Genomic DNA, 72089 nt, shown 5'->3' on the forward strand with positions numbered 1-72089 from the left:
CCCATGCCCATGATTATTCCCTTTTAAGTGTCCTTGAAAGATGCCCCTTGATGCTTGAGTGTTTAGGCCTTAACATGTGCATGTGTGTATGTGTGTTTGGTCCCATCTTCTTAAGCTTTGGCCACTGTTTTGGGACCTAACTTAGAGCCGTCCAATTAGTGTAAGTCCATCCCTTGTATGCCATTCAAGTGCTATTACATTATCTCATGTTTGCATGCTTTGGTTACGTGTGTTGCATGCTTGAAATCATTTTCATTTGGCATGCATTCCCTTGGTCAAATCACTAGCATGTTGCATGATTAGATCACATCTTGCTTACTCTAAGTAGTTTGCATAATTGTGGCATGCTTGTTTGCCTTGTTGCTTAGGTTGTGCACCTAATGTGCATTGCATGTTTGCATGCTCCCTTTTATACCATGTTGCATGTTAGTTAACATGCTTAGGTTGCATTGAACATGCATGCCTTGTCCCTTGATTTAGTGATAGGGATTGGGCCCCTTTGGTTTGTTGGTTTGCATTGCACTTGACATCAAATGTGCACACTTGGTCCCTTGGGCCATCATGCATGGAAATGCGCGATTGATGGTCCGAGAACCAAGAAGCATGTCCCTTTGAGTCACTAACATGATAAGGGACATGATTGGTGCATACATTGCTTGAATTGCATTGCCATGCAAAGTCCTGTCCTCTGCTGCTGTCAAACAGGTTCTGCAGGCACTTTCTGCCGATCGACTGCATAGAGTGCCGACCGGCAACCCATCTATGGCTGATGGATGCATTCTTGGCCGATGACCACCAGATCACAGCCGGTGATGATTCCTTCCAGCCGGTGGCATTCCCCAGTGTCCAGGGAAGCAATTCTGAGACTTTGGCAGTCTTCAAAGAGGCAGAGCAGGGAAAACAGAGGCAGCCTATGCATGGCAGTGTACTTCCGAGCAGGACTGAGCATGCTTTGCATTGGGCTCTCTTCCCGAGGCAATTTATCTGTTTTCCCTAGATTAGTTAATTTGCTTAGCTAATTAGATGGCCTGTAATATTTAATTAGCTTGTAGGTTAATTATCTGTAATATTTATTTGGTCCCTCCGGGCGAGGGCGAATCTGTAATAAGTGTGGGTGCGTGTGTGTGCATGTCTTCCAATCCCTGCTTCTTTCTTCCCTTTTATTTACCCGCTTATGAAGGTAGACTAGGGCATATTTAAATTAGCATACCTTATGCCATGCATGCGTGCATCCATACATTCGTCTCGCACGCACCGGGCTCGGTACATCATGCTAACTGCATTTGTACTTCAATTCCAAATTGAATACGTGTATCAATTGATTGCATTTCACATGCCATGTTTAGGTTAGCCGAGCCTACTCTAATTGCATCCCGTATGTGATGCATTAGTCAATTTGACATGAACTAGGACCATGCATGTTGGCTAACTAGTTTATTGTTTTGGCACGGAGTACGATGTAAGTATTTTCATGCTTTAGCATATCGCATACGTGTGAATGCTATCATGACGGCATGCTTACTATGTGGCTAGATGCTTATGTGATAAACTGTTTGAATGCCTGTGGGTGAAGGTTGGATTGTCTGAGTTGGAAAAACTCGTTGAAATCCGTATTTTAGCCTACTTGCGAGTAGCAAAGTCCATAGTGTTTTTCAAGACAAACGGATATGCAATGCTTATTTCCAAATTAGGCAATCTAGTCTATACTTGTGTGCTGTGCGCATAACATAGTAATTCTAGGCTAATAAATAGAATAAGAACACATAACGTTTTCAAAACTGGATATCATGGTTAGTAGAGGCCGATCTTTGATCGGGCGAGAGGGGGTGCTCATAGCTGACCTTCCCCAATCGTATCCAAGTTCCCGAGCCGAGGCAACTTTGGTGATGACGGACACGTGGCCTTTGGCACCGAGTCAGGGTTTCCTAAATTCCCCCATTTTAAAATATTTAGGTGGCGACTCTGTATCTGGCAAAGCAGTCCATGTTTGGCACTTCTTTTCAAAAATCCATTTCTCAAAACGATTTGCCAGATTTGGACTCTCTGGTTCAGATTAAGAACCGTGACACAAATCGAGTCCGAACTGTAGCGAGGGCCCCCCACGCGGGCGCGTCTACAAACGGCCGTTTCGATGTTACATAACGACCGTAGTGGTACCATAACGTCCGTAACGGTCTGTTAGACGGTACCATAATGGCCGTAATGTTCTATTAGACACTGTTACACCCTTTTATGATATTCTGAATAGTTTCATTTTTTTTCAAAAAAAAAAAAAAGAATGAAAGAAAGAAAGAAAGAAAGAAAACTTAAAAAAAGAACAATTATTCAAGTGATCCAAAAAAAAAAATCTTATATGAATTTTTTTATTTATTTTAATTTATGGCACAATGTTTATTTTATAATCATTTCATATAATAATTGTGAATATTTGTCATTTAGTTAGTTCAAGTATTGGTAAAAAATAATTTGTGGACATTTAAAATCAATTATCCGTAAAATTATTAACTATTGAAATAAAATGTAAAAAACTCCTTTTATAGTGATTTGAAAATATGAAATATATTTGATCATACTTAAAAATTAACAAAATTTGATCAAAATTTATTTTAAATCTCAATAAATGTGATTCTGGAAAGAAAAAATATATATATATGCGTATCAGTAAGTTTATGGTTCCGGTTACCGTGACCGTTATGCTACAGCCTTTACACTCCTCAACTGCTAGCGCATCACCGCAACCATTACGGTGACAACAATCGCTTTTCAAAACCTTGGTTATATTACATACTAAGAATTTTTAGCTAGAAATTTAAACGGAAACATCATATCTCAAATATATTTCTATGTTGATGATAATTTCCTTCCCAAATTTTCATGGCAACGAAGATTTCCTTTTAGGTTGATATGCAGTTATATTATCCTATCTTCTATATATATATATATATATATATATGCTTATGAAAAGTGATTTGTTAAAAAACAACAAACCTGATTTGCTAACATTTGAGCAAGAGCATAGCCAAACAAGGAACCACTAGCTGCCTCAATATAATAGCTGTCGGACTGGGGAATCCCTACAACTTGAATGAGTGAGACTTCAAGGGGCCTAAGAGTTGGAATGAATAGTGCATTCATTGGATTATCAGCCATTCCTTGACCAACCATGGGCTGGTCAATCAGCACCTTTATTCCATGGGCCATGAGATGTTGCTTGGGCCCAATACCACTCAACATCAGCAGTTGTGAACTCCCAAGTGCTCCTGCCGATAATATAATTTCATTCATGGAAGAACCCTTTTTTAGGTATGCTCCATGCATCTTTCCATTTGCATCTCTAAATGCCACACCATCAGCTTTTGGCTTTGCTTGTCCTGCTGTAATATTACAATCACAAAAGAAATAATGCAATATTAAACATGACTGCGAATGATTTTTATTAATGATCAGTTCTGTAGCGAACACAAAAATTCAATACAGAATCAGACACCAAATATACATAAGTAGAGACTATGTTGCATATATATTAGTAAGATTTAAATTTTTTTTAAAATTATTGTTTCACATTTTTATATATATATATATATATATATATATTATGTTCGATTCTGTAATTATAGACTTATTCACTGACAATTTCTTAATTTATGTATAACATAAATAAACATAGACATCCGTGCCTGCCATGATGTAGTACCGATATGTAATTGTAATGAAATTTCTCTATTACATGTATAATAGTTATAAACTAAACAAATAAATTCATTACTATTTCAAATTAAGAAAATGGCATTTTGTTTTTTCACATAGGCAAAATAAGGTTGTCACTTTAAGCAATTATTTGAGGTTGGTACTAGACCATGTCATTGCTTCAAGATATCCAAATATGCAATAAATTGCAAACCCAATTTTCGGTTGCCGATAAGACATAAGCGTTTGTGTGAGCCAAAAAAAAAAGATATTAGCCTATTAGGCTAACCCAAACAAGGCCTGACAATGGGCCTAGTCCAAACAAGCAAGCCCACCAAACAAATATCTACCAAGCAAATATCACACCCCCCCATCTCTATAAAAAGAGGGCATCCTAAAGAGTAAGGTAGGCCTCATCTTTCTAGCGAACAAACACAAACACTCTTCATTTTTTTCATCTTCCTTCTTTGATTTCAATGGCTAACTTTATCATTGAAGTGTCCGGCCGGCAACCCTGGTTGGGTAGCGCCGACTATGTTTATCTTTGCAGATATACAAGGACTAAGCTCATCTTTTCGTTGGATCTCTACAATCCATTTGAGAGGATTTTCCTGATCTCACAATTGGCGCCGTCTGTAGGAATCGTTTGAGAATTCAATGAAGAGCAGAGCAAACACCACCCTTAAGGAACTCGGACCAGTGTACTATCTACAGCTGAGTCTTTGTCTTCTCTCTTTTTCATTATGTTTATGAATATTAGTATATATATATATATGTATGTTTATGTCTATATATTTATGCTCACAGATTTTGTCAAATAAATATTAATTTTGTTTAGGAAAGTTAAAAACGTAAGACGAAGGTAATGGATCTATAATTGAGTCTAGATTTTCTCTCTCTAGAAATGGATTTTGCACTTTTCCTTTTGAGAACATCTTTTCAGCCTTACAAAAAAGGTTACCTGGCCAAACCCACCCTGGGTCTTTATTTATTAAATTATGCCTCACAAAAGTTGATTCTTGCAATATACTTATATGTGCAAGTGGTAACAATTAACAAGAATTAAAGAATTATGTTATGGTTCAAATAAGCCGAATGGCCGACTCTTCCCAACTTTAGTTCGGAAACGCTGTAGTCATCCTTATGGCCGTCTCGCCGAGTTCCAATCCGATCAACAATAATTCAACAACTCTGACCCCAATCCATCATTCCTCAGTTTGTTACCCAATCGCACGACATGCCATATAAGCGCGATCCCAGGGAAACCCACTTCTAAAATGGAACCTCTATCTTTTCTTTTTGAATAACTATTGACTTTACTATGATTTCTATATACATATATGCCTATAACCTTCAATTTAATTACAAATATTATGCCTTGCTAGAAGATGTTTACAGACAGAGTTCAGTACACCATTTCTCTGATGACCGACGCCGACCAAGCGTTTCGGCAAGCTAAGAGAAATGTCGATCGGCACCAATAGCTAGGCCAAGCTCGGCAAGCACCAAGAGGATGGTCATGGAAACCGAAGTAATGTCAACATAAGTGATCCACTTACCCACCGCAAAGCAGTTGGACAACACCATTGCCATGTGTAGTCGAAGAACAAGAAGACCCAAGTTTGGACCTAGATTCTCTCTCTAGAAAGCTCATCAGCAACATCACTCAACAAGGAACTTGAACTCGAGCAATCAGTGATCATGGTTGATCATCAAACTCATCCATAAAAGCGAAAGCCCGAAGTTCATACGCCACTAAGTTCATGAGTTTAAAAACAAATGGAGCTGGTCGGCAACTCAACAAGGCTACTCGGTAGCGTTACAGCCCCCATTTATATTCAAAGTTCGGGCCCATGCATATGCATTTCGACAATGTCGCGACTCATAGCAAATTGCTCGGCAAAGCTACAAAGCTACTCGGCAGATCTATAACCCCGAGCTCTATCCTTTAGCAATGAGAACGGCCTTGATTATTCACCACCGAGTGCATATTTAACAATGTGAAACACCAAGCTCTTTTTTCGAAGCACATTCTCCCACCATGCACATTCTTTCGTTGACCACACTTTAGTTGAGGAAAAGAGCTGTGGACACGCCCTTGGGCCTTATGCTACAGTTCGAACTCGATTTGTGTCGGTTCTTAATCTGATCTCACAATGTGCAATGTGAGATTGATAAATCACCAAAGAGTCCAAATCCGACGAATCGTTTTGGAAAACAGATTTTTGTAAAGAAGTGCCAAACATGGACTGCTTTGCCAGATATAGAGTCGCCACCTAAATATTTTATTTTGAGGGAATTTAGGAAACCCTGACTCGTTGCCTAAGGCCACGTGTCCGTCATCGCCAAAGTTGCCTCGGCTCGGGAACTTGGGTACGATTGGGAAAGGTCAGCTATGAGCACCCTCTCTCGCCTGATCCGAAGATCTGCCTCTACTAACCATGATATCTAGTTTTGAAAATATTACGTGCTCTTATTCCAGTTATTTAGCCTAGAATTACTATGTGATGCGCACAACATACAAGTATAGACTAGATCGCCTAATTTGGAACAAAGCATTGTATATCCGCTCGTTTGAAAGACAGTTTGAATTTTGCTACTAGCAAGTAGGCTAAAACACGAATTTCAACGAGTTGTTCCAACCCAAGCAATCCAACCTTCACCCACAGGCATTCAAGCAGTTTATCAATTAAGCATTTAGCCTCATGGCAAGCATGCTGTCATGTTAACACTCACACTAATGCGAGATGCTAAAGCATAAAAAATGCTTACAGTGTACTCCGAGCCAAAACAAGAAATTAGTTAGTAATCATGTATGATCCTAGTTCATGTTAAAGTGGCTAATGCATCGCATACAAAATGCAACTAGAATAGGCTCGGCTAATCTATAGATGGCATGTGAAATGCAGCAGATAACATGTATTCAAATTAGATTTGAAATACTATGCAATTAGTGTGATGCGCCGAGCCCGGTGCATGCAATACAGATGAATGAATGCACGCATGCATAGCATAAGGATGCTAATCGAAATATGCCCTAATACTAACCATCGAAAGAAGGTAAGTAAAAGGGAGAAAGATGTGGGGTGGGAAGACATTCACACACACACGCACACTTATTACAAATTCGCCCTCGCTCGAAAGGTCCGAAAGAATAATATAATTAAATCAACTACCAAGCTAATTAAACAGTTACAAACCAATTAACTAGTTAAGCAAATTAACTAAGCTAATAAAGCGATAAAACAGCCTCGGGAAGAGGGCCCAACGCACGCATGCTCGGCTCTGCTCGGAAATCCAACGCCATGCACAAGCTGCCTCTGTTTTCACTATTTTCCTCCTCTGAAAATTGTACAAATCCCAAGGAACACTCTCTGAACACTGTGGGATGCCACCGGCTAAAAGGGAACACCACCGGCTATGGGAAAGTGGTCATCGACCATTGGTATGGCTCTCGGCCAAAGATTTGTGGTTGGCCGGCACTCAATGTGGTCGATCAGCCATCTATGCCTGTAGAATCCTGTTTTGACAGCAACAGAGGACAAGCAAGGCATGGCAATACATTTCAAAGCAATGTGAGCACCACCACACCCCTTATCATGTTTATGACTCAAAGGGGGGGTGGTACTCGATTCTTGGACAACCAATCGCGCATTTCGATGCGTGATGGCCTAAGAAACCAAGTGTGCCATTTCAATGTGGAATGAAATGCACATAAACAAACAATGGGCCCAACCTCTATCACTTGATCAAGAGACAAGGCATGCATGCTCAATGAAATGCAACCTAGGCATGTGAGCTAAGTATGCAACATGAGAATGCCAACAAGCATGCAAACATGTAACAAGTGTGCAAGCTAACAAGCATGCGAAATACAATGCCAACATGCAAACATGCGAAATATGTAACATGTTAAGCAACCAAAACAAAGAGAAGAATGCATGCCAAATGCACTATCATTTAAGCATGTAACAAGATGTTTATGGGCCAAGTATGTGACAACATGCAAGGCCAATGTACACACAAACATTTATGCACACAAAGTCCAACACTTATGCATCAAATAGCAACTTTTAAGCACACTTAAAAGAGGATAAACATGGACTAATGGCAAGCATAGCAAGCTCTGAAAATACATGAGGGATGATGCCAAATCAACCTAACAATGCAAGCAAGGCATGCAACCAAACCCAAGGACTTAAACTATGGCCATATGAAGCAAGTCCCAAAGGGCCATGAGGACTCAAAACCACCCCAAGGCAGACCAAAACAAGGACAAAGGCATACATAGATGGCATCTAAATGGCCTAAGTCTAAAGGCATGCAAAAGGGTCCAAACATGGAGTATGAAACACCAACCTTTTAAAGAATTAAAGGAGCATCAAATGCAAGCATACAAGCATACCACAAGGACTGAAATGATGCTATAAGTGGTGTCAAACCACTGAAACAAGCCAACTAATGCATCCTCAACACTCACACACCCAAGGCTAACAAGCCAAAATGCAATGTGGCTATACAAAGCATGTCATGGATGGCCAAAATGACCAAAATCAGACCTCAAGCACATCAAAACATGTACAAAAGCTTCACGAAGCTAAGCCAAAATCATGCTAGAAACAAGGCTCAGAGCACAAAGCATGTTAAGGCAATTTCATGGCATTACAAGACAAGTATGCAAAGCATGCATGGTGTGTCTAAACCAACTTAAAACATTGTTATATCATGACAAAATAAGCACAAATACTAGCTAATACATGGCCAACATGAACTCAACAATGGTGCTCACACATGAGGCTAAATATGACAAGTTTGAATACAATAAGGAGGGGGGATGGCCCTCTCCTTCTTAGGACCTTAAAGCACCATCCCCACCACTGAAATCTAGAGGGATTTCAGTGGTGAGGAGTTCAAGACAAGGTGGTCCCGGAGCTCACCAAAAATAGCACAAAATGGGGGCCAAACAAGGCCTAAGAGGGGTCAAACAACCCCAAACACCAAAGAAACCTTAAACAACTATTTTAAGCACTTAAAATTATAACTTTTATATGTTATAAGTTAAGCTTAAAAACAGATGCAAGGATGGCTAAAAGCCTATGCAAAAAGGGGGTATTTAAAGGGAAAGTTCTTACCCTTGTAGACCTCTTCAAGAACAATGCTCAAGCAACCTTCCTTAGGTCTAAACTAGCTCAAAACCTTCAAGAATAACCCTTTGGCTCCTCAGCAACCAAGGTAAGGTGTAGAACTAGGTGTCCTAGTGCAAAACTAAGAACAAAACCCCTTTAAACACACACAAAGACCAAAAGAGAGGGAGAAATAGAGATAGATAGATACACTACTTCTAACCCTAATCCAGACCTCTGGAACTTTTTTTGTAACCCTTGAGGAGGGAGGAGAAGGCCTCCCTTTATAGATATTCACTCTTGCAAAGCTTACAAAACAAGCTAAGCAAGAGTGAAATCCCTCCATACACGTATGGAGGGGGTGCAAAGTGGGTGCCAGCTAGCATAGCTGGCACAAAATATCTGCCAAAAGTAGATGCACAGTGATCGGCCAGCCAAAAATGACAAATTGACCAAATAAATGGTCGACTGACCACAAAGAGTGTAGACCGACCAAACATTTGGCCGATGGCAACAAAACAATGGCTGCTAGCCTCAAACCATGGCCGGTGAGGTGTGGGGATGGCCAATAAGCCATTCCCTGCCCCTCAAAAGCAAAACACAAGTGTTTGGTGCAAAACCAAACACAAAACAGTCGAGTCGAGAGGTCTTGAGGTAAGGCGCGTGGCCGAGACCTCCGAGAACTCAGGACGAACACGAACATGGATGATCACCGAGCGTTCAAACGGTGATGTCCAAGTCTTGAGGACGGTAAAAAATGGGGTGTCTACAAAAGCCGGAAAAAAAAAGAGTAATAGCACAATCTTATTTTTAGTCAACTTTCAGAGATCCGATGGCATCCAAACAAAAACAAAATGAGGCGTCTGAATGATGGAATGAATACTAGGACGAGAGATGAATCCGATGCCGCAAAAATGAGGCCAATCGGACTTAAAAATATGAAGATACAAGGGCTAATAGTCAGGATTTTGAATCTAACAATTCTACATTTCACAACATGCTGCATAAAGAAGATGACATTAGGATTTATCATGCTCTTATCAGGGCAAGGTGCTCCATTACATCTTAGCGCGTTCTGGTTAATCGGGCGGTTTGATAACTTCGGGCATGATTGTCATTGAGGTTTTCGCCGTGTAGAATCCATCTTTGGAGTCCAAAATTTACAAATTTCGAGTCTTAAATTGGGATTAATAAATCAACAAATCGGGGACATTCAATGATAGATCAACGGTCAGATTGTATCCGATCGACATAAAATTTCAATAGCAGGCTCATGGAGTTAGGCCACAATCATCCATCTTCGCCAATCATTCATTCATTCCCTTGGCCATCTATTGCCAACTGGGGCAGGACTCACAACTTGAACTTTTTTGCAACATTTGTCATTTTTTAACAAATAAATAAATAATAACAAACATAAAATAAAATAATCTGGAGAGAATTTTAATTACAATGAGCGGATCCTGATATTTTTGAGTTTACTATTTTCTAAATCTGTATCTCCAATATAATTTAATGAATTTATAGTTTACATGCATAAAGGTGTGGGCTTTATTAAAGTTTGCATGGAGATGGCTTGATACATTATGATTGGGTCAACAATATTATTCAGCGAGATCAACAGATAACAAGGTTGCCGAACGGGAGCATTGGAAACATTATCTGTGCAGTCCATTTCAACGAACAAAATCCTTGACAATAACCATCACAAGCTTGCCCGGTCACCAACAAAATCCTTATGTAGTGATCATAAGCTCAGACTCAAGATCCGGCTATCACAAGTACACCTATTCGACAATATCAAAGAGTCGAATTGCAACAATAAAGCTCGATGAGATTGCTTACTCGGCACAACGGCTATATATAATGCTTGCCAATTCGGCAATATAACCCACAATTCGGCAACATCATTATTTGGCGAAACATCATTACTCGGCAACATTAGCACCGGTCAGTCGACAGTGCTACGGTATCTATTTATTTTTCCTATCTTTTGTGTTCTTTTAACATCATTTTAGCTACTGTTTTTTACACTTTCGAGGCTATTTAAGGGCTGTTTTAATTCATTCAAATAGTTTATGTTTTGAATACTTTGTTTGTTGTGTTGTAAGTCCTCACGGCTTAGGTTGTTTAGGCCTTAGACACCGAGTCATTCAAGTTGACGGCTTTCTTTACTTAGTTTCCGTGCAAAGAGTACCACTTTTGTAATAATCAATCTTGCATAATCATCTCTGCACCATCCCTCCTTTCTTGGTTTTCTTTGTTTGAGAGTCGTTTCAAACGAGTGTTGATTAAGGCATGAAAAAGAGACCTTTCCATGCTTAATGGTTTAATCTCTTCGGAAGTTCATTACCAAGGCATTACATCTCTCTCATGTCAAGAACAACTTCTTGTTTGACACTTCCCTCCATTTAGTGGACTTAATTCTCATTATTGGACTAAATGATTAAAGAATGGAAATGTAAGTCAAAAAAGGATAAAACTGGCTTTAAAATCAACCAAACCAACACAGAGAACTAATGAAATTGGTTAGATTCGGCCAAACGTTATGCCGAGTCCATCGCGTCAAGAGTCATCACATATTAAATTCATAATATGTTGATGAATCTTGAAGCATGTCTACCTCCCTCTTTGAGCTAACTTCATGATAAGAGATAAGGCTGGTCGTCTTTCGTTACATTTATTAACTTTTTTGTCCAAATGTGTCCAAAACCATCACGCTATCAACTTGCGACCGTTGATGGTTTTTGGAATCAAATCTTTTCTTCTCTTGAGTTTCTCCATACAAGAGAAGAGCAGAAGGGTCACACATACCATAGAAAGGCTCTGTCTGTACTATTTTCACCTCAGAGCAGAAATTTTTTTTTGCAACAAAACAGGGCAAGGCCGGATTTTGTTAGACCCGGCCGGGCCTCATTAGGGGCCGGCCATGTAACGACCCCAAAATCCGTATCCGAAATTACTTTTATGTCCTTCTGGGTTAATGCATTTTAATTTAATGATATCTGTTTAAATTGAAGAATTATCTGTTGAGTCACGGCTTTAAAATTGAAATTACCGACCTTTACGGGTTCAGAAATCAAAATTGAGTACTTGGGTATGTTAATGGGAATTTTTAGAACTATTTGAAAAAATTAATTGGAAATCTAAGTTGTCTGATTCATTAATGCACGTTTGGGTGATTAACTTGGTATCGTAAATTGAAGGCCTTAGAGGCTTCAGAAACCAGAACAGAAGAAATATTTATAATCAGCATAATTTTTAGAGTCACCTAGGAAGTGTAATTGAAATTTGATTTCGTGTGATTCGTAAGGCCGCGTTTGGCTCTCCCTATTGTGTTATGCCTATGTGTGTGTATATTTATATATATATATATATATATATATATGTGCCTTTGAGTTGTTGAACTCATCTCTTGGAACCTAGAAAATATCTAAAGAGAGAGAGAGAGACAGAAAACTGTGAAAGGGAGAGAGAGAAGAGAGACAAAGCTTCTCAACATCCATGGTAGCTTTGAAGATGATTGAAGGGAATTGAAGAAAGAGAAAGAAGATCACCCATGGAAACTTGGGGGAAATTGAAGAGAGCTAAGAGTTAGACAAAGATTGAGCTAGGTGTGATAATCTATCTTGAAACCATGTGTTTAAAGTGTCAATTTGATGGAATCATAAAGATCTTGGAAGATTTAAACCCATTTGGGGTTAAGGTTTTATGTATGTATTTGCTTGAGCTAGTTTGAGGAATTAGAAATTGAGTTCTATAATTTTGTTTATGAGTGGAGCTCAAGCTCATGGATATCATGAAATGAACTTTAGACTATGCAAGAATCAAGTGAATTTGTGGGTTTGTGGGGTGTGTTTTAAGAACCTTGAAGATCATGAAAGATTAAGCATTAATCTTGAACTTTGAGGCAAAGATTGATTTGTTTGAGATGAAATTACACTTGGTTGATGTTAGTTTATCATGTTATGGGGCAATTTTACATGTTTTTGAGTGATTTATGTTAGAAACCAAGCTTAAAAATGGAAAAACCAAGTGTTAGAGCAAAAACCATTTTCGGACTGCAAAAATTGTCCAGAGCCACACGTGCGGCGGGTCTTCCTGCACGTGCGGCAGTCCATGCCCAAAACCAAGTTTGATTCTGCTAGAAAGGCACGTAGTCCTACACGTGCGGCCCCATTCCCACACGTGCGGCCCTGTTTCCCGCATGTGCGGGGACAGCTTTGTTCAGCCAACTTTGAATAAGCATATCTTTTGCATCAGGACTCCGTTTTGAGTGATTCTTGAGCCTAAAATCAAGCCCTGGAAGTCTACTTTCCAATGGTAGTAATCTCACTCCCAAACTCTAAATACAGAACTAGATATGCCCAAATTAGTGAGAGTTGCTCACTTTCTGTCTACCGATTTTGTACCATTTCTTCGTCTGACCCATTTTCCTATCAATTCCTCCTATTTTTTGAGACATGGATTATAACTTATTAAGGAATAATGAGCCTGGTACCACCGTGGCTAATTGATTAATTGGTCAAAGAGAATAAGTAAAGGATCGGTTATAATCTCATATTATGTGTTGTGCACTATGTTTGTAGGTCAAGACGAGGACATCGTCCCATTACTACCGGAAGCCGATCACTGTGAGTAATAGTAGTGTAACGATATGTGTCACTTACTTCCTGTGATTATGATTTATGTATTGTTATTTGTGAATGGCCTATTCCATTGATATTGTACTTTGATTAAATTAATGGATATGATTGAATAATAGCATTGATATGGACCTAAGGTCGTTCTGTCCCTATTCATAGAAGTGGGCCCGAGGCCGTTATGATGTGAATTGTTTTGTCCCTATTAATAGTACTGTAGTGATATATGTGCCTTCTGTTAATAGTTATTATTAATGTTCTGTTATTCGCAAGACAACTATGTCAACTTGTAATAAACCATGGGGAAACTTATGTGCACTATTGTGTAATGGTATTCTTATGAATCTGGGATTATTCTATTTTGTTAATACTGGGCCTAAGGCCATTCTGTATAATCTGTTGGGCCTTGGCCGTTTATATGGGCCCGAGGCCATTCTGTATCTTATATGGGCCCGAGGCCGTTCTGTATTATCTGTGGACCTAAAGCCATTCTGTATCCTATATGGGCCCGAGGCCGTTCTGTATCACATGTGGGCTAGAGGCCGTTTTGAGATATAATTTTGAACAAGATCTATGTGTGACTTGATGAGCCTGTTTACACTCTTTTAGACTATGCTCAATTAATTAACCTCCTTACATTGCTATTATTCACTGAGTGTTGCTCACCCCGTTATTATGTATATTTATGTAGGTGAGCCATCGGGAATTGACACTAGAGTTGTACTGAGATTCGCCTGTCTGCCAAGTCACCTGGGGTATGTCTCCGTGTGGAGGCCTTAATTTGTATTAGGAGTCACATAAATTATTAAGTCTTAAGTAAGTGTGTGTGAGATCTATATAAATTTTGTGATTGTATATGTAACTCTGGGATTGTATTTAAATGCTTAATCTAATTAAGCCATCATGTATGCATAAGCTCAATGGATGTTGTCTTTTATTGATATTGCTTCCGCTTAAGGCCCCATATGTGGTTAAATATTATTCTAAAATTCAATTTGGAGGCCTATGTACAGGCCGGTCATGGACCAAACTTTTAGGGGTGTGTTTGGGTCGTGACAGGTTGGGTTCCAATATTTGGTAAGCAGAATATTTTTGGTAGATACAGAGGGCAATGGCTGAGAGTGAAACAGAGCAGATTCCCAGTGGACAGATAGAGCAGTTTTCTGAAACCACCCTCATCAACTTGCATACAATCCTTGTGCATTAGTATTTTGTATATCTAAATGTTGTAAGATTGTTGCTCATATTAATGTTGTAATAGTATGGTTCATTTTATTGTCATAATTATTGTTATAATTATATTGTTGTTGTAATAAGTTAGATAGCTAGTTATTTACTTTACGTTGATTCGAATTTGTGTGCGTCACATAGTAAATTAGCATTAATAATCGGAATAAGAGCATAAAATGTAAATAAAAAATCACATCATGATTGGTAGAGACTGATCTTTGACCAGGTGAGAGGGGTGCTCAATTCATGACCTTCCCCTCTCATACCTAAGTTCCCGAGCCGAGACACTTTGGTGATGACGGACTAATGGCCTTTGGCACGAGTCACGGGTTTCCTAAATTTCTCAAAAATATTTAGGTGGCGACTCTGTAATTTGGCAATGCAGTCTATTTTTGGCAATTTGATTCAAACATCCATTTTTCAAAAGATTTCCCAGATTTGGACTCATTTGTATTTATCTATTTCACATTACACTTATGAAAGCAGATTCAGAACCACGGGAGTCCGAACTGTAGGGCTAATCATATTTGAAAGGAGCACAAAAAGCAAGCTACAACCATATACGTATATGTATATGTGTATGTGTCCATATGTATATGTATTTGTGTATACATATGTATTTGTATGTCTGTATGTGTCCGTATATATATGTCTTTGTATATGTATATAGTTTGTATGTATATATTTTGTATGTATATGTATATGTATGTGGTATGTATTGTGCATATTATTTGTATGTGATATGTATATATGGTATACATATAAATTGGCAACAAAAACAAAAAACAAAAAACAAAAACAAAAAAAAAAATCAAAAACAAGAAGAAAAAATTTTGAAAAAAAAATTCAAAAGCAAAAAAAAAAAAAAAAAAATCAACAAAAAAAGAAGAAAATTTTGAAAAGAAAAATCAATTTGTGTATTCATCAGTTGTGCATCCATCATATTACTGTTGTGCATTCACCATTGCACATTGTATGTCTCACATTGCCTCTTCATGTTTTTGCATTCACCATCACACTTGCACGGTCTATTACATTTGTTATGCATGGTTACAATCCATTCACATCACTTCAAACTTTTTGGCAACAACTTTTCTCTTTTACCCGATTGAAAACCATCCCTTATTTCGTATTGCGGTACGGTTTGGGTCTCGCTTGTTGGTTAAAACGCATTTCATCATTTACCCAGCTGAAACCATCACCCTATTTCGTATTGAGGTATGGTTAAGGTCTTGTATATTGTTTAAGACCCGTTTCTCTTTTACCCGGTTGAAAACCATCACCCTAATTCGTATTGAGGTACGGTCTAGGTCTTGTATATTGGTTAAGACCCTTTTTTTCTCTTTACTCAGTTGAAATCAATCCCATATTTCGTATCGAGGTACGGTCTAGATCCCGTTGTTTGATTAAAACATTTTTTTCTCCTCTTATGTGAATGTGTTTGGATTATACCCATTTGTTATGGTTCAATTGCATGACGCTTGCCTCACTATATATTACATATTGCATTGCATAAATCATGCACTTTCAAAAAGACAAAAGAAAAGAAAAAAAAATCTACTTTCGATTGCATTAGCATATCATTTTCATGGTTATGACTATTACAACCTTTTTCATCAGTTAATGTTGACCCCCTTTTTTGGGTTGAAGGCTAAAACAACTTGACTAATACTGCCCTTTTTTCGGATGACGATGTCCCTTTCTTAGGTTGTCGGTTCAAACTACCTTCGGTTAATACCTCGATTTTCTTGTGTTGTTAGTTGAAACTATCCATCTGTTAATGTCTCTCCTATTTTGGATTGTAGGTTAAAACTATTTATCGGTTACATTTCCTTCTCTTGTGAGTTTGTTTGGATTGTATCCCTTGTTTTGTATCATATCATTTGCACGAGACTTACCTCACATATTACATGTTGCATTGCATAGCATAAATCATGTGTTTTCAAAACAAAATCGGCTTCGTGAAACATGTAAATTCAACTTTCAATTGTATTTTGAGCATGTCATTTGCATTTTGCCCCTGAACTTGATTCCTTGCAAACGGATACGTAGGCAACCCTCGGGTTCAACCTATTACATATGCATCTTATTTTTTTATCCAAGTCTTACGGGCTTGTCAAAAGGGTTGTCTTCAAGCTTTGACACTCACTCACGTCATGAAATGACTTCAAACTTTGTCAAAGAGAGGCAACTATAGACACTCTATTTTGACCAACCCTAAGACTTGAATTCTTTCTTCCGAGCACCCAATGATGAAAATTGGAATGTGCTATTTTACGAATTTCTCAGTAGAAAAGTCGAGTTTATGCTTTAATTCCAGCCTCACACCCAATGTTTTAAAAACCGGACTGGTGAGTGAACCAGAAAAAGGATCCGGTGGACGAGTCACCGGTTCAACCGTCGGGTTGAACCAGAATCAAACCATGTCGTCATAAATATATTAAAATTATATTTAAATAAAAATATAAGTAATAAAATTATAAATTAAATAATTAAATAATCTTAAATATTTCTCCTAATACTTTTTTTACTAAAAAATATAAAAATATATTTTAAAATATTATTAAGTTTAATTTTGGAAGAAGAAATCAAATATTCAATATTCCCTCCACATGATTTTAATTCAAATAATTTGATTGAAAGAAGAGCAAAAATTTTGGAGGGATATCAAAATTTTAAGTTTTCCTCCAATAAATTTGATTGAATCCCACATAGATTTTTTGAGTTTTTTTGAAAGAATTTTTTTCTTATAAATAGGTAAAGGTTTTCACAATAATTTCAAACTCTCAATGGGATTCCTCACAAGAGGAGACCCTTGAAAGAGAGTTTCCAATTAAAATTTTCTTATATATATATATATATAAGAAAGAAAGAATAAAAACAAAAACAAAAAACAAAAAATTGATTTTACTAACCTGATAAACTGTCACCGGGATGATCAGTTCGGCGGTTCAACCGTCGGTTTTTTCGGTTCTCTCAAAATAACCTGGTTTTTAACTTTGAAAGGTTTAGTGGGTGTATCCGGATCGGAACCCCAACCGGTCGACGGTTCAACCAGTCAAACCAACTGGTCTGGTCCGGTTTTTAAAATCTTGCTTACACCCATTTTGGCCAAATTATTTTGGACTTATTAAAAAATATTTTTCTAAATTTTCTTTTCCAAAAAATTTAATAGTTTTGAAAAAAAATCAACTCTCACACCACATGGCAAGCCGTATGGTTTTGAGATACCACATAGCAAGCCACGTGTTTTTGAAAATATCACATAGTTAGCCATGTGCTTTGGTGAGTCAAAAATTCTATAAATACCACCTCATTTTGTTGTTGAAAAAAAAAATTGAGAAAAAAGAAAAAAAGAGAGAAAATTTTGAGAAAGAAAATTTTGTTTCAAAAAGAGGGAGAAAATTTTGACTAAGGGAATTTTTGTTTCAAAAATCTTGAAGGACAAATTGATTTTGAAAGGCCTTAGTTATTTTGAGAGCAAGGGAGCCTTTTCAACCATCCAAAATTCCATTAAAGTTAGAACTCAAAGCATACACCATAACTGTGAGAGTGTAAAGAAGAAAGTTTGTTAATCAGAAAATTCACCATTTCCTCCAAATGTAAATTTTTGTAATCTTCTCATTTATTTTCTTGTATTTTCTTTAAATATGGGATATTTAGGTTGTTGAAGTAGAAGATTGAGCCTCTATTCCTTAGATTTCTTCTTATTTATTTTCTTGCATTTTCTTTATTAAATATGTGATATTTAGGCTGTGGAAGTGGAAGGCTGAGTCTCTGTTCCTTAGATTTCTTCTTATTTATTTTCTTTATTAAATATGTGATATTTAGGTTGTGGAAGTTGTTCCTTAGATTTCTCTAATTCATTTTCTTCTATTTTTTTTATTAAATATGTGATATTTACAATATGTGATATAAATATGTAATTGAAGTTATAAAAACTTCCTCATTAAAAGTCTTAAAACTCTCTTCTCGATCAATTTTGAACATGGAAATAGATTTTACATACATATTTCATCAGTAAGAAAATGAGTCTTTAACTACTTTTGATGAGTTATATGCATTTTTATTTTTATTTTTGTTTTTATTTTTTCGATTTCTTCCCTATTTTCTTAGAAGTCCTATAGAGCTTTCACAAGCTTTGTAAGACTCCCCCTTTGAAATGATAGCAATCTATTCTATCTAATCAATAACATGGATTTGAGTATTAATTTACTCTTATTCACAAAGAGATGAATGTAGATTTCCATCTATTTCTTTTGTTTGTACCTTTGGTTTGAATCTCTAGTCGCATTTTGTGTATGTATTATATTAGGATTTGTATATAAGATCGTGCATATTTCCTAACTTTGTTTTGCAGTTGTTTGCTGGATGTCAGTAAATATGTTTTTGTTTTTACTATGTTTAAACATCCTACCATAAGGCTACTTGTTTACTTGATATATCTCTATGAGTGTCGGTGGATGAAGGTTGTGTTGTTCAATTTGGAATAATATTGATATTCATGTTTGTGAACTCAATTTCTTTTGAGTTGTACATTATTCAAAACTCTTTCAAAAATACATGAAATCAAATCATTCCAAAATAAATGACATAGTCTATACTTATTTGTTTCACATAGTAAATTTTAGGATTTATTAAATAAATCAGAATATGAACATATAAAATAAATAAAAACCATATCATGGTTTAGTAGATGCTGATCTTTGATCAGGTGAGCAGGGGTATTTAATTAATGATCTTTCCCTCACATACCTAAGATTCCGAGCCAAGCATCCTTCGTTACGATGAACAGTGGCCTTGCCACGAGTCACGGGTTTCCTAATTTTTTAAAAATATTAGGTGACAACTCTGAGATCTTGTGATATAGTCCATTTCTAGCAAAGGTTTTGCAATAAAATGGATTTTTTATATAAAAAAAAAATTCTCAAATTTAGGCTCTTATCTATGTTTCACATTGCACTCGTAATACTAGATAAAAGAAATTGAGGGTCCGAACTTTCAATGCGACAGATAGTGGCATTTCATGGAAAGAAGCTGTAGTATCACAGAGCACTCAAGAGAGTGCAGAGCATCCCGAGTAGGGGGTGTTGTGCATCCGATAAGGGGGTGCCAGATATTTTGATCATGCAAGTTTAAGCATTGTAGGTGCAGACCTCCGTGATAGGGAAGCATGGAAGAGACGTGTGTGAGATAGAGCAGGGGCTCTCTTCTAGAGAGAATCAAGGAGTGGTGTGAGTTGAGTTGAGGATATTGGATTCCTTCCTCATCTTGTATCTCTGTATGTCCCTGGTATTTATCTCTAGCTTCTACCATGGACACTCGAATAGGGGGCTGTCAGGTATTTTGTCAAGGGGTATAGGTGTCTTAGTGTGGAGATACAGACTATGCCAGTTATAGGCGTGATAGGATAGGTAGGAGGTTTTGTTGTGGATCACCTCACATGGGCTGAATGGGTGATTGTTGAGAGGTCATCCCATGTGAAAGGGGTGATCCTCTTTTCTTCCTTCTCCATTTCATTTGTCAAGAATGGAGGCTTACCATGTGCTAGAATGGAAGCTTCAAGATGGTTCAACAATGGCAGCCACCGTCCAGCCGAAATAAGAGGTGGTTGCCAACTAAACTTTCACATTTTTCTTGGGGGTGTATAAATGAGAGAATGGAGGGAGAGGTAAGAGGTGAGAAAACTAGTGGGAAACTGTAGAAAGAGAGAGAAACAGAGAGACTCTTTGTGGTAGAGAGGGAACTCCGTCGATGTAATAGAGGGAGCTGAGTGTTGAGTTAAGTGAGAGAGAGAGTATCCTTCCCCATTATAATCTTTTTGTATTCTTTTCATTGTTATAGTGAAAAGTAGTTTCTCTAAATAGAGAGACCCCTTATAACAGAGTGACCCTCTATGGCAGAGATGGAGCTCCAACGGTGTGATAAGGGGAGCTGATTGTTGAGTTGAGTGAGAGAGAGTTTCCTTCTTCATTGTAATCTTTTTTTATTCTTTCCATTATTATAGTGAAATTTGGTTTCTCTCCCATGGACGTAGGTATTGAGCTGAATCACATTAAATTTGCTTTTGTTTTTTGTGTGCGGTTTGTTTTGAACATCCTGAAAGGGATTCCCGAATCCCAACATCACTGCTAACATTGGTGAATTAATTTCAAAGTGCCTATATTTCAATTAGTTTTGAAATGTTCGTATTCGTTAAAAGCAGTCTAATGGTTAAAGCGTACCTCATTGTTGTGACCTAAGATGTTTTTTGGCAATTTTTTATGTTTTTAGGGCTGTCAACTTTTCAATACTTTTATTTTTGTAATTATTCTATTTCATAATATTTTGTTTTCAAAGCCACTTTTTTGGTCAAAATTTTAGCACCCAGATCCGAGTTTAACCTAAATTTGTCATTGTTGTCTTATTTGGGTTTTTTTCCCCAACAAAATTAACTGGATTGCTTTATAAAAACAAAATTTTGTAATCCCAAAATTAAATTTGTGTAGGCTTGCATACGGTACACTGGAACATTTTCTTGCTTGAATACATGACACGCCAACAATGCAATTGCAAATTATAAATTCTCTTTATTTCATATATTAGACCAAATTGATCGCAAATAAATTCATAAAGTTACTAAAAACACATCATGTTTGAAAATAAACAAAGCAATTAGTATCATTTCTACTTCTTCCCATTTCGAAATCTCTCTTGCAGAATTCTTTGTCCCATATACCTGCACCACAAACAATTCAAGATTACAACCTCTACAATAATGAAGCCTCATATTATAAAGCTCAGCAATCGTAATCACAAGAAAAAAATATTACTGACAGATTAATTTCGCTAATCTTAATTTTAATTAAAATATTATTTAGCATAAACTAAATAAGTACACTTATTTTGATAAGTGTATTTATTTGGATCACATCAACACTCTATTTTTTTGCATATATTTTTATAAAAAATAAAAAATATACCTATTTAAATCATTATTTTATTTATTCATTTTCTGTGTGAATCTGCACTGCCAGCGGCGGAGCCAATTTAGGCCCACCAGCAGGTGCTCGTACCCTGCCTCAAATTTTTGAGAATTACTTTTTCCCTCGTGTCATATAAATTCTACTTCTGGCCCATGCCTATGAAAATTCCAAAATTTAACAACCCCTTGTGGAAAATATGGTGGGAACTCGAACAACACATGAAATTTATGTTTATAATATCTCATCCAAAGAAGATTGAACAAAGAGATGGAGAATCATATCAGATGGAAAGAGGTGGTTGGAATCCAGTGATTCATAGGAAAAAGGTGGTAAGGCAGAGACGACCTGGCAATGAGGGAGGGTTGGTCACTATTTTTGTGGATAACATTCCTGAATCCATGGATCCCAAAGGGTTATTTAGCCTATTTTGCAAGTTCGGCATAGTTAAGGATGTGTTCATCCCAGGGAAGAGAAGGAAATCAACAAGATCTCGATGTGGGTTCGTCAGATACGACTGTGAAGTGGCGGCAGATATGGCGATCCAGATAGCCGTTGGCTTGTGGTGTGATAACAAGGCCTTAATGGTTAAAAGGGCAGAGTACCAAAAATCCCAAACTCTCGGTCCAATGGAGCAAAGGGGCCCATTCAGAGATGAAGATGGTTCGAGGATTCTGCAGAGGGCTCATTTGTAGCAGAGGCCACATCATGGTGGCAAGAAGACTTATGCAGAGGCATTGGTTAGTGCTGGCTCAACTGACAAGGACAAGGTGGTAATCAAGGCCAAGGAGGAAGGTAATGGATGGCTGTATGAAAGCCTAGTTGTGAAAATGAGAAGTTTTCGAGCTTTTAAGGATTTCAGATCAGAGTTGTGTATCAGAGGGTTGACGGATGTGGTTGCTAGGGAATGTGGAGGCAACTTAGTGCTGCTAACATTTAGCTTCGTCCAGCATATGAAGGAAGGGAAGGCTCAGTTGGAAGACTGGGATCAGAAGTGGTGCGACTCAGTTGAAGAATGGGAGAAAGGTCAATTTGTAGAGCAGGAGAAGTGTGTATGGTTATATTGCTTTGGTATACCAATTAACCTTTTGAGTGTCACAACCTTTCGCAGTGTAGCTAGCCATTGAGGTTCAGTGGTTCAATTTCAGGAAGATATAATTAATCCTAGCACCTTCCACCAAGGAAGAGTTCGTGTGCTCACGAGGTGCATGGAGATGATCAATACAACCGTTTATTTAGAGTGTAGAGGTAAGCTAATTCCGGTGAGAGTCTGTGAGGAACCTCCATGGTGTTTATGTCATAGCACCATCATTAGCACAAGCAAGAACCATGTTCAGATCCAAACCAGCGACAGAGAAGAGGTCGACCAACTGTCTAGTAATGGTGAGTGTAGAAGAAATACTAAGCAAGCTTCTTCAGGAAAGGTGGTAGGCATGGAGGGAGGCTCAGATGGATTAAGCAGTGTGATGGAGACAATGCCAGCCAGAGTAGAGGTGTTAGGCAGGGGAAATGATGGCAAGCATGCAATAGCCGTAGGTGCAACTCAAGGATGTATGGGGAACGGCAATTTAGGTGCGCTTTCCAACGAGGGCAGTCTAATTCAGCAAGTCAACACAAAGGTGGTCATGATGAACGAGATTCAAAATCTTAATGGGGATACATGCACTTCTGGGCCAACAAAAGGCTTCCATGGTCCAGAAGGGGACAAACCACACATTAATCTGGAGGTCTTTCTTAAGGGAGTGCAGATTGGGCCCCAACTTTGTGGATCAAATAAGCAAGTGGGCCCAAACTTGGGTGATAGTATGGACCAATTCAGTCTTAGGCCCAATTTGATTCAATCCATTCAAACGAAATTGGGAAAGAAGGTTGATGGCAGCAGTAAAGGTAAGAATGTTACAACACACAAAGCCTGCCATCCTTGGAAGAAAGGCCCCATTGCAAAGAGTGGCAGGCGTGTAGTTGGTAGTACTAGCAGACAGAAAGGTGTGGTCCGAAGTATGGGATTTTCAAGAGGTGCTTTCTTCAGAACTTCTGCAGTAGCCGTGGCTTCATCTCTGTCATCTTCATCCCAGAATGGCTCGAGAATTAGAAGGAGAAATTTGTTAGAAGAGGCTAAGAAAACTCTGAAGGTAGGAAGTATACTGGGGCTGCAGTTCCATGGCCAAGAAGATAAGGTTGTGAGCAAGTTAGTGGAGCTAGAAGAGAAGGATGTGGAAAGAGCAGCAGGTGCTGAAAGGGCAAACAGAAATTAGCAGTCTAACAATGGGGGAATTGGGTGTGTCATGCATGTGTTATTATGAAGATTTTATCTTGGAATGTGAGAGGGCTGAGAAGGCCAGAAAAAAGGGGGAAAATCAAAAATTTGGTGAAGGACAAGAAGGTAGATGTCTTGTTACTGCAAGAAACTAAAAGAAGTACTTTGGATGAGTTTTTTGTGAAAACCATTAGGCCATATGAAGAGATGGATTTTTTAGGGGTGGATCTAGATGGCAGTGCTGGTGGTCTTTTGTGCATCTGGAGACCAGATGTCTTCCAGCTTAAAGATTGCTGTTGCAGTAGGAATTTCATCCTAATATCATGTTCAACATGTTTTTCTTTTGACTGTGTTATTGTTAATATTTATGCCCCAAACAAGGTCCTGAGAAGGAGTCAATTATGGGATGCTCTGGTGAGTGTGTACCCTCATTATTCAAACCCATGGTGCGTGGGTGGGGACTTCAATGAGATCAGGTTTATGAGCGAGAGGATAGGGTGTTCAAGAAGAGAGAGAGAAGGATGAAGGATTTTAATGAGTTTATAGACAGATTGGAATTTTCTAATTTGCCTATGCTAGGTAGACATTTTACTTGGTGTAATGCTCTAGATGGGGAAAGATGGAGTAGGATAGACCGATTTTTGCTAGATTCAAGATGGCTGGAAAAGTTTTCTTTCAAATAGTGGGGTCTCCCTAGAACCATTTCAGATCACTGCCCAATTTTGCTGAAGGAGGATGATAGGGACTGGGGTCCCAAACCTTTCAGGCTCTTAAATCCTTGGCTGTCACATCCTTCCTTCTTGCCTGAAGTTCAACAGATCTGGGGGAATAGTCATGTTTCAGGTTGGGCAGGGTTTAAACTACTGAGTAAGCTAAGAATTTTAAGATCTCATTTAAAGGTGTGGAACAAGGAGGTGTTTGGTAACATTGACTCTCAATTAAAAGTAGCCGAAGAGGAATTGCATGATTGGGACTTGAAGGCAGAAATCAGGCCTTTGACTGACGTGGAGCTTCGAAGTAGAAGAGAAGCTAGAAGTTTGGTGTGGAATCTAAGTAGAAATAAGGAGAGTCTATGGCACCAAAAGTCCAGAATGCTATGGGCTCGAAATGGTGATAAAAACACTAAATTTTTCCATATAATGGCCAGCAGGAGGCAAAGAAAGAATATGTTAGACTTAGTCTGTGTGGAGGGGGTGAACCTTGAGGACCCTACTCTAATCAAACAAGCTATGACCAGGCACTTTAGGCATCAGTTTTCAGAGAATTGGGTTGTTAGGCCTAAGTTATCAGGTCCTTTTGATGTAATAAGTTCTGAGGCTGCAGCTAATCTGAAACATTGTTCTCCGAGGATGAGATTTGGGCAGCTATTAAAGATTGTGATGGGAACAAGGCCCCTGGGCCAGATGGATTTAATCTCGCATGCATTCAGAGGTGTTGGTCTACTATGAAAAGTGAAATAATTCAATTTTTTCAGGAATTCCACTCAAATGTAAAATTATCAAGCGGGATAAATAGTTCTTTCATTGTGCTCATTCCTAAGAAGGATAGCCCTGTAGGTTTGGGTGATTATAGGCCTATTAGTTTGGCTAGCTCTATTTACAAGATCTTGGCCAAGGTTCTATCTAGTAGGTTAAAGCAGGTGCTTCCAGCTGTGATCAGCGAGGTGCAGTCAGCTTTTCTAAGTGGTAGACATATTTTAGATGGTGTATTGATAGCCAATGAAGTTGTAGATGGGTGGAGAAGAGCTAAAAAGAAAGGCATTATACTGAAGTTGGATTTTGAGAAAGCCTATGACTCTTTAAATTGGGAGTTCTTATTGTCAATGTTGGGTAACTTCGGCTTTGGTGCAAGATGGATTAGGTGGATGAAAACTTGTATTTCAACAGCTAAGGTGTCTATATTGGTCAATGGCTCACCTACTGAGGAATTTCAACCCCAGAAGGGTTTAAGGCAAGGGGATCCTTTAGCCCCTTTTTTGTTCATCGTGGCAGCTGAAGGTCTTAATCTATTATTGAAAAGGGCAACAGAGAAGGGCTTGTTTAAAGGTGCTATTGTAGGCTCTGACCAGTTGGGTATTTCACACCTACAATTCGCAGACGGCACTATTATTTTTTGTGAAGGTGGTAAGGATGAAATTTTGAATATAAAGAGGGTGTTGAGGTGCTTTGAGGTGATATCTGGTTTAAAGATCAATTATCATAAGAGTGTTGTGTGTGGGATGGGCTACCAGGATGATCAATCCAAGGAGTTTGCTAAGATCCTGAATTGTTTTTCCAAGAAGCTGCCGTTTAATTTCCTAGGCTTGCCTTTAGGGTCCAATCCCAGCAGGAAGATCACTTGGGCCCCAATTGTAGCTAAAATTCAAAGAAACTTTCATCTTGGAAGAGAAAGTTATTATCCTTTGCTGGTAGACTAACTTTGATTAAATCAGCCCTATCCAATTTGCCGATCTATTTCCTGTCTCTTTTCAAAATGCCTAGAGGGGTAGTAAAGATTATCTCTAAACTGCAGGCCAATTTTCTGTGGGGGGGATCTGCAACCAGTAGGAAAGTGCACCTAGTGAAATGGAAAGAGGTTACCAGGAGCAAGAGTTAAGGAGGCTTGGGAGTGAGGGATCTAGGAGAGGTAAATGAGTGTCTGCTCTTGAAGTGGTGGTGGAGGTTCAGTAGGGATGACAAGGCTTTGTGGAAATCTGTGGTGTGCTCTAAGTATGGTAGGATCGGAGGGGGTTGGAGTCCCCTGGTAAATCAATCAGGTGGAACTTCAATTGTGTGGAAGGACATCTCACAGCTTTCTATGGTCAATCAGCAGCTAGGGGCTATCTTTTTTGATCAGGTCAAAATCATCATTGGTAATGGGAGGACAATCAACTTCTGGGATGACGCTTGGTTGGGAAGCAGAGCCTTGAAAGTTGAATTCCCCAGATTATTTAGTTTATCAACAGAGAAGGAGGAGTCTCTGCAGCAAATTAGTGCAAAGAAGAGCACCCTAGGGGGGTGGCAACTTCAGTTTAGAAGGAATTTACTAGCTTGGGAAGAGGAGGAGGTGCAGAGGCTGCTAGGGATGTTGGTTCTATCCCTTTCTCTAAGATATAATATTGAGGATTCCTGCTTCTGGGCAGCAGAGAAGTCAGGGCAATTTACAGTTGCATCTGTGTGGAGGTGGAGGGTCGCAGCTAGGGGCCTTGGTCTGGGTGTTCCTCCGGGGGTGTGGGTAAGCTTTGCTCCTCCAAAAATGCAGTTCCTTTGTTGGTTGGCTTGGCGTGGCAGGGTAAAAACTACTTCCTTCCTTCAAAGAATAGGGGCTATTGATACGAATGCAAACATTCTCTGTGTTCTCTGTAAAGCTGAGGTGGAAACTGTCGATCATGTTCTTTTGTTTTGCCCTCTAGTGTGGAAGTGTTGGTCTACTATGGTTGACTGGTGGGATCAGGTTTGGGCCATACCAGGATCAGTAGCAGACCTGCTACATTGGTGGGCTGGAGGTAGGTTCAAAGGCTGGTTACCCAAAGCGTGGCAGATTGTCCCCGCTGTTGTGCTATGGTCTGTTTGGAAGCTGAGGAATGACTGCGTGTTCAAGGGTGCTCATCTCAACATTCAAGATTTGTGCGAGAAAATTAAGGTGCAGATAGCCTTGTGGACCAAATGCCATGTGGTGGTGAATTATTCAGTCCATGACATCGTGTCCAATCTTTATCAGATCAGGTTGGCCCCTTGAGGTTTGTGGTGAATTGCTGGGATTGCATTGGTTGCTATTTGGTTGCTACTGCATTGGTTCTGCTGGTGGGGCTTTTGATTTGTTGCAGCAGCACTCCAATCGCTGCATTGCAGCTTCAGCCTTGGTGAATTACTCAGGTTTGTGGTGAATTGCTCGGTGAAGATATGCAATGGTGAATTCTGGTTCTGGTTTGTGTTGATTGCTGGGGTTGGGTTATTCTGGTTGGTTTGGTCAGGTCTGGTTGCTATTGACTGATCATATTGCCAAGGTCACTAGCAAGGCTTGTTCTGGTTTTGTGCCAGGAGTATTGGTTAATCCCAAGGTCAATCGTAGTGGGCTGGTTTTCTGCTTTTGGTTTGCTGTCGGTTTGCTTTTGGTCTGTTAGTTTTCTTTTGCTGTTCTTGTCTGTGATTTTCTTCTTCTTCTTGGCTTTGGTTCCTCACCAAACTCCTCTCCCTCCTCCTTTGTTGATGTAATCTCTCTTCTTGTTAGGTTTTTGCATCTATAAAGGTTCCTTTTTACTGATAAAAAAAAATAAATAAATTCTACTTCTGAATATTTCACATTATTTTATTTTAGTCTAATTAAAAATGCTCCTTTAGAAATTGCAATGAAATCAAGAGATAAAATACTTCACTCAAAGAGATTGTGGGTTGGCATTCAGTTTTAAATAATCAATTATTTTTTACTTCTATCCAATTTCTTAATAAATGTTATTAATTGATTTAAATTGCCACAATGTAAAATTGAAGAACAAAAGTGATAAAATTAAAACTGAACCTTTCAAATTGATACAAAATACAAATTACAAAAAAGGGGCATTTGACCCTAATAAAAAAATAGGACCTACTTGTATATATGATATTTGTTGTATTGATTCATAAGAAGTGAAAGGATAACTTTTCACCCAATAGTTTGATATATATTTTATTTTTATTCCTATTATTTTAATTTGAATAATTTAATATCTATATTTTAAGTTCAATTCTAATTCGATTTTTTTTTTCCACTAAATTTTTGTGGATTTTTTTTTTTTTTTTTTTCCTGCGTGTACATTCCAAAAGACTAATAAATGTCACAAAATCATAGTGACAAAAAGGAATGAGGATTAATTACCTTCCAAGCATCATAACAGTAGCCTGAGGATTAGTTCCGGGAGAGCCATAAAAGGTAGAACCATCAACAACACGCAATGCGTCTACGCCGAGCACTTTATAATCACTATCTACCACCCTCCCAACTTGGCAACCTCCATGATAATGCCAAATGGTCATTACAGTGTCTATGCAAAACTGTTCCAATGACAATACTGCACCCAGGTGTCTGGGTCTCATGTTCACCGGCAATGTCAGCATCAACCCCATAAGAGTTTCTGCCGGCAATGAATTGAACTTCGATAAAGCACTTGATTCTATTATCTGAGTGATGGTTGTCATGGCTTCAACACACCTCTGCAGATCTTTGGGGTCTTTGAAGTAGTTGAAGGTTACTCTCGGGTTGTCATTTGGATCACGGGTTTGAAGCTCCAAATGGCCCATTGAGAATGGACCCGCGATCTTTTCTAGGAGGATTCCAATGTGAGAAGCTGGGTTCAGAAATGAGTTGAAGCTTTGATTAGCAAGCGCTGTGGAGTTGTGTCTGATCTGCAACAATGTCAACCATTTTTTGTAATGTTGGCATCGTTATACTCAAGATTTTAAAAAGCGATTGCAATCGTTACGTAACCGTACCTAACGGTTGTAATGATTATCGTCACCCGTTACGACTACTATAATGGTGTGACAGAAATTTACATATATACCGGCCGTTTCGATGTTACATAACGACCGTAGTAGTATCATAACGGCCGTAACGGTCTGTTAGACGGTACCATAACGGCCATAACGCTCTGTTAGATACAGTTACACCCTTTTACGATATTCTAAGAAAACTTAAAAAAAGAACAAATACTCATGTGATCCAAAAAAAAAAAAAAATCTTATATGAATTTATTTATTTATTTTAATTTGTGGCACAATGTTTATTTTATAATCATTTCATATAATAATTGTGAATATTTGTCATTTAGTTAGTTCAAGTATTGGTAAAAAATAATTTGTGGACATTTAAAATCAATTATCCGTAAAATTATTAACTATAGAAATAAAATGTAAAAATCTTCTTTTATAGTGATTTGAAAATATGAAATATATTGGTTCATACTTAAAAATTAACAAAACTTGATCAAAATTTATTTTAAATCTCAATAAATGTGATTCTGAAAAGAGAATATATATATATATATATATATATATGTGTATCAGTAAGTTTTCTTCAAATTGCGAAAAAAAAATTATGGTTCCGGTTACCGTGACCGTTATGCTACGGTCTTTACGCTCCGCAACTGCTAGCGCGTCACCGTAACCATTACGGTGACAGCAATCGCTTTTCAAAACCTTGGTTATATTACATACTCAGAATTTTTATCTAGAAATTTAAACGGAATCATCATATCTCAAATATATTTCTATGTTCATGATAATTTTCTTCACAAATTTTCATGGCAACGAAGATTTCCTTTTATGAAATATATATGCTTATGAAAAGTGATTTGTTAAAAAACAACAAACCTGATTTGCTGACATTTGAGCAAGAGCATAGCCAAACAAGGAACCACTAGCTGCCTCAATATAATAGCTGTCGGACTGGGGAATCCCTACAACTTGAATGAGTGAGACTTCAAGGGGCCTAAGAGTTGGAATGAATAGTGCATTCATTGGATTATCAGCCATTCCTTGACCAACCATGGGCCGGTCAACCAGCACCTTTATTCCATGGGCCATGAGATGTTGCTTGGGCCCAATACCACTCAACATCAGCAGTTGTGGACTCCCAAGTGCTCCTGCTGATAATATAATTTCATTCATGGAACAACCCTTGTTTAGGTATGCTCTATGCATCTTTCCATTTGCATCTCTAAATGCCACACCATCAGCTTTTGGCTTTGCTTGTTCTGCTGTAATATTACAATCACAAAAGAAATAATGCAATATTAAACATGACTGCGATTGATTTTTATTAATGATCAGTTCTGTAGCGAACACAGAAATTCAATACAGAATCAGACACCAAATATACATAAGTAGAGACTATGTTGGATATTTATTAGTAAGATTTAAATTTTTTTTAAATTACTGTTTCACATTTATATATATATATATATATATATATTATGTTCGATTCTATAATTATAGACTTATTCACTGACAATTTCTTAATTTATGTATAACATAAATAAACATAGACATCCGTGCCTGCCATGATGTAGTACCGATGTGTAATTGTAATGAAATTTCTTTATTACATGTCTAATAGTTATAAACTAAACAAATAAATTCATTACTATTTCAAATTAAGAAAATGGCATTTTGTTTTTTCACATAGGCAAAATAAGGTTGTCACTTTAAGAAATTATTTCAAGTTGGTACTAGACCATGTCATTGCTTCAAGATATCGAAATATGCAATAAATTGGAAACCCAATTTTCGGTTGCCCATAAGACATAAGCGTTTGTGGGAGCCAGAAAAAAAGGATATTAGCTTATTAGGCTAATCCAAACAAGGCCTGACAATGGGCCTAGTCCAAACATGCAAGCCCACCAAACAAATATCAACCAAGCAAATATCACACCCCCCCGTCTCTATAAAAAGAGGGCATCCTAAGGAGTAAGGTAGGCCTCATCTTTCTAGCAGACAAACACAAACACTCTTCATTTTTTTCATCTTCCTTCTTTGATTTCAATGGCTAACTTTATCATTGGAGTGTCCGGCCGGCAACCCCGGTTGGGTAGCGCCGACTATGTTTATCTTTGCAGATATACAGGGACTAAGCTCATCGTTTCGTTGGATCTCTACAATCCATTTGAGAGGATTTCCCTGATCTCACAATTGGTGCCGTCTGTAGGAATCGTTTGAGAATTCAATGAAGAGCAGAGCAAACACCACCCTTAAGGAACTCGGACCAGTGTACTATCTACTGTTGGGTCTTTGTCTTCTCCCTTTTTGATTATGTTTATGAATATTAGTATATATATATATATATATATGTATGTATGTATATGTCTATATATTTATGCTCACAGATTTTGTCAAATAAATATTAATTTTGTTTAGGAAAGTTAAAGAACAAGACGAAGGTAATGGATCTACAATTGAGTCTAGATTTTCTCTCTCTAAAAATGGATTTCGCGCTTTTCCTTGTGAGAACATCTTTTCGGCCTTACAAAAAAGGTTACCTGGCCAAACCCACCCTGGGTCTTTATTTATTAAATTATTGCCTCACAAAAGTTGATTCTTGCAATATACTTATATGTGCATGTGCTAACAATTAACATGAATTAAAGAATTGTGTTATGGTTCAAACAAGCCGAATGGCCGACTCTTCCCAACTTTAGTTCGGAAACGCTGTAGTCATCCTTATGGCCGTCTCGTCAAATTCCAATCCGATCAACAATAATTCAATAACTCCGACCCCAATCCGTCATTCCTCAGTTTGTTACCCAATCGCACGACATGCCATATAAGCGCGATCCCAGGGAAACCCACTTCTAAAATGGAACCTCTAGCTTTTCTTTTTGAATAACTATTGTCTTGACTATGATTTCTATATACATATATGCCTATAACCTTCAATTTAATTACAAATATTATACCTTGCTAGAAGATGTTTACAGACAGAGTTCAGTACACCATTTCTCTGATGACCAACGCCAACCAAGTATTTCGGCAAGCTAAGAGAAGTGTCGATTGGCACCAATAGTCAGGCCAAGCTCGGCAAGCACCAAGAGGATGGTCATGGAAACCGAAGTAATGTCAACACAAGTGATCCACTTACCCAGCGCAAAACAGTTTGACAACACCATTGCCATGTGTAGTAGAAGAACAAGAAGGCCCAAGTCTGGACCTAGATTCTCTCTCTAGAAAGCTCATCAGCAACATCACTCAACAAGGAACTTGAACTCAAGCAATCAGTGGTCATGGTTGATCATCAAACTCATCCATAAAAGTGAAAGCCCGAAGTTCATACGCCACTAAGTTCATGAGTTTAAAAACATATGGAGCTGGTTGGCAACTCAACAAGGCTGCTCGGTAGCGTTACAGCCCCCATTTATATTCAACGTTCGGGCCCATGCATATGCATTTCGGCAATGTCGCAACTCATAGCAAATTCCTCGGCAAAGCTACAAAGCTACTCGGTAAATCTATAACCCCGAGCTCTATCCTTTGGCAATGAGAACGGCCTTGATTATTCGCCACCCAGTGCATATTTAACAACGTGAAACACCAAGCTCTTTTTTCGAAGCACATTCTCCCACCATGCACATTCTTCCGTTGACCACACTTTAGTTGAGGAAAAAAGCCCGAAAAAAAGAAAGAAAAGAGTAATAGCACAATCTTTTTTTTAGTCAACTGTTAGAGATCCGACAGCATCCAAACAAATGCAAAATGAGGCGTCTAAATGATGGAATGAATACTAGGACGAGAGATGAATCCAATGCCGCAAAAATGAGGCCAATCAGACTTAAAAATAGGGAGATACAAGGGCTAATAGTCAGGATTTTGAATCTAACAATTCTGCATTTCACGACATGATGCATAAAGAAGATGACATTAGGATTTATCATGCACTTCTCAGGGCAAGGTGCTCCATTACATCTTAGCGCGTTCTGGTTAATCGGGCGGTTTGATAACTTCAGGCATGATTGTCATCGAGGTTTTTGCCGTGTAGAATCCATCTTTGAAGTCCAAAATTTACAAATTCTGAGTCTCAGATTGGGATCAATAAATCGGCAAATCGGGGACGCTCAGTGATAGATCAACGGTCATATTGTATTCGATTGACATAAAATTTCAACAGTAGGCTCATGGAGTTAGGCCACAATCATCCATCTTCGCCAATCATTCATTCATCCCCTTGGCCATCTACTGCCAACTGGGGCAGGACTCACAACTTGAACTTTTTTGCAACATTTGTCATCTTTTAACAAATAAATAAATAATAATAATAATAATAACAAACATAAAATAAAATAATCTGGAGAGAATTTTAATTACAATGAGTGGATCCTGATATTTTTGAGTTTACTGTTTTCTAAATCTGTATCTCCAATATAATTTAATGAATTTATAGTTTACATGCATAAAGGTGTGGACTTTATTAAAGTTTGCATGGTGATGGCTTGATACATTATGATTGGGTCAACAATATTATTCAGCGAGATCAACAAATAACAAGGTTGCCGAACGGGAGCATTGGAAACATTATCTAAGCAGTCCATTTCAATGAACAAAATCCTTGACAATAACCATCACAAGCTTGCCCGGTCACCAACAAAATCCTTATGTAGTGATCATAAGCTCAGACTCAAGATCCGGCTATCACAGGTACGCCTATTCGGCAATATCAAAGAGTCGAATTACAACAATAAAGCCCGATGAGATTGCTTACTCGGCACAATTCGGTAACATAACCCACAATTCGGCAATATAACCCACAATTCGGCAACATCATTATTCGGCGAAACATCATTACTCGGCAACATCAGCACCGGTCAGTCGGCAGTGCCGCGGTAACGCCGAGTAGCTACCACCTTGAATGCGTAGCCACTCTACAACTCTATTGTCAAGCTCGTCGGCAATGGTAACTGTCTCGACCAGTACCCGTATATATGTTTATCATGTTGTCTACAATCGCGATGCCGAGAACAAATTTAGTCATTCTCTTTTTTGCGTCACATCTTGGCAACATGCTCCACAACATTGGACATTCTTGGAACAAAAAATTATAGTTATTCATTCATCTAACTTTTCGGCCCGAATCTCATGATTTAATTCTCGGAAGTACAACACCATTGTTTGGCGCTACTATCTCATCATATAACTAGCATCTCGGCTTGCCGAAATCAAAATCTAAATATACTAGAGGACTCGTGTCAACTAAAGGAGTCCAAACCCACCAATCTAAGAAGACAAGAGGTAACTGTAGTTCGCTGGTAGTTGCGAAACAGGCCAAATCCTCAGAACACTCAAATTTTCAAAGTTGTTGAAATCAAGTTTCGATCATCCCAACGTGAAGTACTCATCGAGACGAATCCAATACAACAAACTGCGTCAAAATGGCGCTAAAATGAAGCCCTACGAACCAGTCCAAATTTGGCCAGAAAATCCCCTGCTTTGCCAAAGAAGAACCAACAAGCAAATGAGGAAATCATCCTATGCTTCGCAGTTTGTGTTGCACTTGGTTGATCTGAACATTAGCTCTACTTTAGTTAAACCTAAGCCATCTGGAGCTCAATCACAATGATCCAATAGTCCTTTCCAACTATTTGCTATATTCTGGGCACATCTGTGCGGTCAGAATTTGCACATTCAACTCAGAAAAATTGTAGATTTTATTAGAAGACCAGTACCAAGTATATATATATTGTTATCGGCCAAGCATCCTACTTTGTCTCGGCATCATTCACTATCGCCAGGACATGGAGCAGGGGCAAGGTCTCCGTTTCAAATTGTTATCGGCCTACTCCCCGACACTTTTGGCCAAAGTCAATTTTATTCCTTCCGACTAACAAATCTTATTCGAAAACAATGGGGCAAATATATGTTGTAGACAATGCAGTACTAGTTTACTCCGACTTGGCACAAGCACAATTTATACTAGCTTAAGGGCAAGAAATCAACTTAAATTTGTTTCAACGCGCTCCATTTGGCAAAACATGCTCCACTCGGCAATTCCTTACAGCGAAGCGATGCTATTTTTTAATGCTCTACCACTGGCTTAGGTTTTTCAATTTTCTACTTTTTTCTGCCCAACAAGTCTACATTATTTGGTACAGGTAATCAATGACACGTGATGCACTATTCAAAATCCTTACAATATTGGCAGCTGATCGCCACTTAAAATCAACAAAAGTCTCCAAATGCAGCGCAATCTTCGCACTCGGCACAGGGCGTCATCAGCAAAGGTCTCCAAATTCAGAGCAAAACATATAGTACATGTGGCCTTCTTACTACAACCCTCGCTCGGAGGATATAATACCGCAGCCTACAGCCCTCCCCCAGGAGATATAATACCGTGGCCTATGACTCTCGCTCAGGGGTAACAATACCGTGGTCTATCGTTACAGAGATATCTGATGTAGACCTAAGGAGTCTCTATGTTAGACCTATATGGTCCCATCGTGCATTATTAGATGTACCACATATGTATTTGCTTTGTGAACTTTGATATGACAAGTAAATCACTTATGATATAGTTTATTTGGGACTCATGTGATACAATTTTGTACTAGTATTTCTAGTATTACTCACGGTGCTTTAGCTCACTCCTCTCTCTTATATACATATAGCTTTACATATATTTGCACATACATTGAGGCACACATGCATTCATGCAGTCATTAATTCATTCATTTTGTTCATTTATCAAACGTGTTCTTTATCAAGAAACCTACCATGTATTTGAAGAGCATAGCTCGGTAGTAAAAATTCTCATTGCCTTTACCGCAGACAATGAAAGTTTTGGGACAATTGTAGGAGCCAGAAAAAAAAAAATAGCTTATTGGGCTAACCCAAACAAGGCCTGACAATGGGCCTAATCCAAACAAGCAAGCTCACCGAACAAATATCTATCAAGGAAATATCACAACTCCCATCTCTATAAAAAAAAGGGCATCTCGAGGGCTAAGGTTGGCCTCATCTTTCTAGCAGACAGCACACAAACATTTTTCATTTTCTTCATCTTCCTTCTTTGATTTTAGTGGCTAACTTTATCAGAGTGTCTCTGGCCGACAACCCCGGTTGGGTGGCGCCGACTATGTTCGTCTTTGCAGATATACAAGAGCTAAGCTCATCTTTTCGTTGGATCTCTACAATCCATGTGAGAGGATTTTCCTAGTTTCACAATGTTGTATTTGGAAAAAGAAAACTTTATAATTCATACTTAATTTTGTTGTGTAATAAATGCAAATTATAATATTTTGAGGTTTTGACACTTTGTTTTAAAACTTAATTCTTTTCAATCATAACTAAAAAGATAATAATGATTTATAATTAAATACCACTTAAGACATAACCGCATACTATTTTAACCATAACCAAGGTTATAATTAACACACCGTAACCAAAAATAAAAAATAAAAACAATGGACCTTTTCATCTCAATGAATCATAATTACACAATATTTAACTCATAATTAAAAATTACAAAAGTCATAACCAAACATATAATATACTAAAATAAGATGGTATATATTATAAAAAAAATTTTAAATAATAAAATAAACAAATGTGGTCCACCAATGTGAGAGGATGTGAGACCGGTGTTGGAGAGAATAAAGAGATGGATAGAACAGATAGATCAGAAAACATGAGTGATCCTAACCAGATTTTAATTTATTTATAATTTATTCAGGTGATAATTTATTTATTTATATTTTGTATTATTAAATATACAATTTTAGGTTCTGTGTGGGTAAAAATCTGACCACACTGCCCGTTTAGTGATCAGCAGCAAAGCACCGGCAGAATAGATGGCTCCAGCAACCTGTAACAGAAAGGAAAAGCTCCGGCGGTGGTTCTTCCACCCGGGGGCACTCCGACGATCAAGTCAGTATGTTTCTCAAGGATAATCAAGTATTAAACTGAATACTCAAAGTATGAATTACATACCTTAGACCCACGGGGGTGCCTCTCTTTTATAATATACTTAATCCAAGTCCAACTAGAAATATGACTTCTATGTACCCCAATCTTAGTACTTACTCTGGACTCTTTAGGAGATAGAGATAAACTCCCTAAGAGGTTTATCCTTATCTTAATTAAGTCCCCTCTTTGCTTCAGGACTCTTGTCCCTTATCTTCGGATTCCGACATCTTCGGAGATGACCTCGGCTTCTCCTAGATTACCTCGGCTTAACTACCAGGGCACGTGGCACCTCGGCTGACACGTCGGCGTCACCATGCCACGTGTTGGTATTCAGAAAATATGTCCCCACAACTGCCCCCTAGGTTCCATTACCTCGGCATTCTGAGGTGATGGAATCTATTCCGAAATTTTGTCACTTCTTTTCTGAGCAATGGCTCAAAAAAAACTGTTTTGCCAAGATTATCTTCTTTCAGCCGACGTGTTCTCTTCGGAGAACGAGGCTTCGGTCGTACTCCCCTACGCGCATGAGCTGTCATGCATATCCAACTGTTTCTTTTACGTGTTTCGTCTTTATTGGAGCGTGTTAGTGACGCGCCTGAAGCTGTCTGTTCGTTCATCTGCGCCGTCTGACGCGTGCGTTGCTCTAGGCGCAATAATTGCCCTATTTTTGCCGCCGTTTCAAATTTTTGACAAAACTCTTTTTTGCCTCTTCTTTTCCTTCACTTTTTCATTCTGTCTTCTCGTTCTCTCTCTTTCTGAAAGCTTTTTCTTCTTCGAATCCGCCATTGCTTCAAACTTTCTTCTGGAACTGCTTTTGATCCTTCATTCTTGCAAAAGCCCTCTTTGTTGTTGCAACTGGTTTCTGGGTTCGGTGAGCACTGCCTTGGCTTCATTTGTTCTGGTAAGACCCTTTCTTTTAATTCTTCAATTCTCTTTATGTGCTTTTGTCTGTCTACTGCCATTACTGATTTTGTTCGAGGTCTGGGATTTATTTGTCTCTTGAATTTGTGGCTATACTTTGAGCTTCTATGCTTTTTCATCATTCTCTTTGCCGCTGTTTCTTGATTTGTTTCTGTATCTCTATTGCTTCTGAGAACTATACCTCTGTTCTTGAATCTGAAACTTCGTCTTTGTTTTCTTCTTTTTTGTATCTGTCCCAGATCTGTGCCCTCGATCTTTACCTTCATAGTTCATGGATTTGGGATTTGTCTGTAGAACCCTTAATCTTTAGGGAAACCTGAAAAACGCCCACCTTCTGAAACAGATTCCTCTTAGTTTAAGCCAACATAATGGGTATGTGGAGGCATAGGGTGAATACCCCAACAAAACTTGAATACTTTAGACAAGAATTCTCTATCCCAGCCGATGTTCACCTTAAATTGGCTGGGGATAATGATACCATCGTGCCCACAGATCATACAATGCCCTTTCCAATAGTTGCTTTTACCGAATGTGGACTTCGGCTTCCACTCGATCCCCTCTTTCGTCAAGTTCTCCATTTCTATAAGCTGAACCCTATGCAACTTACTATCAACTCCTATAGGGTAATTAACGGTATTATAGCCTTAGCTAGGCAAGAAAACCTTAGAATCACCCTAGCCGACCTTCAATATTGTTATACCATGTGCCCTCTTGATCTGAAGGATAGGGGTTTTGTCTATTACCTTAAGCCGAGATCCACTCAGTACAAGATTATAGCCGACCTTCCAGACTCCAACAAGGGGGCTGGAGATGACTTTCTTATTGCCTCTGGAAATTGGGAATTTGGCCCAGATGAAGATGTCCACCTCTACCCTCTTCCTCGAACACTTACAGAGGGCAAGAGTAAGAGCCCTGAGTCAATACTTAGTTGTTTTCATTCAACACTTAAATACTTTTGTTGTTTCTGACGTCTGATTCTTTGCAGATCTTCATCAGCCACCGAAAAATTTTCGTCAATCCTTCTTCCCAGGAACAGATCTGAAAACACTTCTTGGCCTTCCAATCCAAAAACGAAAAGCCCCAGTGTTACTAAACTTCATCCCCACATACAAATCCACCTTACCCGACGTCCCAAGAAAAATGAAGAAGAGTCTTTCTCTACCCAAAGCCACAACCTTAACTGCTTCCACATCCCGAACAGATCAAGAGTCCACGTCTAGCCCAGCCGATCTTCCATCGACTTCGGCCCCCTACTTAATACCAATCCCTGAACGTAGACGCCGAAGAAAGCTTGTAAAAACAGCCGAAATGGTTCGTTCAAAGCCTGTCGTCCAAGATCTTCTTGCCGACATTCCAACTGACGCCGAAGCCGCACCAACGCAAACAATGCTCCCACCCAAACAAAAGAGAGTAAAAAGGGCTCAACCTAAGGCCAAGGCTACAGATGCCGAAGCTGAAGATACTGTGCCTATTTCAAAGCTGGCAGAAAGCAAGAAATCAGCCTCTGTCTCTACCAAGAGATCTGCTGAGGGTCAACCCTCAGGGTCTACACAAACAAAGCGGCCAAGGTCATCGTCTGCGACGACCTCGGCTTCAAAGAAGCCCGACGTCCCATGGGCCCCTGATCTATCTCTGGAGGACAGGCCCATTATGGCTAGCGAGAGTGCTGACGACATTAATGTTGCTGTCGCTCTTAGCACTGCTCTGCTCCTACCGAATGACTTGGAGCGAAATGCCAGTTTTAGTGAGTATGAAAATTATGCTCTTATGCTCCAACACTCTGCTCAAGTAAGTATTTCTGTTTGTATTTATGTTTCTTCATTCTTTTTCTTTCTGAGAAAATTTTCTGATACTTCTGTTTTCATTCAGGCTATCCAACATGCCCATTCATTTTCAATGCAATCCTTTGAGAATCGTCAAAGATTGGTTGATATGAAGAGGGAAGCAACTTCAATGAAGAGAGAATTAAGGGCCCTTGAAGTAAAAATGAAAAAACTAGAGGATCAAGCCGAGGCTGCAACGAAGAACCAAACCTTAGCTCTTGAAAAGGCCGAAGCTGCTGAAGCCGTTAAAAAAGTAGCTGAAGCCGAGAAAAGGGAGGCCGAGGCTCAGAAGGTCCAAGCGCAAAAAGAACTTCAACAAGCGCTGGCCACCAAGGAGGCCGAAATCAAAGAGGCCGATGAAAAGGCCTATGCTCAAGGTATGGCTGACGTTGCAGAAGACTACAAGCTTCAAGTCAGGCAGGCATGCAACAGGGGATTTTCCCTTGGTTGGATGTCCTTGATAAAGAAGCTTGACCTTCCTGCTGACTCGCCATTGCGTCAGGCCGATGCTATTCCGTTACCATTTCCTCCACCTCCTCCTGAAGGTGAGTCAGAGTCCGAGGCCGAGGAGGAAGATGAAGAAAAACATGATGGTGAGGCCTTGGTGAGAAAACCCAAGAATGCTGCCGAAGTCAAGTCCCCTCCTCCCGCTGAACTGGTTATGGACTTAACTCAAGATGAGGGGGGTGATGATGCTGAGGAAGTGTCCAAGGAGTCTGTTCCAGGGTGTCTATCATCTGACCTCCTTCTGACTGAAAGAAGTCTTGACACAACTTTGGCAGAGATAGATGCCGAAATACAAGCGGAGAAGGTGGCCGAGGAGATTCCAGCTGAATCATCCGAGGTTCCAGTTCCTGCTGCTGCTGATGTTCAAGAGTCTTGATTTTCCCTTCTTTCTTTTCTGGATTTTGGACTTTGTTTTTTCTTTCAATTCCCGGACAATGTATATTCCTTCTTATGGCCGATGTGCCTTTTTCAGTATGTAATTGCAACTGTTCTTGCTATGGATATTTCAATCTTATGATGTTCTGTTGTTTGCTTCTGCGTAGTTCTATACTTAGAAATTTTTGCTTGCTTTCTGCTTTCTTTGTGCAATCTTCTCGGGGTTACATACCTCGGGTATAACTGCAAAGCTTTTTACTTCGGCAAGATACTGACCTGCAAACCTTGTATAAATTTTGATAAGTACAAAACATATACTACTCAATGTATACTTTTGCCATTTTTTTTTTTCAAGTTTTCAACAAGTATTTAAACAATGATTTCGTTCTAATCTACTTGTAAATTGCTACAAATTTCAACAAGTGTCTAAACAATATACTTAACCTTTGCTTCAACCCGTTAGTTTTCTGTATACCTCAGCGGGTGATCATACGTCGGCTTAACATAAACTTGTAAATTGCTACAAATTTCAACAAGTGTTAAGTATCTTCTCTAGGGTTTAAACAACCCACATATTGCTATGAAAACTTAAGCAATAACCTCGGCCTATCTTCAACTTGTAAATTGCTACAAATTTCAACAAGTGAAGATAAGGAATCAGCTTAATTCCAACTTGTAAATTGCTACAAATTTCAACAAGTGAATTAAGGAATAACATCGGCTTATCTTCAACTTGTAAATTGCTACAAATTTCAACAAGTGAAGATAAGGAATCAGCTTGATTCCAACTTGTAAATTGCTACAAATTTCAACAAGTGGATCAAGGAATAACATCGGCTTAACTTCAACTTGTAAATTGCTACAAATTTCAACAAGTGAAGATAAGGAATCAGCTTAATTCCAACTTGTAAATTGCTACAAATTTCAACAAGTGAATTAAGGAATAACATCGGCTTATCTTCAACTTGTAAATTGCTACAAATTTCAACAAGTGAAGATAAGGAATCAGCTTGATTCCAACTTGTAAATTGCTACAAATTTCAACAAGTGGATCAAGGAATAACATCGGCTTAACTTCAACTTGTAAATTGCTACAAATTTCAACAAGTGAAGATAAGGAATCAGCTTAATTCCAACTTGTAAATTGCTACAAATTTCAACAAGTGAATTAAGGAATAACATCGGCTTATCTTCAACTTGTAAATTGCTACAAATTTCAACAAGTGAAGATAAGGAATCAGCTTGATTCCAACTTGTAAATTGCTACAAATTTCAACAAGTGGATCAAGGAATAACATCGGCTTAACTTCAACTTGTAAATTGCTACAAATTTCAACAAGTGAAGATAAGGAATCAGCTTGATTCCAACTTGTAAATTGCTACAAATTTCAACAAGTGGATCAAGGAATAACATCGGCTTAGTTTGCCTGAGTTTGATATGTCTTCAATAAACATCAATCATACATGTTGAGAGAATTCTGAAAAGACTTTATTGATAATATCGGCCAAACAATGATGTTTTTTTAATGATAGAAGAATTTCAAATTACAAGTATTCCAAGGTCTGGGCAATGCTTTGCCCTCATTGTCTTCAAGCCGATATGCTCCATTGCCTAATACTGAAGTAACTCTGTAGGGTCCTTCCCAGTTTGGGCCAAGCTTGCCCTCCCTGGGATCCTTCTTGTTCCCGACGACTTTTCTTAGGACTAAGTCGCCAACTTGAAAATCCCTTGGATTAACTTTCTTGTTGTAAGCTCTGGCAAGCTGTTGTTGGTATACTGCAAGCTGAATTGCAGCCTTCTCTCTTCGTTCTTCTAGTAAATCCAGGTCTCGGGCTAAGAGTATGTCATTGGTGCCATTCTCTACTCCCTGGGTTCTGATCCCTGGGATGCCGATCTCCAATGGGATGACTGCTTCTGTGCCATAGGCCATGGCAAAGGGGGATTCTCCTGTTGATCTTCTCGGCGTAGTCCGATATGCCCAAAGTACGTTGGGCAGCTCGTCCGCCCACTTTCCTTTTGCTGCCTGGAGCCTCTTCTTTATTCCATCCAGGATTACTTTGTTGGACGCCTCTGCTTGCCCATTGCTTTGAGGAAAACTTGGGGTTGAGAAATAGTTCTTGATCTTGAATTTTGCACAAAAGTTTTTGATAAGTTTGCTGTCGAACTGTGTTCCGTTGTCGGCAACTATTGCTCTTGGAATCCCAAATCTGGTGATTATGTTTCTCCAGATAAAATTCTTGACATCCACATCTCGGATTTTGGCAAGAGGTTCTGCCTCTATCCATTTTGTGAAGTAGTCTGTTGTTACCAGTAAATATTTTCTTTGCCCAGTTGCTTGGGGAAGTTGTCCAACCAGATCCATGCCCCATTGGGCAAACGGCCAAGGGCTGGATACTGGGTTTAGGTCGGCAGCTGGCTGATGTATCAGAGGTGCAAACTTTTGACATTGCTCACACTTCTTTACATAGGCTTCGGCATCCTTTTGCATGTAGGGCCACCAATACCCTTTGGTAATGGCCCTATGGGCTAACGATCTGCCCCCAGTATGGCTTCCACAAATTCCTTCATGAATCTCATAAAGAAAATCTTCAACCTGTAAAGGGTGTACGCACCTTAAAAGTGGTCCAGTGAAGGACCTCCTGTAGAGATGGCCTTCCGTTGTTAGACTGAATCTGGCCGATTTCAGCCTAATTTTATGTGCTTCTTTATGGTCTGCTGGCAGCTTCCCCTCTTTTAGGAATGCAATGATTGCATCCATCCAACTTGGTCCAAAGCCCACGCACATTGCTTTTTGTTCGATGTTCTGTTTATCTATGCTCGGGGCCGACATGTAGTCGATCATAATTGTCCTTGTTTTTCCAGTTTGAATTGAGCTGGCCAGGTTGGCTAACGCGTCGGCGTGGGTGTTGTCATCTCGGCTTACTTGGAGTAATCTGCAGTTCTGGAATAGGGCCGCCAGTCGGATGACTTCCTTTGCATATGCCGACATTCTTTCGTTTCTGGCTGCAAATTCTCCTGTTGACTGGTTAACAATTAATTGTGAATCACAAAAAACAATTACCTCGTCTGCCTCTGCTGCTGCTGCTAGCTTTAGTCCTGCAATTAATGCCTCATATTCCGCTTCATTATTGGAGGCTTTGAACCCCAGCCGGATGGACTGTTCTACAATTTCTCCATCTGGAGATATCAGCAGTACTCCTGCTCCTGCTCCCTGGCGGTTTGAACTTCCATCGACAAATAGTCTGAACGAATCGACGATGTAGATGCTGCATGGTCTGAGCTTTTCTTTCTCTTGCTATTGTCTTTGACTGGGTTTCTTTTTGCTTGTCGGGGCAATGTTCCTCTTGGCTCGACGGAGCCCGAGGTGTGATGGCTTCAGGTGTGAGTTCTGCGACGAAGTCGGCCAAAACTTGGCCCTTTATTGCTGTTCTTGGCCTAAATTCTAGGTCAAACTGGCCTAGTGTTACTGCCCATTTTGCTATTCTTCCTGTTAAGTCTCCTTGATGTAATAAGGACTTCAATGGGTGCTCTGTTAGAATCACAATCTTGTGTGCCTGAAAGTAATGGCTCAATTTCTTTGAGGCCATTACCAAGGCTAGCATTAATTTTTCCAGTGGAAGGTACCTTGTTTCCGCGTTAGCCAAAGTCTTGCTTACATAATAGACAGCCTTCTGCTCCCCTTTTTCCTCTCGGATTAGCACTGCACTGACGGCGTGTTCAGAGACTGCTAAGTATAAAAATAATTCCTCCCCTGGGACTGGGTTAGAAAGGACCGGGGTTGTGGTCAGGTACTTTTTTAGGTCGGCTAAGGCAGCTTCACATTCTTCCGTCCACAGGAAGTCTGTAGCTTTTTTCACCAGGTTAAAGAAGGGTCTGCACTTGTCTGAGCTTCTGCTGATGAATCGGTTCAGGGCTGCGGCCCTTCCAGTGAGCACTTGAACTTGCTTTGCCGATGTTGGACTCTGTAGTTCCAAGATGGCCTTGATTTGGTCTGGGCTGGCTTCAATGCCCTTTCTTGTTACCAGATACCCTAGAAATTTACCTGACCCAACTCCGAAGGCACACTTCGAGGCGTTGAGTCGGAGCCGATATCGTTTGAGTATGTCAAAGACTTCTTTTAGGTCGGCAAGATGACCTTCTGATTTCTTGGTCTTTACGACCATGTCATCAATGTAAACTTCCACCGTTTTGCCAATCAGGTGTTTAAACATCTTTGTCACTAACCTCTGATAGGTTGCTCCTGCGTTTTTCAGCCCGAAAGGCATTACCCTGTAACAGTACAGGCCTTTCGGGGTGATGAACGCGGTTTTCTCCTCATCTGGAGGGTACATAGCAATCTGGTGGTACCCTCTGTATGCATCTAAGAAACTCATCCTTTCATGTCCCGAGGTGGCGTCTACCAGTTGGTCGATTTTGGGCAGAGGAAAGCTGTCTTTTGGGCAAGCCTTGTTGAGGCTGGTAAAATCTACACAAACCCTCCACTTGCCATTCTTCTTTTTTACTACTACTGTGTTGGACAGCCATGTCGGGTACTGAACTTCTCGGATGGCCCTGGCTTCAAGGAGTCTGTCTACCTCCTCTTCCACTGCTTCGACGTGCAATAACGTCGGCCTTCTGGCTCGTTGAATCACTGGTTTTGCCGATCTGTCGACGTTCAGACTGTGGCAAGTGACCTCGGGGTCAATGCCAGGCATTTCATAGGGTGTCCAGGCGAACGCCTCTATGTTTGCCCTTAAAAAATCTTCCAGTTCCTTTTCCTCTTCTCTGGCTAAGCCGGAGCCGAGAAGAAAAAATCGTTCTTCGTCGCCCTCCTGGACGAGGATTTTCTTTAGCGCCTCTTCGCTTTTCTCGGCTGGTTCTTTCCCAACATCTTCCAGGACTTCTATGTCCTCATCTTCAACTTCTGCTTTCTTAGGCTCCCGTATACTACAGGTGGATTTTATTGCTGCCATGGAGCAATTTTTGGCTTGTAGTTGATCCCCTCTGACTTCTTCAATCCCATGCTCTGTTGGGAACCGGAGTAGTTGATGCAACGTCGAGGGAACTGCCCCCATTGCATGCAACCACGGTCTTCCAAGGATGATGTTGTATGGTGAGGGTGTGTCAATGACCAGGAATTCTGTCCTGATCTTCTTAGTGCCGGCTTGTACCTCCAAGCTTGTTGCACCCAGTGGCCATGTCGGCGTTCCATTAAAGCCGACCATCGGGCCGCTGGATTGCTCTAGGTCATCGGGGTGAAGGCCTAGCTCTTTGTAACATCTGACGTACATGATATCACAGGAGCTGCCTTGGTCTATTAGGATGCGTTTTACTTGGCACTCCCCAACCTGGAGGGATACTACCAAGGCATCATTATGCGGATGTTGGACCAATTCTAGGTCGGCTTCGGTAAAGGCTATCATTGGCCCTTGGCATTCTTCTGGCCGATGTCTCTTGTCCCCAACTTGGTAGATATGCTGTAAATGTCTTACCCTCTGGGTTTCTCCTCTGACTTCGTTTTCGTTGACCCTTGAGTGGATCACATTGACCACCCTTGGTTCTCCTGCCTGTGGTAGCTGTGCTGGGGGAGGGGGTGCTGCTGGTGCTTGAGGCAACCTTGCCTGTTCTTCCCTTGTTCTGGCCTCATCGACCAGGTCCCTCAGGAGGCCTTGCCTTACTAGGTCCTCCAAGTGTGCTTTTAAGGCTCTGCAACCTTGAGTTGGATGCCCTTCTTCATTGTGGTAGGCGCAACGTCTGCCGACGTTTCTTCCCATGAATTCCCCTAGTGCTCTTTCCGGAGCCCTGAAATATGGTTGATTTCGAATTCGATCCAAGATTTTATGGATTGGGATCCGGAATACCGTGGTTACCGCCTGTTTATTTCTTAATTCTATTTCTTGTCTGGTGGGTCCATTGTTGACTCGGCCTCGCTTTGGCGAGCCGTTTCCCTTTTCTTGCTTCACCTCTTTGTTTCCCGACGTATCTTCCTCGGCCCTGGCGTATTTCTCAATTCTTGCCATGAGTTCTTCCATGCTTTTTGGCAATGTTTTTGCCAAAGACTTCCGTAGTGGGCAGTCATCTTTCAGGCCGTTCTTGAAAGACACGACTGCTACTTCCTGGTTGCATTCAGGTATTCGGTTGAACACCTCGTAGTACCTCTTCGCATAGGCCCTGAGGCCTTCTTCCTTGGTGATTCGTAGAGCCATCAAAGCATCAACCCTCAGGGGCTGCAGCTTGTTGGTCACGAATCTGGCCACAAACATCTCGGCCAAGCCTTCCCATGTCTTTATACTTCCTTTTGGTAACTTGTGGAACCAATCAGATGCAATTTCCCCGAACGATGAGGGGAATACTTTGCAGAGCAACGGCTCGTTTCCGCTGTATAGCGCCATTGAATTTAGGTACAACCCAACATGAAAGTTTGGATCTGATTTACTGTCATAGATTTGAAATCTCGGCATACTGAATCTTTTGGGTGGTTCGAATTTGTCCAGTTCGGCCGAGAAGGCTGTCTTCGGTTTCACTGGGGAATTTACCTCGGCTTCTCCGTTCTGTTGCCTCCTCTTGAGGTAGTCCCTCAAGTCTTCTTTGCTCCTCCCTGGAGCTCGGCTGTCTCTGGATTTCAATCTTTTTGGCACACTGCTTTCGGCCTCGAGGTGGGTCCGTTTGGGTCTTTCTTCATGGGTTGTGTCAAAGTGGAGTATTTGCCTCTGAACATGTCGATGTTCTTTGGGGTCTGGATTCTTCATGTGTTGCGTCCTTCGGGACTCTTCTTGTCTCGGCTTTTCTCGTCCGACTTCCCTGGAAGGCCGGTGAGAGTGCCTTCCGCTCCTGGTATGCTGAGGAACCTCGGGGATTGTTTTTCTTCCGCCCTTTTGGGTATTGGTCGCTGGTATCGGCGTATCTTGCAGCGGGTATGGTGGCTGCATTACATTGTTTTGCATCATGAAGTTGACGACTGACTGAAGGTCTGCCAACTTGTCCGCCAACTCTTTTACTTCCTCATCCCTCCGTAGGCACCTGTCCCTCCATGTCTGGAGGTTATCTTCATTGTAGTACGTTCCTTGGTTTGTTCTTTTTGACGTGTCGCCTTCCAGGTTTACGTCGTTTTCCCTGTGGCCCTGGCCACGGGCTTCTGAATTGTGGTTGTCTCCTTCAATGTCGAGGCCAATTGGTCTGCCACTCCCAGTGGGAGCGTCATCCCCAATATTTTCCTGTTGTCCGTTAGTGGCCATCTATTCTTCCTTCGTTCCCACAGACGGCGCCAAATTGTGTGGGTAAAAATCTGACCACACTGCCCGTTTAGTGATCAGCAGCAAAGCACCGGCAGAATAGATGGCTCCAGTAACCTGTAACAGAAAGGAAAAGCTCCGGCGGTGGTTCTTCCACCCGGGGGCACTCCGACGATCAAGTCAGTATGTTTCTCAAGGATAATCAAGTATTAAACTGAATACTCAAAGTATGAATTACATACCTTAGACCCACGGGGGTGCCTCTCTTTTATAATATACTTAATCCAAGTCCAACTAGAAATATGACTTCTATGTACCCCAATCTCAGTACTTACTCTGGACTCTTTAGGAGATAGAGATAAACTCCCTAAGAGGTTTATCCTTATCTTAATTAAGTCCCCTCTTTGCTTCAGGACTCTTGTCCCTTATCTTCGGATTCCGACATCTTCGGAGATGACCTCGGCTTCTCCTAGATTACCTCGGCTTAACTACCAGGGCACGTGGCACCTCGGCTGACACGTCGGCGTCACCATGCAACGTGTTGGTATTCAGAAAATATGTCCCCACAGGTTCAACGCTCATTCTCTTTTCTATGTGTATAACGTTTTTTTTTTTTCACATCATCAATTGCTCAAAACAGTAAGCTCATATCTTAACATAATTTACAAATAATTTCAAATATATTAACATATTTTCTTTAAAAAAATGCTAGAGATACAAAATAAATTACCAAAAAATTTATCAAACTCTCACTTAGGTGTGAGACCCACACTCATGTAGGACACACACCCATGTGAGAATTTGATAAATTTTTTGATAAAAAATTTAATGCCTCTAGCATTGTTGTTTTCTTTGAGAAAAATGGGAGAGATACAAAATAAATTAACAAAAAATTTATCAAATCACTCACAAGCTTGTCAAACCACACTCATATAACACTTACACCTAGATAACTGTTCAATAAATTTTCAATAAAAAATTTAGTGTCTAGCATTGTTGTTTCTTTAATGTTCACTAACCTTCGAGCAATTATTCAATACCCTAAGGTTCCGTTTGTTTTCAGAGATAGAATAAAGGGATTTATAATGAGGGGATTGTTAGTGAGGGGATTAATAGTGATAAATTGTTAAATTATTTTTATATAAAATAATAAAACAAATAAAAAAATATAAAAAATTAAACATTAATATTTAAAAAAAAATTCTCAATATATAAAAAATAAAAATAATAAAAAAATTTCAAATCCCCTCACTATTTTTCTAATATCATCTCTACCTCCTCCTTACCATCCCCCTTCCAAGGGGACCTCCCCATCTCTCAAACAAACACTCCATTAGTAATACCAAGAGATTAGTAATCTCAATCCCCTCCCTATAACCCCAAGCAAACAGGGCATTAATCCCCTCCTTATAACCCCAAACAAACGGGGCATTAAGGCATTGATGTGGCCTTGTTCAACCATTCATTGGTGTGGGACCCACGTGAGTCTCACACTAATGAATGACTGAAATTGATTTGTAGCAATGCTACATGGTTATAGAATAGTTTTTCCTGAGTAATGTAAGATACCCTAAATAATCTATCAAATGTTTTATCAAATGTAAGTTTGTATGGATCTCACACTCATATAAAAAATCTAATAAAAAATTTAATAAATTATTTAAAATTCATAATATTTTCTAATTATCCTCGTGAGAATATTCAGAGTCCTAAACTTTACATTGAAAATATAAAAAAAAGTAATTTACCCTACTTGAGACACTGCAGCAAAAAAGTACCATCAATGATCACCTGTCGTTCGGAAGAAGATCTGGTGTACTACGGCATTCAAATAAACAGTAATCTTTGTTGGATCGGCATATTCCAACAAATCAGCAGCAGTGTGTCTGTGACCATCTTGATCAAATATTGTCCCACCAACCTTAGTCCCATATATATGATCATATGTGAACCCATTGTCCGGCACCACACCCACTTCAAGCAACCCATCTCTCACCGCCGATTGCCACTCCAACACCGGTGGCCGGAACACCAACTTATTTTCCACCCACTCATACGATTCATTCACCAATTTTTGGTCCCAACCCACTTGCCTCACGTAGGCGGTGCTAGCTCGGGTGTAGAACCCGGCGTTTAAACAAGTTCCGCCACCCAACACACGGGCTCTAGCGTTCTTGACACCGTCAGTGGAGGTGAAGGATTGGGAAGGGGACGATGGAGATGCGTTGGTCAGAGTGTCGGAGAAAGAGCCTATGTTGTTGATGGTAGGGTTTCCGTAGGGCAAACCGCCTCGCTCCAGCACTAAAACATTTGCGCCTTGTGAGAGAGTAGCCGCGAGAGCACAGCCCGCGGTTCCTCCGCCTATGATGATGTAATCGTAGAATATCTCTGCCGGTGCCTGTGTTGCGTCAAGGGCGAACGTGGGATATGGGGCTGTGTGTGTTTGAGAAAGACAGGGAGAATGCATTTAATTCTAGATTTTTTTTATTTTTTATTTTTATTTTTCTCCGCATTTCATTCTAACCAAAATTCAACATAAGAAATAAAATAAAATTTCCAACAAGTTTTAGGTTACGTTTGACTTAGTTTTTGAATTGTGATTCATTTTTTGGAGTTGTGATTTGAGTGTGAAATTATGAGTTGAACTTTGAAAAAAAAAAATTTGTTTGGTTATAGATTTTAAAAAGTGTTTTGAAAAAGAGTTTTTGAATTTTAAGTTTTGAAAAGAGTTTTGACTTTTGACTTTTTGAATTTTAAGTTGTATTTTGAATTTTTTGAATTTATTTTTTTAAAATATTAAAAAATGTTTAAGAAAATTTTATTTTAAACATTTTATTTTATTTTGTAAATATTTTAATTTTTAATTTTAATATTTTAAATTCAAAATACAACTTCACACTCAAATCGTAACCAAACACATAACTCTAAACTCCACATTACTTTCAAAACTCTACACTCAAATCATAATCAACGCATAACAACAAAATTAAAATACTTAAAAATATATTTATAAAATAAAAATTATATATTTAAAATAAAAAAAATATTTTTTTAACTTTTAATATTAAAAAAAATACATCACATAAATGTATGAAATATAGTGCATATTAAAATAAATAAATAAATATTTGAAATATAAAATATTTACCCTAAAAAATTAAAATCAAGAAAATTTTTAAATATGTAAAAAAAAAATTAATCCAAGAAATTTCAAAATACAACTCAAAACTCAAAATGCAACTCAAAACTTTTTTCAAAATTCATAACCAAACAAATTTTCTCTTTTTAAAACTCAATTCAAAACTCAAAATACGACTCCATACTCAAATCATGATTCCAAAAATAATTTTAAAAAACAAAATAAAAAATATTTTTTTGAATTTGTTTTTTTTTTTCAAATAAAGTTTTGAAAAAAGTTTTGAATTTTGAGTTGTGTGTTTGGTTAAAAGTTTTGAAATTGATTTTTGAACTCAGTTTTGAGTAATTTTTGAGTTGTATATTTGGTTATGAATTTTGAAAAGTGATTTGAAAATTTTACTTTTTGGAATCAAGATTTTAAAGACAAACCAAACACAGCCTTAATTTTCTAACGAAATTTTCATTGAACATCATGTTAATCTGGCTCTATAAAAGCAATAAATATTGAGCAAAGCTAGGTATCATGAAAAAAATTTCATGAAAATGATCATGAAAGATTTATGTCCATTGGATTACACTTAAAATAAAGCACCACACACTAATCAAGGTAATCCAAGAGTCAAATTTTTCATGATCATTTTCATGAAAGTTTTTTTATGATTCCTAGTTTTTCTCATAAATATTTGATACTTTCGCACAAAAAGTTTTGAAAAAGGTATAAATGAGAAGTTGATGAGCAACTATCAAGCTTACCTAAATAATAGATGACTTAAATGATGATTTAAATAGAATTCATGAAGATGAGTATGATGTGTACCAGTACAGGGGTTTTGAAAAAACTAAAACAAAACCCAAAAGATAAAAATAAAAAAATGAAGAAACAATAATGCTATCATTTTAATTTATTTATTTTATATTTTTGTTGAGTGACCAAGAGACCAAATTACAACTTCTTTGGTTTCTTTTTTCTGAAAACACTTTTAAGAAAATTTTACTTTCTTATTTTTCGTATTTTTTTTTGTTTTTATTGAATTTTTTAAAATATTTTAAGTAATTTTTTTTTGAGAAAATTGGTCTAGGGTCCCTCTCCCACTTTTCATAATGGAAGAGATCCACAATATTATTTTATGATGTCTAAGGTCCCTCAACTCCCACACCCATATATCACAGAGAAATTTGACTGAAATCAAACCTCAACTTCCCACTTTTCTCTCTCTCTCTAGAATACATACACACACATATATATATAGCTTCAATGGCGGTGATACAGAAAGGATTTGTCAAAACTTCCTCCATGCACTCAGCAACCGAGATTGGCCCACCACAAAACTAAGCATATACCACTGCCAATCATGACTTCAACTTCCCAGCTTATTCAAAATAAAAAAATAAATATATAAGTTACAACAAGAAACTATTTAAACATTTTGGGACATTTATGGAAATTGAATTGGCCATTCTCTTTTCTTAAAATTTCTATAAACAAAGACGTGCATATTAAAATCTAAAGCAAAACACTCGCTTTCATGGACACACATACACATATATTTCCGCAAACACTGAATCGACATTACGACAGCAACAGCAAATCCAAAACCAGACGAGGACAAAGTGGAAGCAAGGTTAAAAATATATATATATATATATATATATATAATTGTAGACCTTGATGATGCCTTTGAGGTGCTTAACAAGTTCAGAATCCGAAGAAGGCTCGTGAGAATGCTCTGAATCAATTGCTTTGGAAATCAGAGAATTTCTCTGGACCAACCCAATTTTCTCTGAAGCAGAGCACTAGTCCTCATTGTTGTCCAGAGAAATTTGGAATTTTCTCTGTGATGGTCCAGAGAAATTTGGAATTTTCTCTGTGATTTGTCCAGAGAAATTCTCTGGATCGAATTTTCTCTGGATTGATGTTGAGGGACCTTAGACATCATGAAAATATTGAGTGTCCTTTATGCTATAAAATCTTAATACCAAGGACCTTAAAAAAAATTCCCCTTTTTTTTTTCATTTTTAGACACACTTAACATAAATACACATAAAAGTATAATTTTTGTGAAAAAATCTTTTAAAAATTCAATAAATACCGAAATACAAAAAAAAAAAAAACAAAACAAAACTTTAGTATATTTTTTGTAGTTTTATGTATTTGTTAATTTTTTAAAATATTTTTTCACAAATTTTTTTACTTTTTAAATATATCTAAGTAGAGTACATTTAAAAAACGTAAAAAATTGCTTAATTTTTAAAAATATTCATTAATAATAAAAAAACATGAAAAACAAAAAATTTAATTTTTAAAAAATTCAATCTAAAAAACTCAAACTAAACATATATATATATATATATATATATATATATTTTATCCACAAAGAAAATTTTGTCGCAAGTTTTGTCAAATAAGGAGAGAGAGAGAGAGAGAGAGAGAGAGAGAGAGAGAGAGAGAGAGTGCAGGTTAGGAAGATACCGTTCTCTGAGAGAGAGAGAGAGAGAGAGAGAGAGAGAGTGCAGGTTAGGAAGATACCGTTCTCTGAGAAACAAGAATCAAGGAGGAGAATTCCAAGGAGAGCTGTAGCAATAAAATTCCACTGCGACCTTGAACTCATTTTCTCTCTGTGACTTCAATCAAATCACAAAAATAAAAGGAAACTTTTGATCTGTGTTTCTCTGCACACAACACCAATAATCAAACTAACAAATGCCCCTTCAATAAATATGGAAACCTTAACGATCTCAGCGGCAAAACATCCCTCACCGCACAAAGAACTTCGTAACACTTTCTCGGGAAAACAATTGTCACACTTTCTCGGAAAAAGAGGGAGTTGATAGTTCAACTACGTAAATGTTGCTCCCATCTCACTCAGAATCTTTTTAGAGATTGTTGAAATGTATGCAATGTGAAATAAAACAACAACTGCCCTTCCCTCCTTATCTCTTCCCAAAATAGCTCTCATTTATGGTTGCGAATGAAGTCAAATCTCAGCCATTCTTTCACTATGAGCAAGACAAAAAAGTTTTGTATACATTAATTAAGAACCATATCAAATGTATAGTAAACTTTTACTTTTTTTTAATTAATTAATTAATTAATTAATATTTTATTTTATTTTATTTTTAAATTTATTTAGAATGAAGTAAAGGCATTGCATTGTTAATAGGCCAAGCCTTGGCCATCGGCGCACAAGGCCATGGCTTAGGACCCTTCAAAATAGGCTCAAAATAGAACCCCCTCATATTATAAGTTAGTATAATATGTTAGGTGTGTTTTGAGTCCAAAAATATTTTTGAAAAAAAATCCAAACTAACTTAACTTTTTTGACCCATTAAAAGACCAACAGTATAAAGCCCAGCCCAACAGTCTAAAAGGCCCATTTTTTTTATTTTTATTTTTATTTTTATTTTTTCTAATTCTTAACCCTATCATCTCTTAATCCAACCTTCCCTTTGATAGCACACACCAGCAAGGAGAAGAAGCTGTGTAGCCCAGACAAAGAAGCGACCAGCACAGGTATTTTTTTTTATTCAATTAATTAAACATTTATCTTGTCTTTTGCACAATTAATTACTATTATAATATTGGTGTTTACATCATCAAGAAAAAATTATTTAAGTTTAATAGTTCACATCACATAATTTAAAAAATTTGTGTTTTGTTAAGTGGTGGCACTCTTATTTTGAATTTTGATTTAAAAAAATATTTTGATCTCAGCAAAGCAAGCATAGGTAAATATTTTTTTTCCTATTCAATTAATTAAATATCTATCTTGTCTTTTGTCCAATTAATTGCTATTATAATATTAGTATTTACATCATCAAGAAGAATTTATTTAAGTTTAATAGTCCACATCACATAATTTAAAAGTTTTGTGCTTTGTTAAGTGGTGGTGCTCTTGTTTTGAATTTTGATCTAAAAAAATATTTTGATATCAGCTCATCATGACTCTTAAAAGAAATTATCCGTCTAGATTCGCAAAAAGGAAAAAGAACCAAAGAGTCGAAAAATTAGTCGAGTGTCAAAGAGGAGCTATTGATAAATTCTTGACGAGTGACAAACAAATAGAACAATCAGTTGAAGACTTGAATAGTGAAGAATTTGAAATTTTGGTAAATAATGAGAATGAAAATTTGGTGGATGAAGAAGGAAATGGGGAATTTGTGAGTACAGAAGCCAATCAAGATGATGAGATGAATACGGAATGTGACTATTCCGGTTACAGTTGCATCGAGGGAAAGAAGCTTTTCAAAGTTAAAAATCATCAAAAATTACCTTCGATTAACCATGTCACAAGAAAGATTGAATGGATTAACATTGTTATCCATTGAAAATGATTTTGCAAAAAAACTAAATTATGCAAGTATGATTAATTTATTTGCTTCTAAAAATACAAGAAGAGCGAGGATCAAATGATACATATTAGTTGTTATAATATAATGCTAAGTATTTTTTGTGATTTTAATACAAATCTTTTGTCCTTTACCTTAATTTTTTTTTTCATTCAATAAAAAAAAATGTGAAGGGCTTTAGAAATTTAGTAGTTGATTATTGATTTTAGGCTCCGAAAATCTCAGGACCGAACCTGATTGCTAATCGAACGTACAACCAATATCCAACTGTTATTTTCTATTCTTTGTCAGATAGTTGGAAAAAAAAACACATGGCAATTAGTATCATGTATACTATTCTATAATGTATGTATTATGTATATTATTCAGCTGTGCTCTGTCTCTTTATTGGGTTCTGCTTGTATTTTTTGAACAATTTGTGTTCTAGGCTGCTGTTTTGAGCTTCAGGTTCTTCTCTATTCAATGTCAGGATGGGGTTGGTTCTGATGGTTGTTGGTTTGCATCTGTCAGTGACCTGCTCTTGGTTACAAGATGTGGGTATGCATCTGCATCTGTTATGGTCTGCTGAATCTCTTGTTGCTTCCCCTGGAAATTTTCTGATTGTGTGCAGGTCCTTGTTTGCATGTTGCCTATTATGCTTTGTTCTGCTTGTTCTCCTGCTTTGTTTTTTCTTTTCCTGCTTGGGTTTGGTTCCTCTCCGAACCCTTCTTCTCCTTTCTTGATGTAATCTCATCTGGTTTGATTTGATAATCAATAAAGGGTTCTTTTCGCTGTTTCAAAAAAAAAATGTATTATGTATAATATTATTTGTATTATATAGAGACATTATAATAGTTTGGCTGGCGTGAACACAATTTTGAAGTTCCATCACGTTCTATTGAAATTTTCCAACTGATATTTCTATTCTTTGTCAGATAGTCGGGAAAAAAAAATGTGGCAATTGCTACCATGTATACTATTCTATTCTTTGTCAGATAGTTGGAAAAAAAAATGTGGCAATTTCTACCATGTATACTATTATATTCTTTGTCAGATAGTTGGAAAAAAAAATGTGGCAATTGCTACCATGTATACTATTCTATTCTTTGCCAGATAGTTAGAAAACCATGTATACTATTCTATCATTTACATATTATTGTTTTTTTTTTTTTTTTGATCAGCAAAAAGAACTTTGTTGATGAGAAAGCATACATTACATATGGGAAAACATCAATAAAGAAAGGAAGTGCAAAAAGTATCAAAATACCCCCTCCATCCCAGCTAGCACCACCGAAAAGTTGGTGAGAAACCAACAGGAAAAGAGAGATAAAACACCAACAACAGATGATACACCAGCGACAACTGAAGGAGATGAACTAAAAACAAAAACAGCACCATCCAGATGAGATGAACTAAGGTCCTCAGATTGTAACTCAAGAGCTGCAGCACCAAGAACTAAGGCCTTCAGATTGCCATACCAAGCCAACACCAAGACAAGGTTCTGCACTACTTGATCAAAAGGAACCATATTAGAACCTCAAGGGTTGGCAACAACCACCATTGCTTCAGTCAGTAATAGCAGCACTGACATACCTATTTGATCAAAAGGTAAACATAACAAAAGGCAACAATTGAAGGTGATGAACTAATACCAAAACAGCACCATCCATATGAGATGGACTAAGGCCCTGAGATTGCCATACAGAACCAGCCCCAAGACAACAGCACCAAGAACTGCAGATAACAAGTGCTCATGATTTACAAGGTTCTGCACTACTTGATCAAAAGATAAACAAAAACAGAACCTCAAGGGTTGGCAACAACCATCACTACTTCTGACACAAAACAAACCAGTGCAAAAACCAGCTCCAAGACCTTAAGGCTCCAAAACAGAACAGAACTCAGTACCAAAACAGAATAGAACTCACCATTCAATCCAGTACAAATAGAATGGCACCTTGACAGACCTTAAAGCCAGTAAACCGGATGCTAGCAGCAGAAGCTTATTCCATACACCAGCAAAATTTCAGACCAACTGACATACCTATGCACCTCCAAAATTTCAGACCAACTGACATACCATTCAATCCAGTATAAACAGAATGGCACCTGGACAGACCTTATAGCCAGTAGATTTGATGCCAGCAGCAGAACCTCATTCCACACACCAGTAGAATTTCAGACCAACTGACATACCTATTCACCTCCCAGCTAACCCCAGCATTGGCAGATCATACTCTTCAATAGCAGTGGCAAATCAACTCAATCACCCAGTATACACAACTAAATCACCCACTCTGTCCTAGAGACAGAACCTCACTTGCTGCAAGTTATACACTATATCATTGAAAGAGAAATAAAAAGAGGGGGAAGAAGATCTGAACTATAACGCAATCCTGATTTTGATAGCATCACATAGCTCTTCAAAGTCCACCAGAGATCCATTAAAAATACTATCATTACGCTGCTTCCAAATAGACCAAAGTACTGCCAACGGAATAATGTTCCAAAGCACCATTTCCTTTTTTTTGAATTTTGTACCAACCCACCAGAGAAAAAGGCTGCCTACAGAGCCAGGTATTGCCCATTTAACACCCCACCAATCCAAAAATTTTGACCAAATTCTCCAGGTAAGGGGGCAAAATAGCAACACATGGTTAATAGATTCCAAATCATTATTACAGAATATACAATTCACATTAGACCCTCTACTGAGAACACCAGGCCTTTGAAGAAAGCAGGATGTCTTAATCCTCCATTTCCATGATAACCATCCAAAAAATTGAACCCTTGGTGGAGCCACATTCTTCCAGTTGCTGTGCTTGTAATAAGCCGACCCTCGTACATGCTTTCTGGTATGCTTTTAGTCCCTTATTCTGTGCATTTATATGCCTATTGTGAAATTTCGTATGAAATTAAGTTTGATTAAGTGGATCCTATGAATATAGGTTCATATGTGTTGAATAAGAAAAGTATCTATCACCATTATAATGTTTGAATCAGAAATTGGAAGCCTTAGAGACTTAATTATCTGAAATTGATTTTAAATTTGCGATCGGCATAATTTTTAAGTAATAATAAGCGTTTCCGTGAAATTTCAATTTGGGATGATTAAACGAATAAGTTTTGTCTTATTCACCTATTATGTATATCTTTATATCCATGCCTTTAACACCTGACTTTGGGGGAGATGCAATTCGTAAATATCTCCTGGGAGAGGAGAAGAGAATAAGAAAAAGAAGGAAAGGGAAAGTTCAACATGGAAGAGCTTTGGGTCAAAATTAGGAGGGTTTGTAGATTTTTGAAGCTCAAGGTATGTAGAATTTATTTTAATTCACTCCTCTTGGATGTGGTAAGAACTTCTTAGGTAATCATGCAAGTTAGTGTATGTATGTGTGTGTGTTACATGTAGAATTGAGGAGTTGTTCTCATCATGGGGTTAATGGTGTTAATTGGAATCATGTAAAAGAAATCATGTCTTATTTTTTATCCTCCATGCTTGATTACACTTATGTGTGAGATGACTATATGTATGTATTTAGATCATGCAAGATTCAAGTTTTGTTTATGGGTTGTGATGTAAAGATCTAGTTCATATCTAGATTGTTATGTTTTTGTACCTCCTAATTACATGATCTTTGAAGCATGTTTTAGTAATTAAAAGATCTATTTTGGACCTTGTTGATGCCCATCAAAAACAGGATTTAGTATGAATTTCGGACTGTCAAACAGGGCCCAGGCCGCACGTGCGGAGAAGAGGGAAAAAAATAGGTTTTCATTCTGTTTTTGGGCGCTCGAGCGGTCGGGTTCTTCCGCTCGAGCGGAATTGGGCCGCACGAGCGGCCAAAGTGGGCGCACGAGCGGCCGCCCCTGTTTCAGCTTATGTTGAGTAACTTTGAACAAGTATATCTTTTGCATCCGGACTCTTTTTTGAGTGATTCTTGAGCCTAAAATCAAGCCCCAGAAGTCTAGTTTCCAATGGTGGTAATTTCACTCCAAAATCCTAAGTACAAAAATATTTATGCCCAAATTAGTGGCGACTGTTCACTTTCTGTTTACTGAATTTGTACTGTTTCTTCGCCTGAACCTTTCTCCTATCGATTCCTCCTATTTTATGAGGCATGGATTATAACCTATGGAGGAATAATGAGTCTAGAACCATCATAACTATGGAGTGAGGAATAAAAATAGATTGATTTTTTTCTCATAATCTGCTATGTGCATTATGTTTGTAGGTCAAGACGAGGACATCGTTTCACCGCTATTAGAGACCTACCACTGTGAGTAGTAGTACGGTAGTCGTAAATTCAATGAATGTTAATGATTCTTATTGTTACCATACTATTCCTTGCAAGTATGTTAATTGGAAAATCTAAAGGCATTATTGCGCAATACATTTTATTTATTGTTGACAAAGAATACTAACGTTATGTGCAACATATCTATAGTAATTCATGACGAACCAAGAGAATGTATAAGCACTATGGAGTCATGGTATGCACATATCTCTGATATCATTCAATCTGTACAACATCTTACCTTTTGTTAATATTTATCAGGAATGTCCTGTTAGACTTAAATTAACTAAGTTAATTCATGTGACTGGTGTAACGATTACAATTAGTACTTTGTTAATTACAAGTCAACTATGTCAACATCGACGAACGATCAAACAAAGGTGTATGCTTCTATGGGCTATTGATTAATAGATCAAGTGAACTACGTCGTTTCTTAAAGAATAAAGAGAAATTATGTTCATTCTTGAAGAACGGATTTTGAGTAAATATGAGACAATTATAGGTTATCAAGGGTAGACGCCTTCGATGAATCAGAATAATTGGAAAGCTATGTGTATTCGCGTGAATGGGAAATTATTCAGAAACCACGACATAAGGGCAAAAGTTTAACATGTTTATGTAACCCTCATGAGAATGTGAATTGTTTCTTTCTTTGTTAAGCGTACGATAATAATATGATATGACAAGAAATGCCCTATTTCCTAACATGTTACGTTTTGAATCACTGAATGATTGCTCATTTATATAAAGGTATTTAAGGTATCCTTAGCGCAAGGCCCTTACCCAGGGGTAATAATACCGTGGTTCAAATATGTTACAAGTTCACGTATGTTACAAGTTTACGCATGTTACAAGCTTATATATATGTAACAAGTTTAAGTCTGTTACAAGTTCACGTATGTTACAAGTTCAAGGATGTTACAAGTTCTTTGTATCAAGGGCTTCATGCCAACTTTTCAAGGGCTTAATGCCAATCTTTCAAGGGCTTCATGCCAACTTTTCAAGGGCTTTAATGACATGTGTTTCAAGGGCCTTCATGCCATATGTTTCAAGGGCTTTAATGCCATATGTTTCAAGGGCTTTCATGCCACATGTTTCAAGGGCTTTCATGCCATGTGTTTCAAGGGCATTATGCCACTCTATTCAAGGGCTTCAAGCCATTATGATTTAAGATGTGATGTTTCAAGCTTTTATGCTCAAGACTGGGCCTAAGGCCGTTATGAAATGAATACAAAATCAGGCTAACTATGTGAACTCCGCATTTTCATACGCTTTAATATTATGTTCAAGTTAAACATTGTTTAATTTATGTATTACTATTCACTGAGCCCGGCTCACTCACTGTTATGTCTATTTCTGTAGGTAACCAACCAGGTAGCCAGTCCTAGCCCATGACGCCTGGTTTCTTTTGTCAACCTTTGTGTGTCCAGGCACTATACGAGGCCACTTATTTTGTGGAGTCTGTTAAGATGATTGGCTTTCTTTTGGTTGGCCATCTAAGGTTGTATGTATATAACTTCAATGGTTTTGTGCATGCCCGATTATAGGGCTGGGTCTGTATATGTGTTTGTGTAAATACTGTTAAGGGACATTTTTGGACCTTATCTGCCTATTATGATGCATGTGATGTATGAGATCCTAGCATATTAGAAGTAGCTCAATGGAGTTTGTTTGTATCAGTATACTTGTAATGTTTTGTGCTTCCGGCAAGGCCCCATATGTTATATATACCAGGTTATATGTCTGTTTCTGAATGGGTCATGCCCAAACTTTTAGGGGCGGGTTTGGGATGTGACAAGCGGTATCAGAGCACGAGTTGCTATCTCACACACGAATCCATTGAGCTTTAGGATGTCTAGAAAAGACCTAGGCATCATGCATGTTATTCTGAATATATAAGGAAAGATTGATGGCAACGTTAAATGTACTCTGATGACGCTAACGATTATGATCCATGTTTGTTGTATATGTTTTGTGCATATTGTGATTGATTGTTGTACAGAACATGACGGAAATAAGGATAGGGGATCCGGAGGATACTACCCCCGCCTGGTTAGACAGAAAGAAAAGGAAAGTTGTGTAATATGTAAAACGAATTGTTAGATGAATGTGTGCTACTGATTTAAGATTGAGAAATCACTACTGCGATACCTTTCTGTGAACAATGCAAATGTTGGATATTGCTAGTCCTCTATTTTGTATTGGAAGCTATAATATGACCTGTTCTGTGTCATGTGGTAAACTTGGTTAAAACGATAGGACATGGAGATATTCTAGGTTGATGGTACCGATATGTACCACACCCATGATATGATTACGAATTGACTTACTGTCAACTGATCTTGCCAAGAATTCTAACTCTGATATTAGTTGGTTAAATTACTTTGTCCCTATACTATTGATTTTTAGACATTATGAAATCCGGATGGATGTAATTACTGTATGCTTAATAAAATCTATGACCCTATGAATGGACCCACGTATGTGGAGTAACTAGATACTCTGTTATGTTAATTGACTGAGCTAGACGACGAGTCTACAATCTCTGTATGGCTGTTTGCCAACCCACTGTAATTATGTGATTGATCTCATGTCTTACAGTAAGAAAAGAAGGAATCATCTAAAAAAAAAAAGGGGGCATTGTAGACGCGCCCGTGGGCCTCATGCTACAGTTCGGACTCAATTTGTGTCACGGTCCTTAATCTGAACCAAAGAGTCCAAATCCGACAAATCGTTTTGAGAAACAGATTTTTGAAAAGAAGTGCCAAACATGGACTGCTTTGCCAGATACAGAGTCGCCACCTAAATATTTTTATATGAGGGAATTTAGGAAACCCTGACTCGGTGCCAAAGGCCACGTGTCCGTCATCACCAAAGTTGCTTCGGCTCGGGAGCTTGGGTACGATTGGGGAAGGTCAGCTATGAACACCCCCTCTCGCTCGATCCGAAGATCGGCCTCTACTAACCATGATATCCAGTTTTGAAAACGTTATGTGTTCTTATTCCATTTATTAGCCTAGAATTACTATGTTATGCGCGCAGCAAACAAGTATATACCAAATCGCCTAAATTGGAACAAAACATTGCATGTTCGTTTTGAAGATGGTTTGCTACTCGCAAGTAGGCTAAAATGCAGGTTTTGCCACCCTCGAGTGGGCTTTAGAAAAGATGGTTTTGCCACTATCTAGTGGGCTTGAAACTCACAGTTTTAATGCATTATTCCAATTTAGGTAATTCAACCTTCATCCACAGGCATTCAAGCAGTTATATCACATAAGCAGCTAGCCTCATGGTAATCGTGCTGTTATGGCAACACTCACACGCATGCGGTATGCTAAAGCATAAATGCTTACCAAGTACTCCAAGCCAAAACAAGAACATGTTAGAAATCATGCATGATCCAAGTCCATGTTTAAATGCCTAATACAACGCATACGGGATGTTACTAGAGTAGGCTCGACTAGTCTATAAATGACATGTGAAAATGCACAAGTAGCATGTATTCAAGTTAGATTTGAAATACTTATGCAGTTAGTATGATGCGCCGAGCCTGATGCATGCAAGACTAATGAATGATGCACGCATGCATAGCATAAGGTATGCTAAAGTAAACATGTCCTAGTACTAACCATCTAAGCAGGTAAGTAAAAGGGAGAAAAAAGTAGGGGTTGGAAGACATGCGCACACGCACCCACACTTATTACAGATTTTCCCTCGCTCAGAGGGACCGAAAGAATAATACAAGTTAATTAACCTACAAGCTAATTAAATATTACAGACCAATTAATTAATTAAAAAATTAACTAATCCAATGAAAGCTGTAATTGGCCTCGGGAAGAGGGCCCAATGCAATGCGCGCTCGGCTTCGCTCGGAAAGTCACTGTCATGCACAAGTTGCCTCTGCTTTGACTGTTCTGCTTCTCTGAAAATTGCACAACTCCCAAGGTTGCTTCTCTGAGTGTTTTGGAACACCACCGGCTGAGTGGGATCATCACCGGCCATTTAGAATGGTTATCGGCTAAACATTATACTCTTGGCCAAACACTCTTCGTCGGTCGGCACTCAACACTGCCGGCCGGCCAAATCTTCCTGCAAAAACTGGTTTGACAGCAGCAGAGGACAAAACATGGCATGGCAATGCATTTCAAGCAATGTATGCACCAATCACACCTCTTATCATATTTATGACTCAAAGGGATATGGTCTTCGATTCTCGGACCACCAATCGCGCACTTCCATGCATGATGGCCCAAAAAAATCAAGTGTGCATCTTGATATGGAATGTAATGCATATAATCAAACAAATTAAACTCAACCTCTATCATACTCACTTCAAGAGGTCAAGCATGCATACTCATGCAATGCAATCCGAAGCATGTGAACTAGCATACAACATGGCAATGCAATGCGAATATGCAAGTATGCAAACAAACATACAGGGTAAGCACACAATCAAGCAAAGGGGATGGACTTAAACTAATTTAGAATGGCTCGCAAGCACGCCAAAATCAGTGGCCAAAGTGCTCAAACATGAGGACCAACACACACACACACATGCACATGTTAATGGGCCGACACTTAAACATCAAAAGGCAACTCTCAAGCACGCTCGGAAGAGACTAAACATGGACTAAGGGCATGCAATGTAAGCTCTAAAAAACCATGCTAATGATGGTGCCAAACCAACTTAACCAAGACAAACATAGCGTGTAATTGGTCCGAGTACTTGAAGCTAGTCAAGGAGACTTGAACCATGGCCAAGCCAACCAAGCGTCACAAGGCCAAGAGGGCTTAAAACAGGTTCAAGGTAGGCCTAGACCATGAAAGGGAACACCTAGATGGTATTCAAGTGGCTTAAACATGGAAGCTTGCAAAAGAGGCTAAACATGGAGCATACAACACAAGCTTTTAAGGCATTAAAGAGGCATCAAAGGCAAGCATACAAGCATGTTATAAGGACTGAAATAACATGGTAAGTGGTCCCAAACCACTAAAACAATGCAAGTAATGCATGCTAGAGAGGCCAAAACTTAAGCCAATCAAGAGGGATTGCATGGTAGCTATACAAAGCAAGACATGAATGACTCAAATGACCTAAATCAGTCCCTTAGCACATCAAAATATGCATGTAAGCTTCACAAAGCTAAGCCTAAATCATGCTAGAACAAGGGTCTACACTTAAAGCATGTTAAGGCAAAATGTGGGATTACAAGACATGTATGCAAGGCATGCAAGGTGTGTCCAAACCAACATACAACAATGCTATATTATGACATAATAAGCATGAAAATCGGTCAAGGCATGGTCGATACACACTCAAACTATATGCTCCCTTAAGAGGCTAAAAATGGCCCTTTTCAAGGACAACAAGGAGAGGGGGAAGCCCTCTCCTTCCTAGGACCTCAAGGCACCATTCTCATCACTAAAATCCCTCAATATTTCAGTGGTGAGAAGGCCCAAAGAAAATGGTCCCGGAGCTCAACCGAAATGGCACAAAACGAGGGCCAAACAAGCCTTAAGAGGGGTCAAACAACCCCAAAGCATAAAACACCCTTAACAAACTATTTAGATCACTCAAAAACAAGACTTTTCTATGTTATATGTTAAGCTCAAAAATAGTTGCAAATATGGCAAAACAAGCTATGAAAACTCGGCTTAAAAAAGGTAAAAGCTCACCCTTGAAGCACAGCAGCAAATCAGCAACTTTTGGACCAAGAAAAGGCATCAAATCACCCCAAAAATCACCTTCAAGGACCTCAGCTCAATAGAAGGAGTAGAGAACTAGGTGTTTGTATGCAAAAGTGCAAAGAAAATGCACTTTTGAGCACAAACAAGCCCTAAACCTTAGAGAGAGAGACAGAAAAATGTAGAGAGAGAGGGAGATTTTTGCTACTTTTTTTTTTTGTATATCTCCTCCTCTCCCTCTTGTATACCTCTCCTCCTCTTGAGAGAGCTTGATTTAATATAGATATATCAATCTGCAGCCCCCTCAAAAGTCCCACGTCCAGGCATGGGCTGGGGTATGGCCTGGAATGACAGCTGCCAGCTGTCTGCAGAAATATCTGTTGAAAACCATATTTGGCCGGCCGGCCATCAAAGTGGCCGACCGGCAGTCAAATTGGCCGGCCAGCCATCACATTTGGCCGATGGCAACATAACACAGCCGGTGGCCTCAAGCCATGGCCGGTGGAGTGTGGGGATGTCCCAAAAGCCATTCCCTGCCCTCCAAAGCAAAAACACAAGTGTTTGGTGCAAAACCAGACACAAAACGGTCGAGTCGAGAGATCCTGAGGCAAGGCGTGTAGCCGAGGCCCCCGGGAACTCAAGATGAACACAAACATGGATGATCACCGAGTGTTCAAACGGTGACGTCCAAGTCTTGAGGATGGTCAAAAATGGGGTGTCTACAGTTGCCCCTCTTTGACAGAACTCGAAAGTCATAAAAATGATAGGAGTGAGTGTCAAAGCCCAGAGACGACCCATTTTTGACAAGGCCGAAGACTTAGACAAAGCATACAAGCAGCAAACAAAGATATGCGCCCGAGGGCAGGGGCAAAATGCAAGACAATGCACAAAGTCAAGCATAACTTATGATCATGCAAGAAACATATTCCAAATGCTCTTATCCAAAGAGGGAGAAACATAGGGACATATCCCGGTGTTCCGAAACGAAGGAGAAACATGGGGACGTATCCCCCTTTTTCGGAAAGGAATGAGAAACATAGGGACATATCCCGGTGTTTCGCAAGGAACGAGAAACATAGGGACGTATCCTGGTGTTTCCGAAAGGAATGAGGAACATAGGGACATATCTCGGTGTTTCGAAAAAGAAGAAGAAACCTAGGGACGTATCCCGGTGTTTCGGAAACGGAGAAGAACATAGGGACGTATCCCGGCATTTCGGAAGGAAGGAAAAACATAACGACGTATCTCGGTGTTTCGGAATGGGGGGAGAAACATAGGGACGTATCCTGATGTTTCAGAAATGGAGAAGAAACGTAGGGACGTATCCCGACGTTTCGGAAGGAAGGAGAAACATAGGGACGTATCCCGGTGTTTCGAAAAGAAGGAGAAACATAGCGACGTATCCCGGTGTTTCTGAAGGAAGGAGAAACATAGGGACGTATCCCGGCATTTCGGAATGAAGGAGAAACATAGGGACATATCCTGGTGTTTCTGAATAGGAAGGAGAAACATAGGGACATATCCCGATGTTTCGGAGTGGTTCAAGCATTGGAATGTATTCCATATGCTCTTAACCAAAGAGGGAGAAACATAGGGACATATCCCTGTGTTTCGAAAAGGTATAAGCATTGGAACGTATTCCAAATGCTCGTAACCAAAGAAGGAGAAACATTAGGACATATCCCGCTGTTTCGGATTGAGTGAGAAACATAGGGACGTATCCCAGTGTTTCGGAATGGTGTGAGCATTGGAACGTATTCCGAATGCTTTTAACCGAAGATGGAGAAACATAGGGACGTATCCCAGTGTTTCGGAATGAGAAGAGAGAACATAGGGACGTATCCCGATGTTTCAGAAAAGTAGGAGGAACATAGGAACGTATCCTGGTGTTCCGCCTGCAATGAGAAACATAGGGACGTATCCCGATGTTTCGGAAAATGAGCGAGAAACATAGGGACGTATCCCAGTGTTTCGGAAAGCAGGAGAAACATAGGGAGGTGTCCTGGTGCTTTGGAAAAGAATGAGAAACATAGGGACGTATCCCGGTGTTTTAGAAAAAGAGAGAATTGTAGGGACGTATCCCGGTGTTCCACAAGGAATGAGAAAATAGGGACGTATCCCGGTGTTTTGGAGAGAGAGAGAAACGTAGGGACGTATCCCGGTGTTCCGCAAGCAATGAGAAACATAGGGAAGTATCCCGGTGTTTCGGAAGGAAGGAGAAACATAGGGATGTATCCCAGTGTTTTAGAAAGGAATGAGAAACATAGGGACGTATCCCAGTGTTTCGAAAAAGGAGAAGAAAAATAGGGACGTATCCCGGTGTTTAAGAACAAGGAGAAGAAACATAGGGACGTATCCCGGTGTTTCAGAATGAGAAGGGGAAACATAAGGACGTATCCTTGTGTTTCCCAATAAGAGAGAGTGCATAACAATGCAAGTGGAAAGTGCATGACAACGCAAGTGAAAAGGTGCACGACAGTGCAAATATAATGTGCATAACAATGCAGGTGTAACGGTGCATAACAATGCTAGATAGATGTGCATAACAATGCAACGAATGGAGTGTGCAACAATGCGAGAAATGGTGTGCATAACAATGCGACGAATGTGCAGCTTCAAAAGCACGTTTGAAACAAAATGCTGAATGAGGAAATACAAGCCTTAATGAGGCCAAATCCAAACGCGACCTCTGATTTACCTCTCGAAGGGGTTTGTAACACACTCCGCCTGAAAAAGGGACACCCTTTTTATATTAGCGAGAGATAACATCTGTTGTTGCTTTAATTGCCATTCTGACTTGAAGCAGGCTTAAGATTGGAGTAGGGGCACACTCATTCTTCGGAGCACTGACAAGGCCTGAAGAGGTGCATCCGGAGTATAATCACGGAATTTGTTGAAGGTGAAACACACTCAGATGCTTAGGTTTTCCCTTTTTTTTTTTGCTTTGTAGTCTGGAACCTATATAGCTTCAAATAGGTCCTTGTTTTACTGTTCTTGCATGACCTAGGTTGAACCCTGCGGTTTTAAGGAAGAACAAATTCTTGTTTTGCACAAATATGGAGAATGGCACAGCACTCCGAGCACAAAACGATTCATTTTTGAAATTGAGAATGAGTTCTCGACTGGGTATTGAGCCTACGACTGAACACAGCGCACTACGACTCAATCAACGGAAAACAAATGGTAAAATAACCTAAACACAACGAGACACGCTCGGAACGACTCAAAACAAGATTTGAGGCAAACAAACAAAAGACACGACATACAGACATGCACAGGGAGCCTGTTTCTTCGGGTATTGTTTCCCACCCTTTCTCATTTGTGATTCTCACATCACTCGGCCCTCAAGCTCTGTTTTTCTGAGAAAGCCCTTTTCTCACTTTTCCTCTCATCGCACATCTCTCTATTATTCAATCTCTCATTTTTAATCCCTCCTCTGGGTAGTTGATGAATAAACAGACAGTTGTGGGCTCTTGCCCCTAGCATTCCGCTAGATTCTTCTTCTTGTTCACAACAGTGAGTTTCTTCCATAGAGGGGCTGCGCTATAATTGGGTGTGTAGCAAATCTGCAGCTGACATTAGTTGACAATGCTCTTCTGGGGAGTTTGGACGTGATCAGATCTACCCAGATGAGGGAGTGGGATATCTTGTCCCATTCCGGCTTGTGCTTCGCACTTGGCTTGATATCTCGTTGCTTGGAGGATGAGAGAACTTTCAGCTCTTTTGCGGTCAGCTTCAGTGGTGTCCATTTCTGGCGAATGTGGTACCCCTTTCGGCAAGTAGAGTGCCCTTTCTGGCAAGTATGTTGACAACGGAAGAACACCTGACTCAACTGTGCCCCTATTTCATCATTTTGACCATTTTTTTGTTTTTGCTTTCTGCTAAAACGATTTTGACCGATATGAGAGTTAGATTAACATATTTGTTCAATTTTTGATTTGAAAATCATGCAAGTCAAGCTATGAGCACTGAAAATTTTTCTTTTTTGGGTCCAAGAAATGGTCCAGTTTTTTGGAAAAATAGAATACTTTTCGAGAGAATAGTCAACCTCAGTAAAAATTCTCAAAAACTATTTTTTTGCAAACGGTCAATGCTCAACGAGCACGGAACCTACTCTTGAGATGCGCAACTTCAGATCCGAAGGAAAATTGCCCCTTGCTTGAAAAGAGCTGCACGGCAATGGAAAATTGCCCCTTGTTTGAAAGGCACCATGGCACACTGTATGGCAACGGAAAGTTGCCCCTTGTTTGGATAGCATCGCAGCGCAGCGCATTGTAATCAGTCCTCAGAGTGACGATGACAACCGAACTCTCGGATACAGAGAAGGCAAAGATGATCAAAACCATTGCATGGACACAATCGAATTGGAGTGTTTTACGGCTGGACTTCAGAATGAAGTTGCCTACGTATCCCAAAGACGGGAATCAAGCCTCACGTAGTTCGGGGTTAAGGTACACTTGGCTATTAACCTCTCCTTTTATGCTCTAACTTTTGCCAAGGCCGCCCTTTCTGGGTTTTCAACCTTGCGAGCTTTGTTATTCTATTCTTTTCAATTCTTTTCAATTCTTTTCATTTCTTTTCTTCTTTTTCCTTTTTCATCTTTTTTTTTTCTTTTTCTTGCTCTAACTTTTGCCTGGGTCGCCCTTCCGGGTTTTCGGCCCAGCGAGCCTCTCAAGGGTAAAAGTGTAGCTTTGTCCATGTTGAATGGTTTGAAATCCTGAAGTCATCTGAATCCAGGAGAATGGCTGCTGTTCGCTGACGATGTAGGAGTCCATCTGATGGGGGGCTGAATTTGCCCCTAGTGTTGCGGATAGGAATTCAGTTGTTCTTCAGTAGAAACTGTCTTCTTTCCTCTCTTCTGGGATTTGGCATTCTTGCAGACCTTCTTTGATTTATGGAATGATCCATCTTCGACTCTTCGAGCACATTTGTAATTCTTTGCCCCTAGTTCTAGGGGTGCTTCTGATCTAGCTTTACAAGTTTCTTTTGATGACATTTGATCTTCTTGATCTGACTTTTTTGCCTCTTGTTTGAGGGTTGCTTTGAATCTGGCCACACAGGCCTCACGTTGTAGTTGACCATCGAACATTTCTGAACTTAAGTCCAAGGTTTGACAATGAGGGGTTGAGTCTTGAGGCTGAGAGTGATCCTAGGCCGCACAATCTCAAGAGTGATTCCACACAGGTCTTCGCAAGATCACGCAAAACAGTTTTTGAAATCTTTTAAGAAAGCGACAAATCGCTCGCACTGAAGACAATGTAGAACCAATCTGGATCAAGTCAGGATCCTTCTCAGTACTCACATTAACAAGCATGATTTCATTCGTTAAGGGCTTAGCATGCCTCTCTTTCCCTCAATTGATCAAATTTTTGCAAATCCCGAGGAATTTTTTCCTCTTCGTTTTCATCACAATGTTCAAAAACAGCTTTGAAAAACTTAGGTCAACGCAATGACTTAAAAGCACAGAGAAGCAGGTGAAATGCACTGTCGTTCCATTCGACTTTCTGGCACAACTGGTACAAGGCAGAAGTAAGCACAAAAGCATGAAAAACCACTGCTGTTTCATTCATAACTGTTGGTGTAAGGCTCCATGGCAGAAACAGACTCAAAAGAAAGCGAAAAGACAAACACAAAACAAAATAGTGATGCCCGAGGTAACACCCCCGGAATCACCTGACTCTAACAAACAGGACTGACTCGATACAACAAGACAGACCATATACGGACTCAATGCCCAAGTTAGAAAGCACAAAAACTGGTGTTTGCGTATTGCTCAGAACAGTGCGTGCCATTCCCACGTCTGGAGTTTAATCGAGTGCCACCCGCAGCTGGTTCATCCCCCGATCACATGATCACATTATCCTCTAAGTTCACCGATCAAGTGCCGATAGACTTTGCAGAGCTTGGTGCGACGATGACCCTATTGTCAATCAGATTTTGTATCTCGTGGCGGAGACGGACGCAACTGTCGGTGTCATGACCGGTTTGTTGATGAAAAACACAGTACTTGGCCGGATCATGGGAGGGAGGAAGTCTATTTGGCAGTGGTCGCGGCTCCAGGGGTTTCAGATCCCCCTCTTTAATCAGAACCCTCAAGGCCGCTGATAGAGACATGTACAGTGGCGCGAACACCCTCTGGCCTCGAGGTGGGTGTTTTAAGGTTTGTCGAGTTTTGCTGGATGTACCAGCAAAGGGATTGGTAGGCGCTGACTGGGTTTGCTGATCTCTTCCGAGCGAGGGTTTAGAGTTGAAAGGAACATTCCTGGTACAACGGCCCTTCTCCCGGCTTGCCCCTTGATTCAGACTGCTCTCATTCTGAGTGGCAAAAATGTCGTCCACAGTTTTTGCAACAATTGCGAGTACTTGCTGTTTGTTCAGCCCTTCGGCTTTCAAAGCCACAATATCCCACTGAAGGTGTTCATGGGGACTAATGCTTGCCCCTGCCTTGTTCTTATCACTGGCCTCCACTTTGCTAAAAGATTGGCCTTCTCCCAATACAGCC

The 72089-nt window shown here is 39.1% G+C and overlaps 3 protein-coding genes across 4 annotated transcripts in view; 1 reads left to right on the forward strand and 2 right to left on the reverse strand.

Moving 5' to 3' along the window:
* LOC145806905 (protein HOTHEAD-like) overlaps positions 1-5280 on the reverse strand; it is an 8697-nt gene extending 3417 nt beyond the window's left edge. Inside the window, exons 1-2 of the mRNA XM_082904778.1 lie at positions 5247-5280; positions 2989-3371 (exon numbers count right to left, since the gene is read on the reverse strand). Of these exons, the coding sequence (XP_082760904.1) occupies positions 2989-3371; positions 5247-5280 (417 nt within the window). The remainder of the gene's footprint in view (positions 1-2988; positions 3372-5246) is intronic.
* A 15947-nt stretch (positions 5281-21227) lies between these two features.
* Positions 21228-54243, reverse strand: LOC114317178 (protein HOTHEAD). 2 transcript variants are annotated; one of them, XM_028263878.2, is made up of 5 exons: positions 53806-54243; positions 49932-50573; positions 30229-30611; positions 28736-29262; positions 21228-21401 (listed from the first exon to the last, which is right to left on the reverse strand). In XM_028263878.2, exons 1-5 carry the CDS (start codon positions 53885-53887, stop codon positions 21350-21352), a joined length of 1686 nt encoding a protein of 561 aa, XP_028119679.2. In that variant the 5' UTR covers positions 53888-54243; the 3' UTR covers positions 21228-21349. The 2 variants fall into 2 exon arrangements, with proteins under 2 accessions (XP_028119679.2, XP_028119676.2); XM_028263875.2 differs by having other exon boundaries at positions 30229-30614; positions 53806-54242.
* On the forward strand, positions 36976-41074 carry LOC145796064 (uncharacterized). The gene is made up of 2 exons (XM_082881057.1): positions 36976-40011; positions 40093-41074. Exons 1-2 carry the CDS (start codon positions 39364-39366, stop codon positions 40927-40929), a joined length of 1485 nt encoding a protein of 494 aa, XP_082737183.1. The 5' UTR covers positions 36976-39363; the 3' UTR covers positions 40930-41074.
* Positions 54244-72089: the final 17846 nt, after the last annotated feature.

Source organism: Camellia sinensis, chromosome 1 (genome assembly GCF_055761805.1).
Source record: "Camellia sinensis isolate YWXY chromosome 1, ASM5576180v1, whole genome shotgun sequence".
NCBI lineage: Eukaryota > Viridiplantae > Streptophyta > Magnoliopsida > Ericales > Theaceae > Camellia > Camellia sinensis.

Bases quoted from the DNA above. Each gene is read 5' to 3' on its own strand.
- LOC145796064 (XM_082881057.1), top strand. From the start codon at position 39,364: ATGAAGAAGAGTCTTTCTCTACCCAAAGCCACAACCTTAACTGCTTCC. The intron at 40,012-40,092 runs GTAAGTATTTCT...GTTTTCATTCAG, and splicing joins TGCTCCAACACTCTGCTCAA to GCTATCCAACATGCCCATTC.
- LOC114317178 (XM_028263875.2), bottom strand. From the start codon at position 53,887: ATGAGTTCAAGGTCGCAGTGGAATTTTATTGCTACAGCTCTCCTTGGA. The intron at 30,615-49,931 runs GTGATCATTGAT...GTAATATTACAG, and splicing joins GATCTTCTTCCGAACGACAG to CAGAACAAGCAAAGCCAAAA. The intron at 29,263-30,228 runs GTTTGTTGTTTT...ACATTGTTGCAG, and splicing joins CTCAAATGTCAGCAAATCAG to ATCAGACACAACTCCACAGC.